The 72089-nt window shown below is 36.6% G+C and overlaps 1 protein-coding gene across 1 annotated transcript; it reads right to left on the bottom strand.

Annotated features, from left to right (window-relative positions):
• Positions 1 to 28009: 28009 nt before the first annotated feature.
• Positions 28010 to 28322, bottom strand: LOC129518613 (small nuclear ribonucleoprotein G-like). The gene has a single exon (XM_055338799.1). It carries the CDS (start codon positions 28260 to 28262, stop codon positions 28035 to 28037), a length of 228 nt encoding a protein of 75 aa, XP_055194774.1. The 5' UTR covers positions 28263 to 28322; the 3' UTR covers positions 28010 to 28034.
• Positions 28323 to 72089: the final 43767 nt, after the last annotated feature.

The raw sequence follows: 72089 nt of genomic DNA on the forward strand, positions 1-72089 counted from the left end.
TAAACGGGGTGAGCATGGCTGCTTAAAGTACCAGTATTAATGAGTTGGACAAGTATAAATGCTGTCCATAACATAGCTTTGACAGCAAGGTCAACAGTGCACAAGAAACACATGTTGCAGAAGATCCAACAATCAATTCAGGCATTAAAAAGCTCTGATTGAGATGCAAAAGGTTGTACTAATTGTACTACATCAATAAATCGAGTGGAGCATCATCGCTTAAAGCTTGATGGATGCAAAGTGTCTAATTGTCTACAGATCAATAAAATGCAGAGTGGAAGGCCATTTTAAGGGAAATGTTTTTTGAAATTCATTTGAATGAAATCAGGAACTTTTAGAGCACTTCAGATTACCTGTTATCTAGATTATTCTTTACACAATAAGGTAGAAGAGATCTGTCCTAAGAGTACCAGGCAAGGTATTCTCAGATATTGATGTAATAGCCAACAGGGGCAGCCCCAGTGGCTCAGCAGTTTAGCGCCTTCAGCCCTGGGTGTGGTCCTGGAGACCCAGGATCAAGTCCCACATCAGGCTTCCTGCATGGAGCCTGCTTCTCCCTCTGCCTGAGTCTGTCTCTCTCTCTCTCTCTCTCTCTCTCTCTCTGTCTCTCATGAATAAATAAATAAAATCTTAATAAATAAACAGCCAACAGTATAATATGAAATTTGACTCTTTTCAGCGTATCAAAGTTTGATAAAGGCACATTCCATAAAATCATTTAAAAATACCTTTTGCTAAAGACACAAAAATTTATGTTTTTCAAAATCACAATGTCAAATAAAAAGTTTATGTAACAAGTGCCTTTGATGCTAAATTACAAGATCATTCTCTCAGAAAGATATATCATTCCTTTCTGCAAAGGCAAGGCTCAAAAGCATTTTTGAATGAAAAAATTCAAACAAATCAGGAATTTGAATGTAAGTTATGTATAATTTTAGGAAAGATTGTTTAAAGAAAGAGTTACCGGGCAGCCCCGGTGGCGCAGCGGTTTGGCGCCGCCTGCAGCCTGGGGTGTGATCCTGGAGTCCCACATCGGGCTCCCTTGCACGAAGCCAGCTTCTCCCTCTCCCTCTGCCTGTGTCTCTGCCTCTCTCTGTGTGTCTTTCATGAATAAATAAATAAAATCTTAAAAAAAATAAATAAAAGAGTTATCAGCAGATTCCCCAGGGTATGTTCTAGGAAAATAAGAGCACATAAAAGGAAGCTGAAGTAATTTTGTCTTAACATTTAGGTGTATATTTTTTATCATTTTGGAGGGATGGGGTAAGGGTAGAAGGAGAACTTGAACATTGATAAATTGAGGGGACTTTAATCTTCCATATATTTACTGAGCTACTAGAGTGAGCTAAGTCCTATCAGGAACTAAAAGATCAAAGTGAAGGGGCACCTGGGTGACCCAGTTGGTTGAGCTGCTGACTCTTGGTTGCAACTGGGGTCATGGTCTCTGGGTCATGGGGTCGAGCCCTGTGTCCGTTTCCATGCTCAGTGCAGAGTCTGCTTTGGATTCTCTCTCTCTTTCCTTCTTACCCTCCCTAACTCATTCTAAATAAATAAATAAATAAATAAATAAATAAATAAATAAAATCTTGAAAAAAATAAAAGATGAAAGTGAAGTCTGGAAAAAAAAAGAAAGTGAAGTCTGATACTGGAAATCATAAGTGCATTGTGAATAATCCAATTACAAAAGATGCTTTTGCTGGTAAGGAATTCTTTCCTCACATTTGAAAATGTGGTTGCAGATGTTCAAGTGATGATCATTACTTATTAAAGGTATTTCAAGTAAGTGTCTTCAGTTTGGAATTTTTGTTACCTCCAAGAGAAGCTTTTTTTTTTTTTTTTTTTTGCCTTGATGACATATTATACTATCCTCATCATGGACATAGCAGAGAATGTATATGCCAGAAGATTTCAAGATTTCATTATTTCAATGTATTAGGTAGCAGAAAGAATAAATAGAAACGAAACAGCAGAACTTAATAATCCTTCTTTTTTTACATAAAGATTTTTTATTGGTTTTTATTTATTCATGAGAGAGAGAGAGAGGCAGAGATGCAGGCAGAGGGAGAAGCAGGCTCCATGCAGGGATCCTGACGTGGGACTCGATCCCAGGTCTCCAAGATCAGGCCCTGGGTTGAAGGCAGTGCTAAACCGCTGAGCCACCCGGGCTGCCCCTAATCCTTCCTTCTTATATAATTGTTCAGTTATCGTAGGAATTAACCCAACCTTATATAAGACACTGAAGCCCAATACTCTTACTATCCATTCAAACAAAACCAACTCTCCTTACTATCCACCCAAACAAAGCCACCTCTCTTTGCCCTTCTCTACCAAGTTGTCTCTCAGAATGTCTAGGCCTATTGCTTTCCTATAATTTGCTATTCTTTTCACAGAGGTGAATTTGGACCACTGTATCTTACAACTAATACTTCTTCAGTTACTGATTCATCAGGTGGGCAATGCTCAATTCCATTTGCTCAGTTTTATTCTAAGCCAATCAATAGTAAATATGGAACAGCTGTTGCCAATGTAGGCCTCCTGCTTTATCTAATACTGCAATTTTTAGATTATGTTGAGTCATCAGCCTTAAGGAACAGCAAATGGACAAGGATATACCCTGGGAAAACCACATGTAAGGAGTAAATTGAGCAAGGAAGAGAAACTGAGAGGTAGTAGTCAAATATAAGAGGAGGACCAGGAAAGTACAGCAAAAATAGAAGTCAACATCAGAGTATTAATGAGTGTGATCAAGTGCAGCCGTCGACAATTATGATAGTTCTTTGACATCTCCTGTACTTTGTATTTTCATGCAAATTTTGTATTCCACCTCACAATTATTTTTTCTCATAATTATTTTTGATATAAAATATGTTTCTTGAATCTTTATGCAAACTTAATGGATCTGTAAGATGTACATTTATTCAGTTTTTTATATATCCTCTGACATACTAACAAGATGAAAATAAAGAAAGGGCCATGATCTGACAGTTGGGATGATTTTTAAGAGAATGGTATTAGCATGGAGGGAACAACCTAGAGCCTAGGGACAAAGGGGAATAAAAGGAAAGAATCCAGGACAGGGTAGTTATTTAAAGAAGATTGTTAGTAAAATAAAGAAGGACACAATCACAGTATTTTGAGTAAGGATCAAAGAAAGATATTCCTATGAAAGAGAAGACTTAATTATGGAGGCCCAATTAAGAATCTATAGTTGTTACAAAGGATGCTTTCAGGAATTGAATTTCTTGTTTATAAAACATTTAGAATGGTTCAAATAATTTCTTAACGCCATCTCAAAACTTGTAGCAATAATTGTAACATCTGATTAGATATTTGTACTACAGAGAATGCTAAACACAACCGTTTTTAATAATGTTGTCTTCAATGAGTTTAAAATTTTTGAAAAGAACCTTATCTGAATTCATGGATTCATGAACCTTGAAAAGGGGATGAGAAAGGTTTTTATTTTGGGGTACCTACTATATGATAGGACCTATGGTAGATATTTTATACACATTATTAGATTAAATATTAAAATTTAACCTATAACATAATATTTTATACACATTTTATACATGAAAGGGTGGATGCTTGGAGTAGTGAGGCAGTAATGCCTGCAAATCATTACACTAGTTAAACAGAAAACCTGACATTTGATTCTAGAACTATCTGACCCTGACACCATCCAACTCCAAAACTTAAAATTTCCCATAAAACCAAGAAAGGGTAGTGGAGATTCTTCAAGATTCTCTGGAGCCTATTTTGGGAAGTGGTTGATTATTTCTTAGGATTTCTCTCTGCTGTACGTATTAGTCTTGTTGAGAAAAAAAACTATAATGAGTACTGATTATTGTAGTATTACACTTAAGTCCATATACATGTTCAAAGGTTATAAAGCATCTCTCAAAATGTTTAATATACCCTGAGGGAGTAACACCCTCAGATTACTCAGGTCATAGAAGGACCAACTCCATCAAAATGCATTTATATTATTCGTCCCTAATTTACTTTTTTAAACTTTTTTTTTCCCTGAATTTGTTTGGTCAATGGCACCACCATCCTCAATGGTCTTCTTAAGCTCAATATTTTATTTTTTTTAAGATTTTATTTATTCATGAGAGACACAGAGAGAGAGGCAGAGACATAGACAGAGGGAGAAGCAGGCTCCCCAATGTGAGCCTGATGTGGGACTTGATCCCAGGACCCAGGGATCACTCCCTGAGCCAAAGGCAGACACTCAACTGCTGAGCTACCCAGGCATCCTAAGCTCAGTATTTTAGAATAGCTATGATTCTCTTCCATTCTTTTTTCCTGGATACAATCAGTTAAGAACTATTGCTTCTGGGCATTACTGTCAGTGGTTTTCCTTAGTGTCCATTCCCACTATTAATACCCTTGTATGGGCCAAAAATAATACCTAAATTATTTCCATAGCTTCCTAATTATTCTTTTAGAATATTGTAAAGGATTCTGTTGTAGTTCTTTTTACTAGTCTGTGGAATAATGAAGGATAATAAGCACATTACTTTTTGTCTCCTACCTTAATTGAGATGTAGTTGACATATAACATTGTATAAGTTTAAGGTGTACAGTCATGATTTTATATATATATATATATTTCAGTGATGACTACTATAAGGTTCATTAATACCTTTATCACCTCACATTAATAAGATAGATAAACCCCTAGCCAGGCTTATTAAAAGCAAAAGAGAAAAGACTAAAATTAATAAAATCATGAATGAAAGAGGAGAGATCACCACCAATTCCAAGGAAATACAAATGATTTAAAAAACTTATTATGAGGGGATCCCTGGGTGGCTCAGCGGTTTGGTGCCTGCCTTTGGCCCAGGGCGTGGTTCTTGAGTCCCAGGGTCGAGTCCCACGTCGGGCTCCCTGCATGGAACCTGCTTCTCTCTCTGCCTCTCTCTCTCTCTGTGTGTGTGTGTGTGTGTGTGTGTGTCTCATGAATAAATAAATAAAATCTTAAAAAATATTTATTATGAGCAGTTATATGCCAATAAATTAGGCAATCTAGAAGAAATGGACGCATTTCTGGAAAACCACAAACTACCAAAACTGGAACAGGAAGAAATAGAAAACCTGAACAGGCCCGAAAACCAGGGAGGAAATTGAAGCAGTCATCAAAAAACTCCCAAGACACAGAAGTCCAGGGCCAGATGGCTTCCCAGGGGAATTCTATCAAATGTTTAAAGAAGAAACAATACCTATTCTACTAAAGTTGTTCCAAAAGATAGAAAGAGATGGAATACTTCCAAACTCGTTCTATGAGGTCAGCAGCACCTTAATTCCAAAACCAGACAGAATGAGCACTGGTGTTATGCTATATGTTGGCAAATTGAACAATAAATAAATAAATAAATAAATAAATAAATAAATAAATAAATAATGAATAAATAAATAATAAATAAATAAATAAATAAATTTTGTCCTTAGAGAAGCAACCTTTGAATTTTCTTTTTTATAGCCAAACCAGATATTATCATTGAGAGATTTCTTTTTAGCTATTAGGAAATAATCTGTAAATATTACTGTACTGTAAATATTACTTTAATATTACTTTAATCGGTACTGTGATGGCTAGTTTTCTATGTCAACTTGGCTAAGCTATAGTACCTTGTTATTCAATCAAATGCTAACCTAGGCATTGGTGGGTAGTTATTTTGTAGAGCAGTTAACCTCTATCATCAGTTTACTTAACTAAGGGATATTATCCTCAGTAATACGGGTGGGCCTCATTCCATCAATTAAAGGCCTCCTCTTCCAGGGCACATTACTGGACTACATTTCCCAGCCCCCTTTGCAGTTAGGTCATATGGATGATTTACAGCCAAAAGTATGTGGAGAGAAATAATACATGCTCTTTCAAGTTTGACTCATTAAAATATTTTATTTGTCATCCTTTATGCTCTTTCTTAATGTTCTAGCTGTGTTTTCTCTCCGAGGGTGACCTTGGAAATCATCCACTGAAAATTGCAGAGCTGCAAGCAGCCTGGACTCCTGAATAACTATGCTTCAAAAGTTACTCTACCCTCATTGCCACCATCACAACATACTGAGTAAAGAAATACACTTACTTTCTCACATGGTGAGGCTTATACTTGTCTTCTTATAGACATTCATCTACCTCAACTAAAAATCATTGTATTTATTGCTCTCTTTTTCTGTCATCTTATTAGATTGCTAAATGGAAAATAAACCACAGAAACAGAAAACAAACAAACAAAAAAACAGTGATCAGGCCTCCTGTCCCTTCCCATTAGAAATTTGATCCAAGTTACCCAATGTCATTTAAAATGGAGTAAGAAGCTTTAGATGGGGTTTTTCAATCTATGTATCTTTACTTCCATCTTCCAAGAAAGACAGAAAAAAAAAGTTAGAATAATAGATACCAAATTGACTTCAAAAGCAGTTCATCTACTGAGTAGTTTCTGGTCAGAGAATAACTTTAAATTAGCATATACCCTGGGCACTTGGGTGGCTCAGTTGGTTAAGTGTCTGACTCTTAATTTTTGCTTAGGTCAGGATCTCAGGGTCATGGAATCAAGCCCAGTATCTGCTCCAGGTTCAGTGGGGAGTCTTCTTCTCTCCTCCTCCTCCCCCTACTTGCACACTCTTGGGCATGCTCTTTCTCTCTCTTTCAAATAAACCTTTAAAAAATAAAAATAATATAAACCTCATCGTTCAGAAAGTACCCTCTTTATTGAAAATATAGCAATAAGACCAATTATAATCATGTGGCTGTATAAAAGATGGATTTTTCAATCAATTAAGAAGAACTTATTTGGGACTTTTGACACATGGAACTGGTTGTGTCAATCAGGAATACCGAGAAAGCAGGAGCTTCTGCCCTCGCCACTGAGCTGCCCCCCAGCTCATCAGCATGCTCGGGGTCCCTCTTGGTCCCAGAGGCTCTCTGTGACAAGAACAGCATGAGCTAGGTGCCCTACTTCTAAGTGCAGGGCACCGCCCCCAGAAGTAGCCTGTGAGCCGCACTAAGCTCTATTCCTGTCCAAATCTGTTCCCACACTTGGGTCAGTGGGGAAAGCTCCTCAGAAGGGTCTTCAGTGCCCCCACCCCCGTTATGGTCCACCTTATTTTCAGGATCACGCATGTGGGAAATGACCGCGACTTCTCCGGCTCTGCCTCGGAGTCTGGCCAGCCCATGTCTCTGCTAATCTGGACTTCCTCCATATCTTGGAGATCAAGGGCATACAGTGGTGGCTGAGAGAACACCTCCGGGTTGCAGTCAGTGGAGCCCTGTTGATAAGTATGGACATGAAGCAGGGCTCGTGGTGGTGGGCCCCAGGTGTCCCTGGTGATGCAAGATTGACAGAGGAGGAGACAGGAGGAGGCCCCAGGGTCACCGTCTTCCCCACGGCCCGCTAAAGTTATGCACACCTGGGACCTGAAATTAGGCATCATGCCCCCGGGGTTCTGCTCACGAGAAGAGACACTGTGCAAACGGATTACCTGTGACCGCCTGAAACCAGTACACTCATTGTGGCTCGCCGCGCTGTGGAGCCTTCTTCTCCACTCTAGGCAGCTGGGTACCTGCTCATGCCCCCAGGCTGGCCTGGGCCAGAGTTAGAGCGGAGTGGGGACAGAGGCGGCCAGGATGGGATTTTCGCAGATGATTTGTGACAGGAAGGTGAGCGGGCATCCCTGCAGCTGCCACTGCGGCCGCTCTACACACCAGCTCTACACACACTAAGGACTAATTGATTTTTAAATTTAAAATATTCGAAGTTTGGAATCCTAGGACCCTTCATTCAAAATGCCTTTAGATATTTGGAGAATCTCTTGGCACAACAGCACTTTGGAAGTAGGATCCCAAGGATATTTCACTTGCTCAATTCTGTCCTTTAACTTAGAGAAACTGAGGCCGAGAGAGCTGAAGTACTGATTAGTTAAGCACCAGGCTTGGAGTCAGAGGTTGACTTCTGGAGACTCTGTGTGTGTGTGTTTAGATTTTAAAGAAATCAGAAAAAGAAAACCAGTTTGTCTCTTCAGGAAGCAACAAATGTTGGAGAGGATGTGGAGAAAGGGGAACCCACTTGCAGTATTGGTGGGAATGTGAACTGGTGCAGCCACTCTGGAAAACTGTGGAGGTTCCTCAAAGAGTTAAAAATAGACCTGCCCTACGACCCAGCAATTGCACTGCTGGGGATTTACCGCAAAGATACAGATGCAATGAAACGCCGGGACACCTGCACCCCGATGTTTCTAGCAGCAATGTCCACAATAGCCAAACTGTGGAAGGAGCCTCGGTGCCCATCGAAAGATGAATGGATAAAGAAGATGTGGTCTATGTATACAATGGAATATTACTCAGCCATTAGAAACAACAAATACCCACCATTTGCTTCAACGTGGATGGAACTGGAGGGTATTATGCTGAGTGAGGTAAGTCAATCGGAGAAGGACAAACAGTGTATGGTCTCATTCATTTGGGAATATAAAAAATAATGAAAGGGATTAAAGGGGAAAGGAGAGACAATGAGTGGGAAATATCAGTGAGGGTGACAGAAAATGAGAGACTCCTAACTCTGGGAAAGGAACAAGGGGTAGTGGAAGAGGAGGTGGGTGGGGGGATGGGGTGACTGGGTGATGGGCACTGAGGGGGGCACTTGATGGGATGAGTAGTGGGTGTTATACTATATGTTGGCAAATTGAACTCCAATAAAAAAATATACAAAAAAAGAGCAAAGTTTGTCTCTTCATAGGATTTATACAGTAAGAGAGACAGACCAGATAAAACTCCTTAAAATATGTTAACAAACAGGTGGGATGGCTTTCATTTCGTCCTGGCTGATCTCAGATAATTTTCCTCTTTGTTTTTAAAGATTTATTCATTTATTTGAGAGAGATAGAGAGAACGGGATGAGGAGAGGCAGAGGGAGAATCTCAAGCAGATTCCTTGCTGAGCACAGAGCCCAAGTCTGGCTGAGCCAAAATAAAGAATCAGATGCTTAACCAACTGAGCCACCCAGGTGTCCCTACATAATTTTTCTAATCAATATTTTGTCATGCTGGAAATTATATCTTAGTATAAGGATATGGAGTTTCCTTTACCTATTAACTTTAAGCAACTAAATTTGTAAACTTTTGACTGAAAAATGGCAGATTTCTTCCCTGAGAAAAACATATTAGTTGGAAACTCTTGGCCCTGAGGAGTTTTTAAATAAAACCTTCTAATTTTTTTCCATTTTTAGCAATCTTACTTAGTTTCAAGATATATATTTCCTTCCCAGTATAGTCATGGTGACTTACTGGTTCTTTGTCAATTAACCCAGGAAGAAAATAACTGACAGGGTAGCAAAGTTTAGTGAAAAAGAGCTATGCACTAGGTTAGACGAGGCCTCAATTTTAACAGACCTCTAACCATTTATTAGCTATTTGGTCTTGGGTAGGTTACCATAGTAGGCCAACACCACTCCTCTCCCAAAGATATCCATGTCCTAATTCCAGATTTTGTGATTACCTTCTGTGGCAAAAGTGAATTTTCTTATGTAATTAAGGGTACAAGCCTTAACATAAGGAGGTTATTTTGGATTATCTGGGTGGACTCCATCTAATCCTATGAGCCCTTAAAAGGAGAGAAATTTCTCAAAGTGAAAATAGGAAAGATGAAGCAGAAGGAGCAGAGGGATTTGAGATTTAAGGATTCAAGCCATCTCTGCTGACTCTGAAGATTAAAGGAATAACACGTCAGGGAATGCAGGTGGTCTCCTAAAGATAAAAGCAACCCCTGACGTAGAGCCAGCAAGGAAACAGTGACCTCAATCGTACAGCTGCATTGAACTGAATCCCGCCAAGAATGGAAGTAAGCAGAGGATTTGCCCCTAAAGCCTTCAATTAAGAGCCCTGACCATTCAGTACCTTGATTCCAGCATGTGAAACCTGGAAGAGAGAAATCAGCCACACCTACCCAGATTCTGACCTACAGAACTGTGAGGTAATAAATTTTTGTTGTTCTAAGCTACTGCATTTTCATTAAAAAAAAGGATTTTATTTATTCATGAGAGACACAGAGAAAGAGGCAGAGGGAGAAGCAGGCTCCTTGTGGGGACCCCAATGCGGGACTCGATCCCAGGATCCCAGGATCATGACCCGAGCCCAAGGCATTCGCTCAGCCACTGAGCCACCCAGGTGCCTGCTACTGCATTTTCAATAATGTGTTACACAGCAATAGAAAACTAAGACAGTTATTTCACTTTTCCTGCTTTGGTTATCCCTTTGATAAAATGCCTTATCTTCCACATTTATGTAAAAGTAATGACATAGGTAGAATTTTCCTTAAAACATAGTCCTGTGATATAATAGGAATATTATAGGAAGAAATATGAAATATAATCACATAGTCCATTTAATAAGAAAGATCTCAAATGTCTCTTTAGTCCATCCATTCCTCCCCTAAGCCTCAATTTGATGTTTCTCTTATCTAGGCATAGGGAAAAAATGACAAGGGCTCGTTTGTGAGAAAGATACTATGTTACTGATATCCTAGAATTTGGATAAATAAATAATGTCATCTGGACTATTTCCCAACTATATCTAAGTGGATACTTATTAAATTTAGGGAAATTACACTTTCAGTTCTGTCAGTAAGATATAGCCCTTGTATATTTTGAACTTAACTATATTATTTTTTTTCATTTGTGGTAAAAATTAATTGGCTGGTCATTGGGCCGGTGAAAGAAAGTCCCCAAAGTCAATATGTAGTTGAAGGAAATTGGGAAGTGAAAAGAAAAATGATTGTACTTTTCACTTCCTGGGAATTGGAATAGCAAAGGAAACTTTATAGAACAATAACAATGAGAAAACATGAAGGCTGCTTTCAGCCAGTTTAGGTAAATCAGAAAATACAGATACTGTCTTATCTCAGGGCCACCCATATCTCCTGTTAAGTACTTCCCCTAATTCTTAAATATCTGTAAAATGAAAACTATCTCTGCTAGCCATAAGTTCAAATTCTAATGAATCTTGATTATATCTATTGCTTCTTATAACATTATTATGCAGCCTCTTTATTGGATCTTCTCTTTTATTACCTGTCATGGTTGTCACACAGACCACATAGCCTAATTCCCAACTCAAAGTAATCAGGAGCTTCATTTTAGAGTTGTGATTATCTGGATCACCTTTGGTGACCATTATAGGTGTTTGGATTTACATATACAATCTGTCTATTTGGTTTTTACCCAATTACATTTGCTCACTTTTTTTGTATAGTTATGATTCTGTCTGTTGCATCGAATACTCTTCTGTGCGGTGGTTGATATTATAAAAGAAAAAGCATTGCTTTTCTGGTATGCGAATGAATTTCATGACAAATGTGATTTTGTTATCTTTGTAATTACCCTGGTTGCTTTCAGCAACATCTGCCTTCAAAATTGCAATCCACAGAAGAGCATCGTTCCATGAGGAAAATTTGGCTGGGGTATTCTGCATCAGGCAGTTTGATTATTTTCTAGTGTTTTCCTAAAATGCATTTGTGTTATCTGGGCTGTTGGCAAACTTCATAGTTTTTATAAAGTACTGCTTTAAGAGATCTGGACTAGTCTTGGAACCACTCTCAATTGGCTCTGTGATTTTAAAGTGTACACATAGCCTCCCTCTGTCTGTTTTCTCATGTAGCATATAAAGGTGAAAACATCTCACACATTTGTTCACCTTAAAACTATAGTTATTTCATGCAATCTATTTCCCTGAAAGAGATGAGGAAAAAATCTTGACTGACTTGCACAGTGTTCAGCAAACTCTTCCCTCATCTCTCAAGAATGTAGTGATAATGAACTGGTGAGCAGCAAACATTAGGGATTGGAAGAGGAACGAGAATAAAGCTCATAACCCAATTTCATGACTTAATATTTTGTGCAAAGTGTAATACTTATACTGATACTTAGGGAAAGAAATACAGTTATGTATCTAGTGAACTTCTTGGAAATGCAAATACCAGGATAAGAGTGTTCTCAAAAAACAAGAAATTTATTTTCCATTATGAGAATGTCTGGCATAAATAAATAAAGACACCTGAAGCAAAAATTTTCAGGAACTGCTACTAAATGGACCCAGTACTCTGCTATGTAACATTGAGATCTAGAATGGAAGACTTGGCTGGCAATTCAGCTAGAAAAGCAGGATTTGTTAAAGAATATTTCATACAAATATAACTACAGAACAGTGTGAGATGACATATAACGCTGTGCTTGATGTCTAATTAGACATAACAGAGAGGTTACTTATAGCTTCAATAAAGAGGATAGGGGGATCCCTGGGTGGCGCAGCAGTTTGGCGCCTGCCTTTGGCCCAGGGCGCGATCCTGGGGACCCGGGATCGAGTCCCATGTCGGGCTCCCAGTGCATGGAGCCTGCTTCTCCCTCTGCCTATGTCTCTGCCTCTCTCTCTCACTGTGTGCCTATCAAAAATTTAAAAAAAAAATAAAGAAGATAGAGTTTCTTAACTAAGAATCTAAGACTTCATAGATTGACTCTAGTTTACTCTCCTGTTCCTTTCTGCCTCTCTGTACCACATACCCTACACTTCCTAGGCATTATTCCCTATTCAAGTATGTTATCGCTTTCTGAATTTGTCACTGTTTCTCTTTGTATTAAATATATGTTTCTGCTTGGTAAACTTCTACTTCCTTCCCTGTGAATTACTTATCCATGTAGTGTTATTTCCTACACTACTATTCTCCATTCTACTTTGGCACTTGTAATATTTAGAATTATTTATGTTTCTGTTTACAAGTCCACTATAGCACCAAGTACCCAACAGAATGTTTGACTCATAGTTGATGCTTAATAAAGATTTGTTGTTCCATTCCAATAAAGATTTGTTTAACCGTTCAATTTGTACATATGTAAGTTTGGAAAAATAAGGTAAGAATCAACTGATGAAGGAAACTTGCTTATCTACCTGAAGAGTTTGGGATTTTTTTCTGCAGACATGGGAAGCTACAATAGGTTTTGAGCAGAGAATGGAAGCACTTTTGTAAGGAAATGATTCTGGATATGGTGCAAATGGACAGAGGATGGAGATGATTTTTTCTAAAGATTTTATTTATTTATTCATGAGAGACAAAGAGAGACAGAGAGACAGAGAGGCAGAGACACAGGCAGAGGGAGAAGCAGGCTCCTTGCAGGGAACCTGACGTGCGACTCAATCCCTGGTCTCCAGGATCAAACCCTGGGCCAAAGGCAGTGCTAAACCACAGAGCCACCCAGTCTGCCCCAGATTTTTAAGAAGCTGAAGACACAGCAGTAAGATAGATCTTAGCAAGACCCACAAACAATTTAATAGATAATTTAAATGGATGTATATATGTGTGTCTATACACACACACACACACACACACACACACACACTCACTCCATTAAGATCCTCTTTCTATTCCAGGATTCAATCCAGGGTATCGCCTTACATTTACTTCCCATTTCCTTTAGTCCATGATATTTTCTTAGTCTTTCTATATTTTTCATAATCTTGAACTACTATTGGGACATGACCAGGTATCTTGTAGAATGTCCCCTGATCTGAATTTATCTGGTGTTTTCTGGAGTTATAGATTTCTGGGAAGAATACTACAAAGATCAAGTGCCCTTCTCATCAAAGCTATCAGAGTTTACATGATATCTTTATGGCACTACTGATGATGTTAACCTGCATTATTTGGTTAATGTAGTGTTTGCCAGGTGTATTGATAAAGTTATATTTTTTCCCTTTCCCTACTTTATTCTGTGGAAATCAATCACTAAGTCCAGCCTATCCTATGGAAGGATTGGGTTGGGGAGGATTAAGTTCTACCTCCTTGGGGGCAGGGATATATTTGGATTTTTTTTGTAAGATTTTTCTCCACATCCACATTTAGTTATTCCACAATTTATAAATATCACTATGGACTCATGTATGTGTATTTATTTTATACCTTGAGTTATAATCCAATCCTGTTTTACTGATTTTGTTGTTCACATTGTTCCACATTTGGCCGTTTGGAGCTGCAGTTGTTTCCAGTGTTCCTCTGACATATCCCCATCGTTGTGAATTTTTCTTGGGGAGGGGAATCACTTCTGTAATTCCTGGCAATCTAAAGGGCTCCAGGCTCATTTTGTATATTCCTCACTTCAGCCCTAGTATCAGTTTTTTTCTCCCAGGAGCGCTGGTGCCCTTTATTGGAGAATGGCATTGACAGACCAAGATGTAGATACTGACTATGCTTATTGCTACTGGAACATCATTGTTTCTAGGCCTCTTTAGTGGACAGGGCAAGAAAATACATACATGTTTGCTAAACTATACATATAAACATATTAAATATTTCTGTATGTCCACAGTTTTATCTCTATTAGGCAAATTATGAGTTCATTCATATGTCTGCTACTCTAATCCAGTATTATGGTTCATTCTAGTCTGCCTCTTGTGCTTATTTGTAATTGCACACTTCAACTCTAAGAAACCTAGATGTTACGATTCACCATACATTTATTTACTTATCCCCTCAACAGCAATATCTATGGACAACAGTTGCAGAATGATTAACTTGTATCCCCATGAGAAACAGATTTATCAACTAAAGTACGGTATTTATATACAATTCCTTTTATCTTTCATTTACAGTGTTCAGTCAGAAATTTTTTCGTACATTACTTAGGACAGCCCACTTTCCCTGCCCCTGTCAGGGTGGTCATATCATACAGTTGTAATCGAGATAGATTCATTTATCACAGACTTCATTCCATCCCGAAATACTTTCACATCACAATTGATTTTAATTTTTAGTTTGCATACACTAAATAAAATTCACTCTGTATAATTTATAGTTCCATAGGTTTTGACTAATAAATGTTTACATGTATTTATTATGACCCAAATACAGTAAAGGTTCTTTTTTCTTTAACTTTTTTCATTTTCTTTCTTTTTTTTAAGATTTTATTTATTTATCCATGAGAAACAAAGAGAGAGAGAGGCACAGACATAGGCAGAGGGAGGATAAGCAGGATCCATGCAGGGAGCCCGATGAGGCACTTGATCCCAGAACTCTGGAATCACGACCTGAGCCAAAAGCAGACGCTCAACCACTGAGCCACCCAGGCATCCCTACAGTAAAGGTTCTTTATCCTAAATTTGAAGAATAGTTATTTTACCCTAACAGTTCCCCTGTGCATCTTTATAATCAGTCGATTCTCTAGCCCATAGCAACCACTCATCTGTTTTCCTTTTACTTATTACATTTGGGTGAAATAATTTGCTAGCTAATTAATAGCTACTTTTGTCTCTATCACATGAATATAAGCTCTGTGAGGGTAAGTACTCTGTGTCTGGTTAATCATTGTATGCCTTCTGACTAGGAGAGTGCCTTGTACATCATGAGTGCTTAATAAATATTTGTTGAACAAACAAATCAATGGGAAATTAAGGAATAAGAGTGGAATTATTTATTTTAGACCTGATAATGCTTTTTAATGCACAGAGGACTCTTTTACGCATTAGAGATTTAAAGATATAGTATCTTCCTTCAAAAAACAAATACTTTAGTCAAAGAACAAAACATGTACACCAGCTGCTGTGATACATATTAAACTGTGATTCAGATGCCAAAAGAGTGGTAGGAATAGAGTTCAGGAAAGGAAGAAGTCACTTCTAGTTGGGATGTGTTATGGTCTGAATGTTTGTGTTTCCTCCCAAATTCTTATGTTGAAACTCTAACCCCCAAGGGCATGGGGCCCTTCAAAAGTGATTAGGTCATGGCGTATAGCTCTCATGTATGAAATTAGTGTGTTTATAAAAGAGGCTCCAGGAAGATCCTTCGCCCCTTCTTCCATGTGAGTGTATAGCTAGACCGTGTTGTGAATCAGAAAATGAGTTCTCACGCGATATCAAATTTACAAGTGCCTTGATATTGTACTTGCCAGCCTCCAGAACTATGAGAAATAAGTTTCTGTTGTTTACAAAGCCACCTAGTCTATGGTTTTGTGATAGCAGCCCAGATAGACTAAGACAAGCTGTCTGGTAAAGGCTTCATAGTGAATGTAATAATGAGTTCATTTTAAAGGATTCTATTATAATTTACTTGGATTTCATGTGAGTTTGTTACTAGGGTGTATTTGCTGCCAATAGAACCTGGTTCTATCATCTTCCTGGGGAGTGTTGAGAGGGGTTGTATTCTGACATGGGTAGAGGACATAGTGTTTTCATATATTTTTAAGATGCTAAAGTTATTAATGGTTCAAAGATATTTTTGTTTTAATTTTCAGGGCTGCACTGTAGTCTACATTAGCCTTAATGAAGACTCATTTTTTTCATTATCTATAATCAGGTCTTCAATCTTCTTTATCTTTTTGGTTAATTTTATATTGCATTGATTTCCTTTCAAAATATGAACAGTTTTTATCTTCAGGGAATAGACTCCATTGAAATATGATAATAGCATTTGAGAAATATCATAATTGAACTATACAGAGAAAATAGTATCCAAAATACTTTCAATATCGAGCACATTTTTAGGTAAAGAGTAAATGTGTGCTGGAGTGTTTAACTGTGTATAAATACACATTCTTAGGAGGTAATTCTTCAGAAACCAAGTAGAAATTTGATGGCTGCAATATTGACAGCATGATATGTTTTGAAGGGTGTTTCAAAGATAATCCCAACTCACAATATAGCCCCCTTACCAGTCAAACTTATTTGGGTGAAAAAATGAAAAACCAAGGAAAAATTAAATTATATTTATTAGTAGGAATTGTATCTTAACTCATAATCAGTCATTAATACCAAACAAGATTTTATTTATTGGATTAACCTTACTAGAGATCTAGGTTCTGAAATAATGGATCAGGGGATAGGTAAGTTTTGATGGAAGCAGATAGCAGGGATTGTCTGCAGAAGATGACACTACATAAAATGATGAACTTGAATAGAGGATGCTGGGAGTTTGTAAAGCAGACAAGGCAAGTTAAACACTATGTAAGGAATGCTAAGAATTGTGAAAATGTCATGCAAAGGTACCTGTGGACATCTAACAACAAAGTTCAGAGGAAACACTGGGCTAGGAGTTAAGTGGCAGGGAAAAAAAGAAAAGTCTAGGATACGGTGAATAAAACTGACTTTGAAAGAAGAGGGATGCCAAAGTAGAAATCAGGAAAAGAGATGAGATGACAAGTCCAGGTAAGTGAATGAAGGCAGGGAGGAGTAGATGAGCACTTTATGATTCAAATTTCTGGTACTCATAATGGCATATAAATGGAATATAGGCAGTTGATTTCACTGCAAATGCCCTGAAATTCAGGTACCACTGAGGCACAATAGCAACAAGGATTCTGTTATTAGCTTGCATTTTACCCAGTACCAGCACTAATGCCGGATTTGAGAGGGATAAGCATTCCCAAATAGGTAGGGAAAATCACACCTGGCTAAAGGGAAGAATGGACATGGGAAGCAGAGACAGCTTCTGATAATAAGTTTTAGTTTTTTTAAGTTGGCCTAGCTCTGGAGGGCCTGGGTGGCTCATTTGATTAAGCATCTGCCTTCCATTCAGGTCATGATCCCAGGGTCCTGGGATGGAGCCCCACATGGGGCTCCCTGCTCAGTAGGGAATCTGCTTCTCCCTCTCTTCCCTGCTCACATTCTCTCTCAATATCTCTCTCTCTCAAATAAATAAACAAAATCTTTAAAAAAAGTTGACCTAGCTTTATCTTTGTATATGCTAGAATTCATATTCAGAAAACAAAGTATTTTTTAAGAATTATAAAAGTTCAAATATAAAATACAACCTAGCATTGTGTTAGCCTCCAGTACCACCACAATTTGCTAGTTTGTGTAGCCTCTTGCAGATTCACATTCCAGAACTATCAATTTATAAAGCAGTTTTGGAATTATATCCAACATATGATGGATTTATACTTGTTCAATACTTGGGAAGAGACATGGACTTGTAGTCCTTAGAAGAGAAACTGAAAGAATAATGTTGACTTTGTCAAATGATGAACACTTGTGTGTTAGAGCAAGAAAATAGAAATGGCAAAATTTTTCCAAGGACAGTTATTAAGTATATATGTATTTACACACACACACATATATATATGTAGTCATTTTAATGATGACTTGAAAAGAGAATAGCAGTTGATGTTGCAAATGACAAGTGCATTAAAACATATATTTACTCATATGACAGTGTGTCCTTGGAGAGAAACTTTTTCAGTAGGATGTGCTCTCAAAATTAAATGAAAACTTTAATGAGAAAGAAGTAAATGAAGAAAGGAAGAAACTAGTGTGTAATTAAGAATATGTCCAACAGAGGACTAGATGTTTGTATTTATTGTCTAATTATGTTTATATGTGAGGAAACTGGGATTTAAGGAGGTTATTGCCCAGTAAGGTTATAATCTGGTAAATGATAGAGACAGGCTTCAAATCCAGTTTGTCTGAGTAGTTGATTTTTTATTTCAATACCCTCTAAGGACCATAGCATGTAAGCAAGGATATTTTGATAGTAAAAAATTTGTTCAATTTGTAAACTTTTTAATGTTTTAGTGAATTCAGGCCCAATGATCATAGAGTCAGTTAGATCTGGATTGGTTTTCTGGGTCCATTGACTTTATGTCATAAATAAATTTCATAAATCACTTATCTCTGAAACTTGTCTTCTTCACATATACAAATAGGATTATTAAAATCTATTTGAAGATCATTAGAATAATTATATGAGACAATATGAGTAAAATGCCTAACAGAATATCTGACAAGTAACAGATGATCAAGGAAAGTAGATTGACTTTGAATAGAGTCCCTTATTGTGGCATATTTCCTAGCTTATAAAAAATTGACAATTGTTAGAAAAAGGTTTTCAATTGTCCAGGAACAAAAAATCTCTCACCTTTGTATTTAATTTTTGGTCACTTTATCTGATATCAAGGCTTCATTCAACTCATGTTGCCAGGGTAGACTCTCAGTCTGATTCAGCAATTCTGACCACAAGCAAGAATCTTGTACTCGAATAGGATGATATATCAAAAACTGAATTCATTTTTATTCCTCAAAGTACCCCTTCCCCTGATCTCTTCTTATTTTTTTTATTTGGGCTGCTATTATAATAACAAGTATAGTACATTTCCCAGTAAATGTTTGTACACAGGAAGTTTTCAAATCAAGCTTTGATGCCTACCTTTAATTTTAGATCATTTGTCTAAATATCAAGTAAAGAAAACAGAAAAGAAGGAATTATCCTTTGAGCACATATGTGTCAGGCACTTTGCTGTGCACTTTGTGTAATTTGTCTCATACATTCCTCTCTATAATAACACAGTACATTGCCATCTCATGAGTAAATTGATGCTCAAAAGTGTTATGTAACTTTCCCAAGTCCTATAGGATTTTCATAGCAGAATTTTCTCATTCCCACTGTCATATGGCTAACTCAGAAGCCTATCTCAGTTGGCTAACTGACTTGGTGGAACATGTTACTCTTGATCTCAGGATTGTGAAGTAAAGCCTTACGTTGGGTATACAGATTACTTAAAAATAAAATCTTAAAAAAATAAAAGTCTCTCATTTGTAGTCCAGGCATTTATTAGGTATTTTGTTCTTTCCTTCCTTTATCCTTTTCTCTTTTTCTCCCTCCCTGCCCCCATCTCTCTTCCTCTCTTCCTTTCTTCCACGTATTTATTTATTTAACTTTGGACCAGGTAAATATACCACAGGAATTTTGTGGTAATTCCTTACTTGGCCTCTCTGCTTCCAGACTCTCCTCATCACTCCTGCTCGCCATTGCCAGATTAATATTCCTAAACCACCAAATTCTTTAATTTCTAGCTGAAAAAGATTGATAGTTTCCCATTTCCCAGAGGATAAAATTAAAACTACCCATTGACATGTGCAAAGACTTTCACAATTTGGTACCAATCTGACTTATCAGCATTAACTTCCACTCTGCCCTTAAAAAAAGCTGTTAAGTTGTTCTATTTGCTACCCCCCTAAACAGTTTTAAAATGGTCTTCCATGCATTTGATCGTTCTTCTCCCCTGTCTGCTTCCTCCTTTCTATCCATCAAAGGCTATTCCATTTTAGGACCTAGAGAAAATACTTCATGTGAATTAATGTATGACTGCTCCATCTATAATGGCATACATTTAATGCATTTGTTGCTTGGGACATCAAATGTGAATCTTTTTCAATTAATCATTAGAATAAATTTTTACTTACATACATAATAACCACTATCTTCCACTGCTACAGTAGTATCCAAATCACCATCACTTCCTACCTAAATTACTATAATACCATCCTAAAAGGTAGGTATTGTTTCCAGTCTCCCCCCTCCTATGCACAATGTACACAGTGGTCTTTAAACACACACACACACACATACACACACACACACACCACAGACCAAATTGGATCATGCAGCAGCTCTGTTTTAAAACACTTGAGTATTATTACTAGTCATGTGACCAACACAGTAGTGCCCAAGCTTTTCTATGACCACATAGTTTCTGCAAGTCAAGGTGACATAGCTGTAATAGTGGCTAGATCAACATCCTGAGATTGGTAGCTGAGTGTAGCCACTCCAGAGCCCAGATGAGTTTTAGCTGCCACCCTAGCCCTGGGGACATTTTTCTTCATTATACTGAGCTTATAGGCAATCATGGATGGTATCTTAGCAGAGCAGCTGAACACACTGGGTTGCATCATTTGCTTAGACCATACCATCTGGTCTTGAGAGTAGACCCAGAGCTGATTCAGAAAACCAGAAGTCTCAATGGCTTCATGAATTAGACCCACAATCTGCTGAGAGAGATTTGTAGTTTTTAGCAACTGTGTTGGGATCAGGGCCCTCTTGTGTTCAGAGAAGTCAATGGAAATTCATAATGGACTGAGCTAATCTATCTTGATCTGTCTGAATGACTTGGTCAGCAGCATGCTGTTGGGACTTTGCATTTTAGAAAGCCACGTACAGATAGAACCACTGGCTAACTGGTATAATGTAGCCATCTGTCAACCAGACAAAGATAATCTCTATGCTATTATCTAGGATGGAATACACAGATTCCTCTAGACTACTTTTCTGGAGGGGTTGTCCAAGAAAGATGTGTCAGTCTTCATCATAGGAGGCCTGAGCAGAAGCAAGGTCAGGGACTGCTTTTAGAAAATGATGGCAGCAAGCATATTCAAGCTGTCCAAGGTCAACCCTTGATACCTCACTGGTGTAGATACATATCTTCTCCCAAAAGGGCCATGTATTTTGGCTTGTCCTTGGTTCTCACAAGTAATCTCTAGGTGAAGAAAAAGTAATATCAGAAGAATTTTGGCTTCATCAACCTAGAGTGTATCTGACCCATCTGCAGTGTCACTGGCAGCCCTTTACTATATGTCACTTTGTGCAGTGACACCGTGGCAGTCTTGCACCATGTTTTCATTTGTATTGCTATCAGCTGATGAGTACCATGTGGGTAAGGATCACAACAAAACATTTTTTTTCTGACTTGGTGCCAGGCACACTATACAGAAGCACTGCATTCTTTCTTGTCTGGATCAAACACCTTGGCATCTGTGCATCACCCTGGACTGTAGCCTGACTGACATTACAGTGGTTATGGCTTCATCATCAGGAGCTTTGGCCAGGGAAGTTAGAAGATACTGAAATTTTAAAAAATATATTTGTTGTATCTCTGTACTTTCTTGAGGAAATAATTGGTAACTTACCAATACCTTATCTGAAATTTATTGCTGCTTATATTGCTCTCTTCCTCCTCAAATATTCATCAATAATAACAATTGTAATAATAATATCAACTGGTATCTATAAGCACTCAATATAACTTGGCAGATAGGAAGTGCCCACCAAGTTGGGGCTGTTATGATTGTGGCACAGGTCTCACAACCACCCTGGCTGTAAGCTCTCTAATTGTCCATATTTACAGTAAGAAGCTTAGAGAAGGTATATGACCTGATACAAGTCACACAATGAATATTTTGCAGAAAGAGATTTGAACTCCATTCTGACTACACAGCTCAAGTTCTTAACTGTTGTGCTCTCCTGACCTGTGTGGTTTAGCTTTCAATAAAGGTAAAACTAAAGGAAATAGGTAAGGTATAGTGAATGCTTCTCATGTGTCAGACTCTATCTTAAGCACTTCTCATCAATTTAATCCTGATGACCCTTGGCATGAATATGTTTATTCCCCTTATTTAGATGGGAAGAAACTGAGGTTCAGAGAGGTGAAGTCACTTGTCCAGTGTCACACAGTGAGTAAGCAGATCAATATTCTAACCTATCTATGTCTGATCACAGTATCATGGTCATTAAATTTTTTTGTTTATTTGAAAAAGAAATCATGTACTTGGACAAAAACACAAATAATGTAAAAGGGTATAAACTACCACCCCAGACCATAAATCCTCCATTGCCAGAGGCAATAAACACTGTCAGTTTATTTTGTAATTTTCAGAAGTTTTCTATTTTAAAAACACGTATATCTTAATTTTTAGTAAACCTTAGCCTCTGTACACTGTGTTCTGCACTTCGCTTTTTACTTAATATATCTTAAATATTTTCTCATGATTAAAAAATTCCTTCAGCAACATCTCATCGCATTAAGAATAAAGATAAAACTTCTTAAAAAGCCAATAAAACTCTACATGATCTTGGACTGTCTAGCTCTCCAGCCTCATGTTGCAATTTCCTCCTTTTTTCTCCTTGTGATCCATCCATACTTTTCTTCCAGTCATCTCTATTGTTCACTTAAAATTACTGCATATACACAAACCTGAGACTCTAAGTCTTTCTCTATGTTCTCACAAGTAGGTTTATGCATCCCAGTCATCCTACAACCATCACACTGCCAATGGGACAATAAGGACAAAGGACTTTTAGAATCGATCCTCTAACATGTTACTGTAATATAGTGCCATGATGCAACCAAGTTGGCAGTACTAGAGTTACACTGAAGAGGACAGCTAATCTGTCTTTGAATAATTAAGGAATACTTTATGGAGAAAGTAACATCTAACCTGGAAAAATGATCTGATGATTAGGTGGGAAGACTGAGAGAATTAAAAAACTCTAGAAAGAAAAAAAAACTCTAGAAAGCACAAATCACAAGTGCAAAAGTCTGGAGGAAATTGGTGACAAAGGGAGGCTTCATAAACCCCTCATAAACTCTATTAGTACTGCCTTCCCGCTACAAAACACATGCACAAAAAGGTTTGTTTGTTATGGAAATACAACTTCAAATCAACACTTTTAGCATCATCTTCCAACAATACTGTTTTCCCTAAACACTTCTAATAGCATTGTTGCCCCTAAAGCCTTTCAGACCTTTTGGAGTCTTGACCCGTCTGGAGGTGTATTTTAGTAGTTGCAAATTATTTAGTGTAGATGGAACACATTTTGCAAGCATTTGATAGAAAGAGGAGATAAATGGTGAAGGCAAGAGATAAGACTGGGGAAATAAGCAGGAGCCTGATCATTAAGCATTTGATGAGTTAAATCATAGTCAACAGACTTTATCTAAAAATAGGAAGAAATGAAGGTTTTTTTAACAAAGGAATTATATGACTAGTTTTGTGATTTGTGTTTTAGGAAATCAATTTGGACTATACCCTAGAGAAAGGGTTTGGAAAGGGCAGAAAATGAAGGCAAAGGGATGAGTTGAGAGAAAGTCATTTCAGTAATCCAGATGAGAGTAATGATGGTTTAAGATAAAGTAATGGCAGTTCTTCGATGGGTTTTAGAGATAGGTAGTTTGTAGAAAAAACAAAGTGGCTGATTGGGGAGATTGAACAATCAAGAATGGCTGCTTACCTTGAGTTGCCAGGCATTGCAGGAGAAGCAAGTTTAAGGTAATCTCAGCTTTGATAAATTTGATTTTTTAAATGTCTGAACATAATAGAAAAGATCACCTTAGAGTGAGGTGAATCATCACAACATACATAACAATACAGTAAATACATAACAATCACCTATAACTGAGAAATAGAGCATTGCCGGTGCTCTCAAGGCCATCTCATGTTTTCTGATCAGTCATTACTCTGACTCACTGACCCACAGTTGAATGATAATACCTGACCGATAATGTCATAGCTTAGTTTTACCCTATAATTGTTCTAGGTATTTTTTTAAAATAATAAATTTATTTTTTATTGGTGTTCAATTTGCCAACATACAAAATAACACCCAGTGCTCATCCTGTCAAGTGCCCCCCTCAGTGCCTGTCACCCATTCACCCCCACACCCCGCCCTCCTCCCCCTCCACCACCCCTAGTTCATTTCCCAGAGTTAGAAGTCTTTATGTTCTGTCTCCCTTTCTGATATTTCCTACGCATTTCTTCTCCCTTCCCTTATATTCCCTTTCACTATTATTTATATTCCCCAAATGAATGAGACCATATAATGTTTGTCCTTCTCTGATTGACTTACTTCACTCAGCATAATACCCTCCAGTTCCATCCACATTGAAGCAAATGGTGGGTATTTGTCGTTTCTAATGGCTGAGTAATATTCCATTGTATACATAAACCACATCTTCTTTATTCATTCATCTCTATATGGACGCCGAGGCTCCTTCCACAGTTTGGCTATTGTGGACATTGTTCTTGTTCTAGGTATTTTATGGAAACTGTCTCTGAAATTAAGGAAGTTTCATTCCATTCCTAATTTTATTTTATATATTTATTTTCAATTTTTTATTTAAATTCTAGTTAGTTAACATGCAGTGTAACATTTGTTTCAGGAGTAGAATTTAGTGATTCATCATTTAAATATAACACCCAATGGTCATTACAAATGCCCTCCTTAGTACCCGTCACCCATTTAGCACATCCCCCTGCCCACTTCCTTTCCAGCAACCCTCAGTTTGTTCTCTATAGTTAAAAGTCTCTATGGTTTGCTTCCCTCTCTCTTTTTTCCCCTTCTCCTATGTTCATCTGTTTTGTTTCTTAAATTCCACATATGAGTGAACTCATGTGGTATTTGTCTTTCTTTGGCTTGTTTCACTTAGCATAATATATTCTAGCTCTATCCATATCATTGTGAATGGCAAGATTTCATTCTTTTTGATGGCTGAGCAACATTCCATTGTAAATATTTACTTCTTTATCCATTCATTAGTCGATAAACATTTGGGGTCTTTCCATAATTTACTACTGTTTTTTTTTTTAAGATTTTATTTATTTATTCATGAGAGACACACACAGAAAGAGGCAGAGACACAGGCAGAGGTAGAAGCAGGCTCCATGCAAGAAGCCCGATGTCGGACTCCATCCCAATACTCCAGGATCATGCCCTGAGCCAAATGCAGATGCTCAACCGCTGAGCACCCAGGCATCCCTTAGCTATTGTTGATAATGCTGCTATAAACATAGGGGAGCATGTTTCCCTTTGAATCAGTATTTTTATATCCTTTGGATAAATACCTAGTAGTGCAACTGCGGGCTTGTAAGGTAGTTATATTTTTAACTGTTTGAGGAAACTCCATACTGTTTTCCCATTAATAAAAGAAAGCATAAGAACCATATGAGCCTCTCAATAGATGCAGAAAAAGCATTTGATAAAATATGACATCCATTCTTGACAAAAACTCTTGACCAAGTAAGGACAGAGGAAACATACCTCAACATCATAAAGGCATATACAAAAGACTCAGAGCTAATATTCCTAATTTTCTAAGAATTTTTTCCCTCTCTTATCATTAAGGAATCTTGAATTTTATCAAATACTTTTATTATATCTATTGAGATCATCATATGATTTTTCTCCTTTGTAGTGAATTTTAATGATTGCTTTATAAATGTTAAACCAATCTTGCATCCCCTCAAAAAATCCAATTTCATTATGTATTATATTTATTATATATTGCTGGTTTCAGTTTATGCTTTTTGCATGTACATTTATGGTAGGAATAGACTTGTAATATACCATCCATACATTGACCTTGTCAGGTTTTAGTGTTAAAGTTTTGTTGGCCTTATAAAATGAATTGGGAAGTAGTGAATATTTCTCTATATACTGGAAGAGTTTGAGTAAGGTTGGGGACATTTATAAATGTGTGGGGAAGTTTACTGGTAAAGCTATCCTTTTTAAGTATAAATTTAATATTCTTTATTAGTTGAATTATTCAGATCTATATTTTGTGTACATTGTATAGGCTGTACTTTTCCAGGAAATTATCAATTTTATTTAAATTGTCAAATTTGTTGGCATAAAGCTGTTCATAATATCTTATTTGTTTGATGTTTGTAGGTTCAATAAAATTTTTACTCTTAATATTCACAACGTGTACTTTTCTATTTGGCTTTTCTCTTTCTTTCTCAATCTTGCCAGAGGTTTATCGATTTTATTTGTCTTTTTCAAAGAAACAAACTGTGCTTATTGATATTTTCTCTAGTATAGTTCTTCTATATTAACTTCTGCTTTTGCTATTTCATTATGGTTGCTTTCTTTAACTTGCTTCTTTTTTTTTTTTACTTGAAATGAATATTGTATTGGGCACATATTGGGCTTCAGTTTGCAAGTGCAAAGCCTGCCATTTTTGCCAGACATTGTGGCTACTAACTTCACACAGGTGTAACTTGACAGCACTTTACCTCATTTCACCAGGGTTTATCATACTCAGCAATGGTGGGTATCAGTGAAAATCTGCTCTGCACCTGTGAGCATATAGCCTAGACATGTGGGAGCCCATGGAAAAATTCTTCATTAATTGAAGATAGAAGCAAGAGGGTAAGCTCCCTTCTCTTTCCATGAGCTGATAATTCTCAGGCACATTCTTTTTGCTCCCTCAGAATATTCCTCTTTATTCTTTTTCTAATATATGTATTTCAGGCTATACATTACACTATAAGAGTCTTTTATCTACCTTTAACGAGTTTTAATATTATAATTTATAATGCAATTTACATTTAATATTACCATTTTCATTCATTATATATCCTAGTTAACGTTTTTGTCAGTGTTTTCAAGATTATGCCCATTCTGGTCAGATTATATAATTTGTGTGATTTTGGTTCTTAAAATTAGCTGAGGCTTATATTATTGATCAGCATATGGTCAATTTTGGTAGGTGTTCCAAGAATTTGCATTGTGTAGTTGACATGCATTTCTATAAATGTGAGTTGGATTAATGTATTACTCAGAATGATGTGCTGAAATCTACTATAAGTGTAATTTTAAAATAATATTTTTCCCCTTTTACTCTGTCAATTTTTACTCTATTTTTAAGCTATGATGTTAGGGGAATATAAATTATTATATTATTGTACTTTATTGACCTTTATTATAAAATATCCCCTTTATTTCTTGTAAGCTTTATTACCTTAAAATATGCTTTATCCAATATTAGTATTACTTCACTAGATATCTTTAATTAATATTTGCATGATATATATATTTATCATACTGCTTTCAAGCTCTCTGAATTTTTGTTTAAATTGTGTCTTATGAAAAGTAGCTTTAAAAATTAATTATAGGGGAGCTCAGGTGGTACAGTCAGTTAAGTGTCCAACTCCTGGTTTCAGCTCAGGTTGTGATCTCAGAGTTGTGAGATCAAGCCCAGCATCAGGCACTATACTCAGTATGGAGTCTATTTGAGATTCTCACTCTCCCTCTCTCTCTCTGCCCCTCCCAGTTGTGCACTCTTTCTCTCTTTCTCTTTAAAATAAATAAATAAATCTTCTAAAATTTCATTTTAAATGTTTATTTTCATTTGGAGGTTGTTCTTTAATGAAGTTTTGGTTTAAATTTACCAATTTAACTTTTTATTATTTATATGTGGATCTGTTCTATCATTTATTTTTTTATTCCCTACTTTTATTCTGTTTCCCCTCTAGTAGTTAATCAGTTATACTTTCTTTTGTTCTTTCTTTTTTTGACTATTATAAAAGTTTACTTAACAAAAAAGTTCAATATGAAAATGCGGGTGACCTGATTTTTTTTTTATTTTTATATTGCAGTAAAACAGGTACTATGGAGAGGGGACATGTGGAAGCAGTTTTCTTCTTCTGATGAACATGTCCATTGTTCATACTCGTTCCAAGGCTTCTAACATGATGCTATTTCCTCGTATTACCACCATTCCAATATTGTTCTGTTGCCCGCTAGTTGCCATCTCCACACATTCTTCTATCACAAGATTCATGAACGGATCGAACCCTCGCAATATTCCTTGGACATGTCTGCCACCATTTAATTTCAATGATAATTTCTTGTCCATAAAGTTTTTCAGCTCGGAAGGGTGAGCCTTGCTCATGGCGCCGACTCGGCAAGCTCGCAGAGGCCTCCACACGCCTCCCTCACGCTCCCACCGCTTGGCGCCTGACGTCACCGGCCCCAGCCGCCAATCAAACGCCTCTTTTGTTCTTTCTTTAGTATTGTTTTGTGTAGTGAATATTCATTTATATTTACCTATATATATATTCTCTACATTGTTCCTTTTTCTTTCTTACATTTCTAGGCTTCTATTTGCATTAATATTTGGGTTTTCACTTGAATAACTCTCTTTTGGTATTTCTTTTAATTCAGGGCTACTGATGATAAAGTTTCCTAGTTTCTTGTTTTTCTGAAAATGCCTTGATTACAGTTTATTTTTAAAGAGTTTGGCTCTTGGCCAAAAATGAACTAGGTGAGTTTTTTAAGGCCTTATGTGTGATTGTTGCATCACCAATTACCAAGGATTTACCTAGCAGTTCTTAGAAAAGCTGCCCTTTCCATACTAGGTTGTGTACACAGCCAGTCTCTGAAGAGAGTTGCAGTCAAGGACTCAAACTCCACTGGCTGGCCATGTTCTTATATGTATTTTGTATTCCTTTTTTTTTTTTTTTTTGTATTTTGCATTCCTACCTCAGGTACCTTTAGAAGTCTTTATCTGGAGCCTTCCTCAGGCACATCTGTGTAGGCCTTCTATTGGCAGAGGGGGAAATCTTAAAGATACTTTTCTCCATTCTGACTCAGTACTTGGTACTTACTAGACATTCTCCTACTTTCCCCTCCGCAGCTCCTTGTTCAGAGTCTACAAAACATCAGGAGCCTTTTTTTTTTGAGGCTCCTTTAGCAGTAAAAAAAAACAAAAAAACACCACATCTATTGATCCATTTGATCCTCAATGAGCAAGGCATTTCATGAAGGAAAATGGAACAGGGGAGAGTCAGAGTTTTCTCTAGTTTAGCCCCTTGCTATGATTAAGGGTTGAATGTTACTTTCATTTTTGGCTTGTTGCTTTAATCAATAACTCCCATATCTGACAATTTGCTCTGTCTAATTCATCTGGGCTTGTGACACTTTTTTGAGGTATTTTTTCCTTGGTGCAAGATTCTAAATCCAAGATTATTATATATAATCAGCATTTTGAAATGTAATTACATGGTTTTGAGGCTTCCACTATTTCTGTTGGAGAATTAGCTATCTGTTAGTGTTGCTCCTTTTATAATAATATGGTTATTTTTATATGGTTGTATTACAATTTTTATTTTTATCTTTACGTATTATTACTGTGATATACTTAGATGTGACTTGCATTGAATTTATCCTAATTAGAGGATATAGAGTTTCTTGAAATCATGGCTTTTGAGGACTTTGGACACTTGTTGATCATTATGGTTCAATTATTTCATATATGCCACTTTTTCTCTCCTTGGCTTCTGGTCTACCAAATTAAACATATATTAGACCTACCATATGACTTTCATTCTCTTTTGTAGTATCTAAACTTTTTTTTTTCTTCTATCATTCGGTTTGGCTATGTTATTTGGATCTACCTTCTAGATCACATATTCCCTCTTCTACTGTATCTATTATGCCCTTAAGTACATTTCTTGCTCTTTTGAACAGCTGCAATAAGATATGATTGATACAAAGCATACTGTGTGTATTTCAAATACATAATTTATAATTTCTGATGTAAGCATATACCCAAGAAACTATCACAACATAATGTACACGTCTTCATTCTTCCAAAAGTTTTCTTGTGCTTCTTTATAATTCCCCCTTCAAACCCTATCTCCACTGATTTCTAGATAATCACTGATATAATTTGCATCATTCTTGCATTTTATAGAATTAATAATTGGAATAATCAATTATATACTTTCTGTTTTTTATTGTCTTTAAGCATAGTTATTTTGAGGACATTGGTGTGGGTATCAATCATGCTTCTTTTTATTGCTGAGTAGTTTTCTACTGATTGCATATACTATAATTTGTTTATTTACATGTATTTACACATTTGTATTTTCTCTAGTTTGGGGATATTATGAGTAATGCTTTTTTGGACATTTGTGTACAAGTCTTTCAGTGGATTTATGCTTTTATTTCTCTTAGGTAACTACCTAGAAGTAGGATGGTTGTGTTATATGGTAGATGTATGTTTAAGTTTTTATGATGATTCCAAACAAATTTCCAAAGTGTTTGTAACATTTTACAGCTCCATCAGCAATTTATGAGTGGTCCAGTTACTATACATCTTTGGTGAATGTTGGTATAGTCAGGATTTTTTAAATCTATTTTTGTATATGTTGTGAGATGTGAGTCCAACTTTATTCTTCTGAATATGGTTATCCAGTTGTTCCAGTACCATTTGTTGAAAAGCCTGTTCTTTCCCCATGGGATAGTTTTGGCACCCTTGTCAAAAATCATTGGCCATTGATACAGTGTTATGTGAGGACTTTCAATTCTGTTCTATTAATCTATATGTCTATGCTTATGCCATTACTACAGTCTCTTGACCACTGTTGCTTTGTAGTAAGTTTTGAATTTGGGAAGTGTGAGTCTTCCAACTTTGTTTTCAATTTGCCTTGACTATTTTAGCTCCACTGAGTTTTCATGAAAACTTTAGGAAGTAATTTGTGTTTTTCGGGTCTCTTCATTGTAAAGTTGCTCTTTTCTCCCTTTATATACTGTACTATTTGAAAAGAAGTCACTATGTGTTGCCCACACTTAAGGAATGGAAACATATGTTCCCCCTCCTTTAGAGTGGAATATTTACAAAGTTCATTTGTAATTCTTCAGCATAAGAGATTTGTCTCTTCTTCATTTTTAAAGATTTTTTATTTATTCACTTGACAGAGAGAGAGAACACAAGCAGGGGGAGCAGGCAGAGGGAGAAGGAGAAGTAGACTCCCCACTGAGCAGAGAGCCTGATGGGGGCTAATCCAAGGGTCCTGGGATCATGACCTAAGCCAAAGGCAGATGCTCAAATGATTGAGCCACCCAGGTGCCCCTCTTCTCCATTTTAAAAACATTTATTGATTCACTTATTTGTATCAGTATGTACTGATGTATATTTATTTTATACTTCGTGTTTGTTATGAACCAAATTGTGTCTCACTAAAATTTATATGTTGAAATCCTTTTTTAAAATTTTTATTCTTTATTGGAGTTCAATTTGCCAACATATAGCATAACACCCAGTGCTCATCCCATCAAGTGCCCCCCTCAGTGCCCGTCACCCAGTCACCCCCACCTCCCGCCCACCTCCCTTTCCACCACCCATTGTTCATTTCCTAGAGTTAGGAGTCTCTCATGTTCTGTCTCCCTCTCTGATATTTCCCACTCATTTTTTCTCCTTTCCCCTTTATTCCCTTTCACTATTTTATATATTCCCCAAATGAATGAGACCATATAATGTTTGTCCACTACAAAGCTGTGGTCATCAAGACAGTGCGGTACTGGCACAAAAACAGACACATAGATCAATGGAACAGAATAGAGAATCCAGAAGTGGACCCTCAACTTTATGGTCAATTAATATTCGACAAAGGAGGAAAGACGATCCACTGGAAGAAAGACAGTCTCTTCAATAAATGGTGCTGGGAAAATTGGACATCCACATGCAGAAGAATGAAACTCGACCATTCTCTTATACCATGCACAAAGATAAACTCAAAATGGATGAAAGATTTAACTGTGAAACAAGATTCCATATGTTGAAATCCTAACCCTAGTACCTGCATTTGAAGGTAGGGCCTTTTAAAAGCTAATTAAATTAAAATGAATGGATTAGGGTGGGCTATAAACCAATCTGTCTGATGTACTTATGAAAAGAAATTAGTACATACAGAGAGATAACAGAGTATATACATGCACAAAGCAAAGGAATTCTGTGTGGGCACACAGCAAGAAGGCAGCCATCTATATAGGTCAAAGAGGCCTCAGAAGAAACTGAACCTTCAATGTATAATTTTCAGAGCCATAAGAAAATATATTTCTGTTGTTTAAGTGACCTAGTCTGTGGTTTTGTTATGACAGCCCTAGTAAAGTAATACAGCATTAGAATCTAATGCTGCTTCATTTATTTTGTTATTCAAATAATTCCAGCTTTGATCTTTGGTATTTCTTTCAGATTGTTTCTGTTTCATTTTGACACGCTTCCTCTTCCTTTTTTCCCCCCAGTAGTTCCCTATGTTCTGGCAGTATAAAGAGCTCTAAGCTCAAATTGGATATATCTTGCCCCAATCCTAAAATCAGCCATTTCTCCAAGGAGTCTCTTTATTGGAAAATGGTATTAGAAACCATGATCTGAGTGCTAGTATATATTTCCTCTCTCCTATGTTCTTTATTTTCCTATTCCTTTTTTTTTTTACTGCATTTTCTCACATTAGGTTAATGTTTTTCTCATGTAGCATTTTAAATTCCTTAATGAGTTTTCACTATATATTTTTAAGTTATACATCTTAACCTACCAGAATATACTTCATATTTGTATTAACTTAATTCCAGTGTGATGCAAAAATGCTATTCCTATATATCCCTACTCCTCTTCCCCTCTTTCTGTGATATTATTATGCATATTACATAATGTATGATACAAATACAATAATGCATTGTTAAATTATTTGTATAAATATTTATATGTTTTTAAAATATGAGAGGAGAAAGGAGGGACAAATTATATTTATAGAATTTGTTTTATTAGCTTCACTCCCCCCCTCACAGTGCAAAACTCATGGTGTTGTTACTAAGAGGATTCAGCCATAGGAATGCCTATTGTCACCCTCCCTGTGATGACACTGGCTTCATTAGGTTTCTCTTTTATTGTTCCTTTGACCACTCCCAGTTGTCAAGCTCCACTAATTGCTGGAGGACTGCTCCAGCAGATTACAAACAATGACCTGGACATAAATTGCTTCACCAACTGATCAAATTAAATTTAGACACCTTTGTAGGGTGAGTTGGTGCGGTCAGACTCCAAGAGGGCTCTCTTTCCCTGGATCTTTCTGGTAAATTAGATGGCCTACAGTTTAGCTTGTATGTTTAATAAATCTACCAGTCTCCTCTTAATTGCTTTATTCCATAACCTCCATTGTTTTTGAGGGTCTTCAGGCTTGAACTTCCTGATAATCTAGTGCAAATGAACTCAGTTACTTTGGAGCTCTTTGTTTTAAGGCCTGCTTTTTCCCCAGAGCAAAGTCTCAGCTATGGCTGAAATCTGGCATTGTAATGCCCCAGCTATGCTTTTCTTCTTTAAAATTCCCCTGGCTATTCAGGGTCTTGTCTGATTCCACAAATCTTAAAATAATTTGTTCTAACTCTCTGAAGGAAGCCTATGGTATTTTGATAGGGATTGCATTAAACGTGTAAATTGCCCTGGATAACATTGACATTTTCACAATATTAATTCTGCCAATCCACGAGCATGGAATATTTTTCCATCTCTTTGTGTCTTCCTCAATTTCTTTCAGAAGTGTTCTACAGTTTTTAGGGTATAGATCCTTTACCTCTTTGGTTAGGTTTATTCCTAGGTATCTTATGCTTTTGGGTGCAATTGTAAAAGGGATTGACCCCTTAATTTCTCTTTTTTCAGTCTCATTGTTAGTGTATAGAAATGCCACGGACTTCTGGGCATTGATTTTGTATCCTGCCACACTGCCAAATTGCTGTATGAGTTCTAGCAATCTTGGGGTGGAGGCTTTTGGGTTTTCTATGTAGAGTATCATGTCATCGGTGAAGAGGAAGAGTTTGACTTCTTCTTTGCCAATTTGAATGCCTTTAATGTCCTTTTGTTGTCTGATTGCTGAGGCTAGGACTTCCAATACTATGTTGAATAGCAGTGGTGAGAGTGGACATCCCTGTCTTGTTCCTGATCTTAGGGGAAAGGCTCCCAGTGCTTCTCCATTGAGAATTATATTTGCTGTGGGCTTTTTGTAGATGGCTTTTAAGATGTTGAGGAATGTTCCCTCTGTCCCTACACTCTGAAGAGTTTTGATCAGCAATGGATGCTGTATTTTGTCAAATGCTTTCTCTGCATCTAATGAGAGGATCATATGGTTCTTGGTTTTTCTCTTGCTGATATGATGAATCACATTGATTGTTTTACGAGTGTTGAACCAGCCTTGTGTCCCGGGGATAAATCCTACTTGGTCATGGTGAATAATTTTCTTAATGTGTTGTTGGATCCTATTGGCTAGTATCTTGTTGAGAATTTTTGCATCCATGTTCATCAGGGATATTGGTCTGTAATTCTCCTTTTTGGTGGGGTCTTTGTCTGGTTTTGGAATTAAGGTGATTCTGGCCTCATAGAATGAATTTGGAAGTACTCCATCTCTTTCTATCTTTCCAAACAGCTTTAGTAGAATAGGTATCGTTTCTTTCTTTCTCCCCCTCGGAGGGCTTTTGTTTCTTTATTTCTTCCCCCCCCCCCCCCCCCCGTCTTCCTACCTTGATAGAGGCGTGAACTCTTCTCACTGTAGCATTCCAGCTGGTTTCTAAATCTCAGGCCGAATTCGTAGATTTTCAGGATGATTTGAAGGTTATCTAGGTAATTTGGTGGGGACAGGTGACTTGGGGACCCTACTCTTCACCATCTTGCCCCTCCCCTAATTTCCTTTTTGATTCCTCTTTTTTGTCTCATGTATTATTTAGAAATGAGTTTTTTAGTTGTGAAATATTTAGGGATTATATAGATATCTTTTAGTTATTGATATTTAATTCATTTACATTATGATCAAATAAGATATTTTGTATAATTTTGAACCTTTTAAAATATATTGATAATTGTTTTAGACTCAGAATATGGTATCTCAATAAATTTCTATGTGTACTTGTAAAGAATGTTTATTTTGATGTTATCACATGGAGTGTTTATAAATGCAAATTAGGTCAATTTAGTCAGTAAATACTGTTGTACAATTTTTCAGTGTCCTACTGATTTTAATTGTCCCTATCAATTATTAAGAAAGAGTTGTTGGAATATCCTATTTTATTTATGAATGCCCATTTATTGCTATTCTACATATTTTCATTTCATGTATTTGAAGCTTCTTTGTTAGTTGCATAAATGCTTAGCATTGTTATGTTATAAATTGATTGTGTGATTACGAAATGACCCTCTTTATTCCAGATAACATGTTTGTATTGCTATATATTTAGACTAATATTAATCTAGCCACCCAGCTTTTTCTTCATTAGTTTTACCATGGTATACAGTTCTCCATCCTTTTGACTTATAACATTATATTTATTCTGAGTTCCTTGTATGCAGCACGTTGCTGAGTCTTGCCTTTCTATACAAAATGACAATCTGTGCTTTTAATTGGAGTGTTTAGACAATTTATATTACCTATGTATGAAGAAGTTGGCTTTAAATCTTGCTTTTTGTGTTTTTTAAATTTGATTCATCTACTCGTTTTCCTGTTACCCCTTTTCTTCCTTCTTTTTGACAAATTAAGTATTTTTATAGTTCCATTTTATAACCTTTGTTGTCTTATTAGCTATAACCCTTTTCAAAAATTTAGTGGTTGCTTTATGATTTATAGTATATATCTTTATAATTTCCCAGCCTACTGAAAGTAATAATATATTTTACTTATTTTATAAGATTATTACAATAATTTACTTCTCTTTCACACCTTCTTGGCCTTTGGGTTATTGTCATAAATTTTATTGCTAATTATCTTAAACCCTTTTCAATATTTTCAAATGTTAAATTTGCTTCGACATGGATGGAACTGGAGAGTATCATGCTGAGTGAAGTAAGTCAATTGGAGAAGGACAATCATATGGTTTCACTCATATGGGACATATAAAAAATAGTGAAAGGGATTAAAAGGGAAAGGACAGAAAATGAGTGGGACATATCAGAAAGGGAGACAGAACATGAGAGACTCCTAACTCTGGGAAATGAACAAGGGATAGTGGAAGGGGAGGTTGTGGGGAGCGGGGGAAATGGGGTGATTGGGGATGGGCACTGAAGGGGGCACTTGACAGAATGAGCACTGGGCAATATGTTGGCAAATCAAACATATACTATACTACAGTATATGTTGGCAAATCAAACTCCAAAAAATACAAATTTTTAAAAATATATAGTTTATAATTATACATATTTACCACTTCTGGTCCTCCTTATCCCTTTGTGTAAAACCAGATTTTTGGGGATGCCTGAGTGGCTCAGCGGTTGAGCATCTGACTTTGGCTGAGGGCGTGATCCTCAAGACCCAGGATCAAGTCCCACATCTGGCTCCCTGCATGGAGCCTGCTTCTCCCTCTGCCTCTGTCTCTGCCTCGCTCTGTGTGTCTCTCATGAATAAATAAAGATTTTTTGAATTGAAGTATAATTAACATGCAGTGCTATATTAGTTTCAGGTGTATAACATAGTGATTCAACAATTCTATACATTACTCAGTGCTTACTATGATAAGTATAGTCACCATCTACCACCAAACAATAGTAATATGGTATTACTATTAATATTCCCATATTCCCATGTTAACTACATTCCCTATGCTATACTTTTCATCCTTGTGACTTATTTCATAACTAGAAGTTTGTACCTTTTTTAAATTCTTTTTTTAAGATTTTATTTATTTATTCACGAGAGACACACACAGAGAGAGAGGCAGAGACAGGCAGAGGGAGAAGCAGGCTCTATGCAGGGAGCCCAACGTGGGACTCGATCCCGGGTCTCCAGGATCAGGCCCTGGGCTGAAGGCGGCGCTAAACCGCTGAGCCACCCAGGATGCCCATGTTTGTACCTTTTAATTCCTTTTACCTGTTTTGCTCATCCCCCATACTGACCTCCCCTCTAGTAACCACCAGTTTATTCTCTGGATTTATGAGTCTAAAACAAGATCTTCATCTCTATGGTTTTTTTTCTGTCTAAGAATATCCCTTTAATATTTTTAGCAGTGAAGTTCTGCTGGTAATGAATTCTTTCAATTTTTCTATGTTTAAGAAAGTCTTTATTTCATCTTTATTTTTAGAATTTTTTTTCTGGCATAGTATTTTAAGATAATAGCAATTTCTTTCTTTCTGTTTTTTAAAGATGTACTGTCTTCTCTTTTGCATTGTTCTAGGCATGGAATTGGCTGTTATTATGTTTTTTCCTCTGAACATAATGTGACTTTTCTTTCTGGCTACTTTTTAGATTTTCTCTTCATCACTAGTTTAAGTAGTTTGAATATCATGTTTCTTGCTGTAATTTTCTTCATGTATTTTTCTTTTTTTTTTTTAGTTTTTTTTTTTATTTATTTATGATAGTCACAGAGAGAGAGAGAGAGGCAGAGACACAGGCAGAGGGAGAAGCAGGCTCCATGCACCGGAAGCCCGACGTGGGATTCGATCCCGATCCCGGGTCTCCAGGATCGCGCCCTGGGCCAAAGGCAGGCGCCAAACCGCTGCGCCACCCAGGGATCCCTTCATGTATTTTTCTGCTTGAGTTTTTGTTCAACATCTTGGATTTATGGATTTATAATTTTAATCAATATCGGGACATTTTTGCCCTTCATTTCTTTAAATATTTTTCTTTCTCAGTCTCTTCTTTGGTGAATATCATTACACATATATTGTCCCAGTGTTTACTGATGCTCTGTCCATTTTTACGACTTTCTTCTTCTCTACATGTTTTATTTTGGGTAGTTTTCTACTGCTATCTTCAAGTTTGCTATAATTTTTTTTCTAGTTTTGAATCTGCTGTTGATATTATCCAGTATATTTTTTATCTCAATATTGTATTTTTATTCTCTAGGAGTTTTATTTTGGTGTTTTCTATATCTACCACAACTCTACTTAATATCTCTCTTTGAGTATATGGAAGATCATTATAACTGTTTTAATGTCATTGCTTACTAATTTTATCATCTGTTTTGTTTCTGGGTCTATTGATTAGTTTTTCTCCTCATTCTGGGTTCCATTTTCCTGCTTCTTTACATGCTTGGTAATTTTTAACTGAATGCTACACATTGTGAATTTTATCTTGCTGATTATATTTATATTGCTGTGAATATTCTTGATTTTTTAATAATTTTTAAAAATATTTTATTTATTCATTCATGAGAGACACAATGAAAGGCAGAGAGAGAGGCAGAGACATAGGCAGAGGGAGGAGAAGCAGGCTCCATGCAAGGAGCCCAACATGAGACTCAATCCCAGGACTCCAGGATCACACCCTGAGCTGAAGGCAGACACTCAGCCACTGAGCCATGCAAGCATGCCTCTTGAGTTTTTTTTCCCTACAATGCAGTTATTCAGGAGTAATTTGGTCTTTTTGAAGTTTACTTTTTGGTTTTGTTAGGTTGTATCAGTGCAACCTTTATTCTAGGTCTAACTTTGTCCTTATTGAGGCAATAGCCTTCTAAATATCCTATCCAAATAGCTGTGAAGTATGAGGCTTTTTTTCCCCTCATTGTGGCTGGTGGAAACACAAACTATTTCCAGCTCCAGGTATTGCTGCCTGTAATTAATTCAGGTGTGTGTGTGTGTGTTGTTTGTTTATTTGTTTCTGGTTTGGGTATTTTTTTTCCCCACACGTGTTCTGATTTATACATGTCTAAAGAATTGAAAGGACTCCTTTGGAGTCCTTGAGCACTTTTTTCATCTGAATTTCTCCTCCATATACTTTAGCTTCAAATCTCTCCCCATCAAGTAAACCAGAACAGTCTTAGGACTCTCTTATTTCCCATTTCTCTGGAAACACTGTCCTGTGTGCTACCAGATACCTAATGTCTAAAACCTATTATTTTGTATATTTTTCCTGATTTTTTTAATTCTTTCAGGCAGGGAGATAAATCTTATTTGTGAAATTCAGTCTTGAACAGACAGAAATCTACTCTTCCGAATTCTAAATTCAGTTATTATATTTCTTAAGTATAGAATTATTATTTTTGACTATCAGTCCTCTGATATTTTACACTTTTAACTTATTTTTTGAACATTTCATGAGAGTCATTCTAAAGCCTCTATTGCCTTTTTAACAACTTTTATAATTTTTATATTATGAAGAATTTTAAACATATGTAAAGCAGATAGGATAATATGATGAATTCTAATATACTATTCAACAATTCCCAGCAATCATAATGTAGTCCATCTGGCTCATCCCCTTCCTTCATACTGTTCTGAAGCAAATCTCAGATGTTACCTCATTTTTTAATAAATGCTTCAAAATGTATCTCTTAAATACAATGATATTTTAAAAAAACAGTAATCACACTATGATTAATACCTAAATATTAATTAAAATTACTATACATCATAGAATATCCAGTCAGCATTTAATTTTCTATTTGTCATAAATATCGTATTTTTTACTATTTATTTATTTATTTATTTATTTATTTATTCATTTATTTATTTGCAGGGGGAGGGGCAGAGAGAGACTCTTATGCAGACTCCACGCCCATTGCAGGGCCCAATAGGGGTCTCAGTCTCACAACCCTGAGATCATGACTTGAGCTGAAATCCAGTTGGTCACTTAACCAACTGAGCTACCTAGGAGCTCTTATTTTTTTTTTTTTTACCATTTAAAAATTAAAGTTAATATAATATCCACACATTGCCGCTGACAGATATGTATTTTAAATTATTTTTATCTGTAGGTTCACTCTCCAATTTTTAATGCAACTTATTTATAGCAAGGAAAAAAAACCTTGTCATTTTTTTCTGGATAGTTTACAAATGGCTTCTGTATAGTATAGATCAATATGTTTCCCTGCCTTTTATATTTTATGTGAATCAGAGCTGGTCAACTATAGTCCTTGGACCAAATTTGATCAACCATGTACTTTTATATGGTGTGCATGCTAAGAATGCTCTTTTCATTTTTAATGGTTAAAAATTTTTAAAAAGAAGAACATGCAGGAGAGACCACCTCTAGTCCACAAATCTTACAATATTTACTTTCTGACCCCTTATAAAAATTTTTCACAGATCCCTGATCTTAAGTAAAAGCTGGATCCAGAGATTCAGGACTGATCTATGTTTAACCTTTTTTCTTCTTTTTGTAAGAATATTGCATAAGGTGTCTTGATTTCTTCTCTGTATGACATAAAATATCTGGTTGACATTTAACGGACTAGATTTGATTGAATGTCAGACATTCTAAATAAAAAGAAATTTAGAATCTGAACATTATTATTCTCTAGGAAAGCTTTAGTGCTCATTTTACAAATTATTCAGATTAGGGGTAGATCACCTTAATCTAATCAAGGAATATACTGATACAAAGCTGTGTTTTAGTCTGTATAAGGGCTAATCTATTTTATTTCACCAGTACTTCCAAAGTATATTCTTTTCAGGTTGGAAATAAAAGCTTGAAGTGTTTATCAGATCTCATCCTCCTTTTGGGACCTTGAACTTCAATAAATTTCCTCAGCCATGTGAGATTGCTCAAATTTCTGCACATAGCTCTCCTGGGGAAAGTTATACCAAATGTCAAGCCTTCCCTTGATACCTTTTCTCTGGGATATTGGTCCCACATGTGCTTTCTACATCTAAAGCTTTCCAATACCTTCAAGTAGATTTTTCTAGCTTTTCCTCATGTCCTTATCAGTAGGGTTGTCACACAACAGACTGTTGTACCATTGCTATCAATGGTAACTATATATTTTATGTGAAATGCTTATACAATATCTAAAAAGGAAATGTCTGGAGGGCAATTAGATATAAGGATCTGAAACAATTCTTCTCCCTGTCTCCTAAATATTGGTGTCTTCCTAAATTTCTTCTCATCTCCTTGTCCTTGAGTGGCCTATAAACCCCTATGACTTCATTTACCATTTATATGCTTATGCCTCTTCTTCCTAATATATTCCATCCAGGGTTTTCTTCTAAGATCTACCTTTAATTTATAACTCCCTATGAGTTATCTACGTTGATATTCTGCACACACTTCAAATTCAGATCTCTTGGGCAGCCCGGGTGGCTCAGTGGTTTAGCCCAGGGCATCATCCTGGAGACCTGGGATCAAGTCCCACGTCAGGCTCCCTGCCTGGAGCCTGCTTCTACCTCTGCTTGTGTCTCTGCCTCTATCTCTCTCTCCTCTCTGTGTTTCTCATGAATAAATAAATAAAATCTTTTAAAAAAAAATCAGATCTCTCGATTGCTTCCCAACCCACCAACTAACTTATTCTTTGTTCTGAGTTCAACTTCTTCTAAAAACTGTCATCTAATTCTTCACCAAGTTCTGACTGATTGTTTCCTAAATATCTCTCAATTCAACTCATTTCCCTCCATCTTCATTGTTACCATATTGATCTTTTTAAAGTCAGGAGCATAAATTATTACTCACTATTTTATCTCTAAGGGTCTAGTAGAATACCAAATACTCAAAAACATTTAAGGACTCAGTGTGCTTTTTATTGAAATTTGAGGACAAATTATATACAACTATGTGAATTCAATTTAGCATCTTAAAATTGGAAAACATGAGCCTTTGGAATCTGAGTTCTATTTTCTCACACATGGTTAGGAAAATAGGTTCAAGGGTCAGACTATGTGGATTCAAATACTGTATTTCTGATTTACTATATGAAGTTGAGTAAGGTTTTTAATTGCTTGGTGTCTCAGTTTCTTTACCTGAAAAATGACCTAATCCTGATACACTCTAAGATTGTAAAGATGAAATTAAATAAGGAATGTAGAGAACTTAAAGCATTATCTGGGACATAGGGAGTATTTATTAAAGGTTAGATATTAGTAGTATGAGTAATACAATTATATATCTTATGTCATTTTATATAGTGTAAAAATCTGATGAGTACATCTGTGCATCCATCCATGTACTGATCACGGTCTTTTAAACTGTCAAGATTTTATAAGTGCTACCAAGAATGAGAAAACATATTCATACATTTCAGTGTTTACAGATGATATTTACTTATTTTTGTTTGTTGTTACAGATGATATTTAAAACTAATAGTATTTTGATATAATTTATTTAGAAACTTTAAGAAATCAAATTCATAGAACAAAAAAATCAAATTCATAGAACAGTTTTTTAATCATTAAAAATATAGCACTACCTAAACTAATACATTATTACACATTCATGTATTTGGGGAAACACAAATTTACTTATGGTATTCTAAAGTTCTTCATTCTGGATACCTTTGTACCTGACACATACTTTTTTAAAAACTATATTTTTCTTTTTATTATTCCATCAATATCTATGCCTCTTCTATGTGCTTGATTTTCTGACACTTTGGAAAAATGTTCTATTCTTTACATGAGCATCATATGTAACCAGAAATGTATATGATCCTAAGAGGAAACTAGAAAATTAGTGCTTTGAGCTCGGGTTTTTAAAACTTCATTTTAGTTTTTACTAGTGATTATAATAAAAAGCTTCAAAAATTATAATAAAATTATAGTCTTAGGATTTACACAGTCACCCAACTATTGCCCTAAGCTTTGCCATTTGAACAGTACAGCTGTCTGCCTGCTTAAAAATGACCAGGTCTTCATCAAAGGGTTCTTAGTTATTCCTATATTTGCACTTACCTTGTCATGAAGTATTCAAATGAACACCATATATCTTGTATGAAGCACTTTTCTAAGGTAAAATTATACATGACCAATATATTTATTGCTTGTGGGGACTAATTTTTTTTGAGAAATAAAATGGCAAATATGAAACACTGCAAACTAAGCTTTTAAAAACTGTGCATATCAGTCAACAGTTGGGGAAAAAACAATCTGGACATTCATTGAAGCCTGACCTAGAAATAAATGAGAGAGTTACACTGGAATATCAATGTCTAGTGTAACATTGTAACATTGCAACTCTTCAATACATGGGAGGCCTGTAAAAGCTAAGATGTCAGCATGGCAACCCACTATTCTGATGGTTAGATGGTTTATTAATATTGTTTAAATTATTTCTTCTGTTGCTAATCCCTCTCCTTGGTTTGGTGTGAGTGTGGTGGTGATGGAAGTATACATAAGGTAGAAACCAGTGAATGAGGGTATCTGGGACCTAAGTGAAGGTGGTAACCTGAGGTGGGAGAGGCTTGAACATTAATTTGCTCTGGGTATATTGATCACATGAAAAATAGTTACATTCTTTACATAAGATATAGGCTAGGAAGTAGTTTGACTATGGGTAGGCTTTATAAAAAAGGAAACCGAACTTGTCTGCTTGATTGTGTTGGGGAATGACTATAATGGGGAGATTCTTGAAGATATAGATCTTGTCTATCTTGTTTAAATTGGGTATCCTTAAGTACTTAGCACACAGCAGTGCTAAAACCTAGTTGCTATATAAGACATAAGAGCATCCCACATGTAGAGAAGTTTTATATTAAAATGACTGCCTAAATGCTGAGAATCCCAGGAATTAGAGATTTCAAACAGGGTGAGGAGTTGGAAATTTGGAATATTAGAAGCATAGGAAATTAGATCTGGATGCACTAGGGAGAATACTTGGTCAGCTAAACAGAAGAAAGACAATAGTGAGTACTTGGAAAAAAGACATAGAGTTCAGGAAATAAGATATTCTTATCAAAAAGCATTTGTTGAGTACCTACCATGTGCCAGGCTCTGAGGTAAAGTTATAGAGGAACAGTGAGAACGAGTTAGGCAGTATCCATGCCTACATGAAACTTACATTTTGGCAGGGTTATAGATAGTAATCAACATTACCGTGTAGCATATTTTCAAGTAGCAGGTAAGTTCTATGAAAAAAAGGAGAGCAGAGTATGAAGGCACAATGTTATAGGGGTTGAAGATAACATTAGGGTTTTCTGAGGCCACTCTGGGGAGATAATCTCCTCAGAGACCTGAGCAAAATAAGAAAAGCACGTGAAGATCTGGAGAAAGATCAGTTCAGGGAAAGGAAATAGCTAGTGTAAATGCCTTGGAGTGGAAACAAACTTGATGTGTCTAGAGCAGAGTGAAAAAGGCAGTGTTAATGTGGTTCAAAGTAGCTTTGTTGAATAAATGCTTGAATGGCAGGCACATCAGCAGCTTATTTAACTCAGCCCTCTCTGTCAAGGCCACAATGGCTGCCAGATGTTAACCTAAGAGAAGATGCTGGGATTCATTACAGGAAAATGTTCCCCATTAATTTAATCAGACCAAAAAAAAAAAAAAAAGGCAGCCTCTGTTCCCACTAAGCAGTGCCAGATAAATTAGTCTGTATCTCTGGACCTCTCTCTGCTGACTTCAGAAAGAAAAAAAAAAGAGTTGTCATGGACAGATTAACCAGGAAAGGTTAACCAAGGCATTGAAAGGACCTCCTAAAGAACTGTACAGTTCAGCTGAAGCACTAAAGAAGAGGCTGCAGAACTCTGAAAGAAACTAAAGCTAAAGTAAAATCTTAGGGCTAAGGAAGTCATGAACAATTGTCCTTGTTTGTCACATATCTCTCTTTGCTTAAAAACTCCAAAGAACACAGATAAGCCCTATGTGAGAAAAGGAGCAATTCGGAGAGAATTTTGCTTGTCTGATAAAGTAATATGGAGCTCCACATCAAGGTGCATGGTGGAGTTTATGAGACTCCAAGGTTAAAGTAGATATTGTAAATTAGTGAGAAGTTTAACTTATATTCTCTGTAAACCTGTAAGTTTATAGAAAGGAATACAACCCGTGATATATGATTATATTCTGAATCTTGTGAACCAAAGCAAGAACTGTATATTTAAGCAGGAAGTAATCAGTGTTCCACATTCTGTAATCATTCAAGCAAAACTTTTATTTTCAGGGGAAATTCAGCATATATATTTGATGGAAGAATGTAGCTTTGTGCTGTAGAATCTGGCTCAATACATGACAAAACAATATTACACTTAACCTCCCAGATTAGAATTTACTTATTTAAAAAAATAATAAAGTACTTACATTTTGAAAGCTTCCCACCCCCACCACTCCAACGTCCAACAGTTGAAATATTAGCAAATTCAGAAAATATATATTGAGATAAAGCTAGTCTTGCTAATTCTAAAGCCTTATCCAACTTATTAAAGTAACATTAAAAAGACCTATTTTGAAGGAAATTTTTGAGTCAGCTCTATGGTCTTAGAATCAAGAAGGGTACCTCTTCTTGAATTCATTTTGTAGAGGAGTTTAAGTAGGCATAGAGAAAAAACAGTGCCTTTTTAAAAAATCACAGACAATGAAATGTACCATTACCAACATCACTGTCATCAATATTAACCAATTATTTAGTACAAGGAACAGCATGGCTATGATGAGTTATCCATAGATTAAATTGGGAAGTGAGGTTTGATAATCCAGATTCTTTTACTGCCCTTTTTGAGATCACACCTATTGTATCATTCACTCATTTATCAAATATGTAAGCCTTTGCTATATGCTAAACATACTATTTATATAGTTTTTGTTTCAGGTAACTCACCTTGACCTGGCTCTAGATATTCAAGATGTACACAATAGTTTCTAAGTAAGCATTTATCGAGTGAGTGAAGGAAAGATTCTTTTCATATAGAGGTTTATAGTCCAAGATATCTCTTATCATTTAATATGAAGACAAAAGTATGGAATAAGACATAGAATAATAGTATCTACACTTCTATTTCTAAAATTCTGTCATTTTATGTCAAAATGTTGGTAACTAAGCATACATTTTATCTGCTGGTCGGGGGTAAACAGATTCTAAGAATGGAGCAAGAATAAGTTCGTACTAGGGACAAATTTGAAAAGTAAAGCAGTGGGCCCAAAGCTCTTTTCTGACAATTTGATTAACATAAGAGTTTATCCTGATGAAAGTAGAATCCTTAGAACTATGAAAAGATAAGAGTATGACATTGATTGTTGATATTTTCTGCTGCCATCTCCTTCTAGAGTGGTAGTGTTAGGGCAATGGAATTATCCATAATTTTAGGGGTATGAGTCTAGCATTCAAGAAATATGTTATTTCTTGGTACTGTGCCTCAGATGATATACTCTGATAACAGATGGCAGATAGGCAGTAATCCTTCCTATATTCATGGGTAACTGAGAAAATATAGTCAACTTAGTTTTACTTCATCATTACTATTTAAAACAAAAAGATGATGCTGCTAACTATGTATGACTGTGATTGTTTAACTTCGGGTGCTTTAGTTTCCTCATTGTTAAAGTGAGGCTTTTTTAAAGCTGATGCCTGGTGTTTTTCCTTGATCTCTAATTTTGTGATTCTAATATTCACCAAGTTCAACCCTTTTACCTTTGTACTTTAAAAGTAGACACTGTATGGTTTCCCATTTATTTTGAGTTACCTCCCTATAAACAACACCCCCACCCTAAAACTCCTTTTGTTGTTGAGATAATAAACTACTTTTAATACAGAAATAAGATTTCTAAAATCAAGCTTACTGGGACCTTACTTAGCCACTTTTAATCTTTTCTGGAAGAGAGGGAGATATAAATAATAAATAAATGACATGAAAATAAAACAGCATATTTAAAAGCCCATTTAAACAAAACTTTAACGGGGTTTTTAAGCACGGGAAGCAGAGACATCAAGATCTCTCACCCCAGGGAATCCACTTAGTGGGCTAGGGCAAAGAGTATTACAGGAATAAAACACTGCAGAAAAGATATCAAAGGTGAGAAGAACACTTATACCCAGACATATCTTCAGCTTGACCAAAATGATAGGGATGTTTAGGGTCACAGAAGCTAATCAAGAAATAATGCAACCCTTATTTTATAAACTGAAGAAACTGAGACTTAGAAAGTTAATTAAGTGTTCCAACATCCCACAGCCTGTATGTATCAGAGCCTGTCTAAAAGATCTGCCTTACTCCAGGGTTTTCTTTTTCTTTTCTCTTTTCTTTTTCTTCTTTCTTTCTTTCTTTCTTTCTTTCTTTCTTTCTTCTTTCTTTTTTTTTTTTTTTTGGAGAGAGAGAGAGAATCTCATGCAGGCTCCATGCTCAACATGGAGCCTGATGCAGGGCTCAATCCCATGACCCTGACTGAGAGACTATGACCTGAACCAAAATCAAGAGTTGGCTGCCCAACTGACTAAGTCATCCAGGCACCCCTACATTCCAAAATACAACATACAGTCTGTACTTCAATATAGCCCTGATGATTCCAGGAATTAGCTTTCTAGCTTTGCATGCTTAAGAATTCTGTTGCTGACATATGAATGCAAGCTGTCCTTTGACACCATTTTACTTGAACTCCATGTTCATACTTCCTCCTATTTTGCCAACGTGACTTGTGACATATTGTAATTAATTAACTAAAGCTCATCTTAACAATTGCTCCATTTTTATTTCTTTAATGGAGGGATCCCTGGGTGGCGCAGCGGTTTGGCGCCTGCCTTTGGCCCAGGGCGCAATCCTGGGGACCCAGGATCGAATCCCACGTCGGGCTCCCGGTGCATGGAGCCTGCTTCTCCCTCTGCCTGTGTCTCTGCCTCTCTCTCTCTCTCTGTGACTATCATAAAAAAAAAAAAAAAAACTTTATTTCCTTAATGGAGTCTTCAGTGACATTCTGCTTCCCAGATGAGATTCAGCTCAAAAAGCTGCCTAGGTTGTCAGAAACATGTTTCTTAGTTGGCACCCATTTTCTAATCTGATCAGTGTCCATTTCAAACACTACAGGGTTCCCATTTTTACAGTAAATAACAGCACTCATGATATCAGAATCAATTGTAGCCATTTAGCTACAAGATCAAGCTTGGTTACAAAATATTAGCAATGCAAATAGGTGTTTAGAAGAAAAAACATCCAGGGGCACCTGAGTGGCTCAGTTGGTTAAGAATCCAGCTCTTGGTTTTGGCTGGGGTCCTGATTTCAGGGTTGTGGGATCAAGCCCCAAGTCAGGCTTTGTGCTAGGCATGGAGTCTGCTTGGGATTCTTCCCCTCTGCCCCCACCCTGCTCATGTGTGCTCTCTCTCTCTCTCTCCTCTCTCTCCTAACAAATAAATAAATCTTTTTAAAAGAAAGAAAAAAATCCAAATTTCTTATGATTATATTTGAATATCCCTGTGTTCTTTTATGCTTAAAATCTTCTTGTTGGGATAACTTTGTAAGAGTGGCTGTTTTTTTTCTATGTTTAATTTGGCTTATAACTACTGGCTACACAAAGAGATATAGATCTATCCCTCTATACTTATAACTGATGCTTGGTACTTATGATTACACAGAATGAACTGAGGCACTGTGCTAGGTAATAGAGATGGAGATATAAATTAGAAATTTTTCCTACCTTCAAAGGAGCTTAGTGTCTACTCTAGCATTACCTAAAATGTGTTTCTTAAATTTTAATATCCCTTGAGACATTAGATCTTCAAAATCATTAATTTCTTCAGTACAAGCAATATCTTTTAAATTATAGGGGGTGAGTGGGTGACGGGCACTGAGGGGGGCACTTGACGGGATGAGCACTGGGTGTTGTTCTGTATGTTGGCAAATTGAACACCAATAAAAAGTAAATTTAATATTAAAAAAATAAAAATAAAAAAATAAATTATTGGATTTATTGGATGGAAAGAACCTTTTAAAGCATTTTTGAATCCAGGGAAATCCAAATTTACTTGACCTCAGATCTTTTCTTTCCATTACTTCTCTTTCTTTCATACACAAACATATAAATATTAATGTTTAGTGGGATGTGTATTCCCACAAAACAAAGGTTAGAAATGCTCATCTAGTCCAAAGCAAAAAAACAAAAAACAAAAACAATAAAATGAAGTGATTTCTTCTTTGCCTGGCATCATACCTAGGGAAATGCTTACCTTACACATAGTCTTCTTACAGGACTACTAGGAAAATGCAGAGAGTTTTCTGTTGTTTATAAGACAATATTGTTGTAAATTAATTCTGTTTTTCAGGGTACCTGAGTGGCTCAGTTGGTTAAGTATCTGCCTACAGCTCAGGTCATGATCTCAGGGTCCTGGGATGAGCTCCACATTGGACTCTGCTCAGTGGCGAGTCTGCTTCTTCCACTCCCTCTCCCTAAGTTCTCCCTCTCTCAAATAAATAAAATCTTTTTAAAAATCTGGTTTTCAACCTTTTGAAGGAATATTTGCAGTTTAAATTAAACTTAGCATATAACTCATTCTATTATCAAAATCATAATAGCATCTAGAACTCTCACTTTCATCTATAGTATATAATAAAGCAAGAAGTAGTTCTAGTTCAAAAATCATGACTCATATTTGTGTTAATCTAGAATTCCTAAATTAAATTACTGATCAATTTTACCTGTTATTTTACTCAAACATGAGTAATTTGATTTACAAATTAATTGAGTCATTACAATGTATTCACAATATTTAAATAATACTTGAGCACTGCATAGTGTGAATAATAGAAATGACATTAAAGCAACAGACTGGCACAGCAACCTACAGATGCATTTTTTAAGATTGTATTTATTTATTTTGGAGAAAGAGAGAGAGAGTGGGGGGGGGAGCAGAGGGAAAGGGACAAACAGACTCCATGCTGAGTACAGAGCCTGATGTTGGGCTTGATCCCAGGCCCCTGAGATCATGACCTGAGCCAAAACCAAGAGTCAGACATTCAAATGACTGAGTCATCCAGGCACCCCTAATTTAATTTTTATATTTTAATTTCATTATAATTAGCATACAGAGTTATATTAGTTTCAAGTGTACAATATAGTGATTCAACAATTCTGTACATTAATCAGTGCCCATTGTGAAAAGTGTTCTCTTTAGTCCATATCACCTATTTCATCCATACCCCCCAACTATCCTCTGGTAACCACCAATTTGTTCTCTATAGTTAAGAATCTGTTTCTTGGTTTGACTCTCCTTTTATTTGTTTTGTTTCTTAAATTCCACATATGAATGAAATCATGTGGTATTTCTCTTTCTCTGACTGACTTATTTTGCTTAGCATAATACTCTCTAGATCCATGTTGCTGCAAATGGCAAAAGAGTTCATTCTTTTTGTGGCTGAATAATATTCCATTGTATATATAAACCATTTCATCTTTATCCATTCATCAGTCAGTGGACACTTGGGCTGCTTCCATAGTTTGGCTATTATAAATAATGCTGTTGGGGATCCCTGGGTGGCTCAGTGGTTTGGCACCTGCCTTTGGCCCAGGGCGCAATCCTGGAGTCCTGGGATCAAGTCCCACGTCGGGCTCCCGGCATGGAGCCTGCTTCTCCCTCCTCCTGTGTCTCTGCCTCTCTCTCGATGTCTATCATAAATGAATAAATAAATCTTTAAAAAAATAATAATGCTGTTTTAAACATAGGGGTGCATGTATTCCCTTGAATTAATGTTTTTGTAGTTTTGAGGTAAATGCCCAGTAATGCAATTACTGGATGATAGTATAGTTCAATTTCTAACTTTTTGAGGAACCTCCATACTGTTTTCCACAGTGGTTGCACGAATTTGCATTCCCACCAACAGTATGAGAGGGTTCCTTTTTCTTCACATCCTCATCAACAGTTATTGTTTCTTGTGTTGTTGATTGTGGCCATTGTGACAGATATGAGGTAATGTGTCATTGCAGTTTTGATTTACATTTCCCTGATGATAAGTGATGTTGAGCATCTTTTCATGTTTCTGTTGGCTATCTGCATATCTTCTTTGGAGAAATGTCTGTTCAAATCTTCCTCCCATTTTTAATTGGATCATTTATTTATGGGTGTTGAGTTGTATTAGTTGTTTATATATTTTAGATACTAACCTTTTATTGAATATGTTAATTGCAAATATCTTCTATTCAGTAGGTTGCCTTTTAGTTGTGTTGATTATTTCCTTCATTGTACAGAAGCTTTGTATTTTAATGTAGTCCCAATAGTTTATCTTTGCTTTTATTTCCCTTGCCTCAGGAGACATAACTAGAAAAATGTTACTATGGCCAATGTCAAAGAGATTACTACCTATGCTCTCTTTTAGGATTTGTATGGTTTCAACTCTCATATTTAGGTCTTTAATCTATTTTATTTTTCTCTGTAGTGTAAGAAAGTCATCTAGGTTCATTCTTTTGCATGTAGCTCTCCAGTTTTCCCAATACCACTTGTTGAAGAGACTGGCTGTTTCCCATTGCATATTCTTGCCTCTTTTGTCCAGGATTAATTACCATATAATTGTGCTTTGTTTCTGGGTTTTCTAACCTATTTCATTAATCTATGTATCCATTTCTGTGCTAGTACCATACTGTTTTGATTACTACAGCTCTGTAATATAACTTGAAATCTGGAATTGGGATACCTTCAGAGTGAGGGGGACAAGCAGATACAGGACTGGATCCCACAACCTTGGGATCACAACCTGAGCCAAAACCGAGAGTCATATGCTTAACTGACTTAGCCACCCAGGTGCCCCTTCAGCATTTTTAAAAAAGATTTTATTTATTTATTCATGAGAGGCAAAGAGAGAGAGAGAGAGAGAGAGAGAGAGAGAGAGGCAGAGACACAGGCAGAGGGAGAAATAGGCTCCATGCAGGGAGCCTGACGTGGGACTCGATCCCGGGTCTCCAGGATCACCCCTGGGCCAAAGGTGGGCACTAAACCACTGGGCCACTGGAGCTGCCCAGCATTTTTAATATAGCATTCCACTCTCTTCTGGATTGCAAAGTTCCTACCGATAAATCTACTGATAGCCTTATCAGGTTTCCCTTGTATGTCACTTCTTTCTTTTCTCTTGCTGCTTTTAAAATTCTCTATAAGTACTTTTTGCCATCCTAATTACTATGTGTCTTGGTATGGACCTCCTTAGGTTGATTTTGTTGGGGGATCTCTGTTTTTCCTGGATCTGGATTTCTCTTTCCTTGTCCAGATTTGCTAAATTTTCAGCTATCATTTCTTCAAATAAATTTTCTGTCCCCTTTTCTTTCTCTTCTTCTGGGATCCCTGTAATGTGAACGTTATTACACTTGATGGTGTTGCTGAGTTCCCTAAGTCTACTCTCATTTTGTATACATTTTTTTTTTTTTAACCTTCCCAGCTTGATTACTTTCCATTATTCTGTCCTCCATCCCACTGCTAAGGCCTCTAACTGGTGGGTGTGGTTATCTTTTCCTCTCTCCATGGCAGGAGTTACTTTGGAATGGTGCTGGCAACTGTAGGGGATGATTTTTTGTACACTGCCAGGCCTGCAGCACCACCCTGTATGGTCTCTGGCCAAGAGCATATTTGAGAAGGCAGATCTGCAGAAGAGCATGGTGGAAGGTGGTAAGGCAGGTAGGTATTGCTCACAAGATTTTTGTGCCCTGTCCTCTGCAGAAGGGGCCGTGAAGTGCTGGGCCTGAGGTAGGATGTTCAGAGGGCTGAATTAGCTGAGGCACTGTGCCAGAGGGTGGGCTGGCAGTGCTAGCACATTAGGTAGTGAGTCCCACAGGTGGCCAGTGTTTATGCTGGGGAGTAAGGGAGGAAAATGGTGCCTGTCAGTTCCTTTGTTCCTAGAGGAGTTCTCTAGCAATTTCTATCCTTCCAGGATAGGCTCTGAGATTAATAAACATTCTTTCCTCCTTATGCCCCAGGTGTTTTTCAAACAACTGCTTTTATGCTGTATCTCTGTGGGCTATTTCTAGTGTTGTCTCTTTAAGGACAGGGACTCAGTTTCCTCTGGCCCTTTGCTATCCCAGAGCTGAGCCCACTGACTTGAAAATTCAAGGTTAAGTCCTGCTGGTTGTAAGAATTCATGAAATTTGATCCCTCTTGTTTTCAAAACCATATATTATGGGGATTTCTCTTCCCCATGAGGGCTCCACCAGGTGGAGGTCTGTTTTTCTCCCTTTTCTGTGCCTGATGCATCTCTCCCTCCCTTGGACAATCCGGGGCTCTTCTTTTTTTCCCCCAACTCTGTCTCTGCCCTTCCTACCTTCTTCAGTGGGGCCTCTTCTCTACATTTAGTTGTGGAGTTCATTCTTCCACTGTTCAGGTCTTTTCATGGGTTGTTTATGCTGTGTTTTCTAGTTATATCCATGGGAGGAAGTGAGCCTAGGATCCTCCTATTCCACTATCTTCCCCAAGAAAAATCACAGACACACCTTAAAGTATTTTGTCAGCCTTGTACTACCACTTAGAGGTTCTAGATTTATATTCTTTGGCAAGAAGCAGAGTATTTGCAGTATTATGGACAGTTAACAGTGAGGACTTCTCCCATAGGTAGTTTAAATATAATTTCAATTTCAGGTGATATTCTCTACACAGAAAGTTCCATACCATTTTTTTAATTATGATTTTTTTCAGTCCCAGTTACCAAAATGAGTTAACTATTTTGTATAAATCAACAGTCCCTCAGAGGAATGTAATTTCTTGTTTTAAAACCTCAGAAGAAAGAAAGTACCACAATTTATTACATTTTCAGAGGTATCACATTACAACTTGATATTACATTCTGCTTTTTCTGTCAATGTTGTTCATAATTGTGTGGATCAATAATAAATTAGCATGAAATAGCAATTCTAATCATATCAGTAGGCATGTCCTCAAGGTCAGTTTAAATGATTTATGACTGAGAAAATTAGTATAGATTTTGATTTGTTTATCTAGATGTCTTTCATGCACAGGGATGAAGAATTCCTCAGGTTTTTCAGGGTACTCAGTATTCTAAAATATCATCCCTTGAAGGTGATTTACAATGAAAGGAAAAGTTGTGGTCACATACTCTGTTCTCATGTATCCATTTGTTCATTTATTTATTCCTTCAACATGTCCTGAGTTCCTACTGGTACCAAGCCCTGAAGTAGAGAAGGGTATATAAAGTTAAATAAAAAGGGATGCCTGGGTGGCTCAGCAGTTGAGTATCTGCTTTCAGCTCAGGGCACGATCCTGGAATCCCGGGATGGAGTTCCACATTGGGCTCCAATGCATGCAGCCTGCTTCTCCCTCTGCCTATGTCTCTGCCTCTCTGTGTGTGTGTCTCTTATGAATAAATAAATAAAATCTTTAAACAAATAAGTTAAATAGATCACAGAACCTGATCCAACATTTAGTGGATAAGAAGAACTTATAATAGATAAAAACAGTGAAATATCTTAGGCACTTTACTAGAGTTAATAAAGTGCTGTAGAAACACTGAGGCAGGAGCAAAAAGAGAACTTGTATCGAAGTAGAAATAATTCTTGAAACCAAGCATCAACAAAGTTAAAGAAAAAGAAAGAAGTAAAAAAATTAAAACAAAAAAGAAGTAAAAGTAAGTAGAGTTAGAGCATACTTTGGGAGCTGTATGGAGCAGAGAAATAATTTATCTTTATTATCTCCTTTACATGGAAGTCATTTCATCAATCTTATTAAGACTGTGTTCAAAAAATGGAATGCCTAGGTGTCTCAGTTGGCTAAGCAACCAACTCCTGATTTTGGCTCAAGTCATGATCTCAGGGTTATAAGATAGAGCCCTGCCTGGATCCCTGCCTCAGATCTGCATTCAGCAGGGAGTCTGCTCCAGATTCTTTTTCTTCTTCCTCCCCCCTCCCTGCTGCATGCTCATTCTCTTTTTCTTTCTCTCTTTTTCTCTTTCTCTAAAATAAAAGACTGTGTTCAAAAAATGGAAATGGTAAGTATAACTGCATTGCTCAATATCACAAATATTTGAGGGTCTCAGTCCCTATATTCTAGCAAAGTAAAATTATGTTGAATCAGCATGGAAACTGACCCATAATAATGTTAGTTTTAACATTAGATATGTTCATATTTCAAGACTATTGGGAACTGTGGGAATTAACCTTATATACAGTAAAAGACATGAATTAATTTAAATTGAGTTCAATGAAATGCAGTTTGATTTAACTTTTAATTTCCCACATATATACTTAATTATATTCTATTAGAGAACCAGACTTCCACTGGGTCAGGAATAACACATGGAACAAATTGTGGAATGCCCATTCTCCAATTAGTGTTGAACACATTTGGGAAGAGTTTGTCTTTATAAATTATTTGACTGAATAGCAATGTATGATAAAAAGCATGATAAATTATAAATGCCTGGTTCTTCACTGCTGAAGTCAAGATAGACTTCACAATTAAAAGTCCATATGCATTTTTTAGTTGTCAGTTCTTTAAAAAATAAAATTTTATGGATGCTTAAAGAAAGAATCTGAATTAATTACTATAGCATTTCCCTCATAGAATCCTAAATCTTCTATACAAATACAAATGCTTTGGATATTACACCTTACTGAACTGAGTGTGCTATGTATGTGCATGTATATGATAATTGGGTCCAGGAGTAATTGCTCAGGATTTTGTTCAGTGGTAATTGCAAGTAACCAAGAGCAGAACCCTGGAGAATTCATAATCAGCAGGAAGTGTTTTGATGCAGAATGACCAAATGAGGTATTTTAGCAACAGGAAGAATGGTGTATTTCATGCAAAACAGAGATGGTGATCCTGGATTTAGGATCAATGGAGTGGAGAAAAAAGCAATATTGGAAAGAAGTTGGAGTAAGAGAAGTTGAAAAGAAGGGTAATATTGTATGCATAGTTTTTTTTTTACTAGGGAAAGATACACTTTTTGAGCTCACATATTAAGAGCTAAACAAATTAGTATAAAAGAAGCTCAGATGTGGCGAGATTGTCACTCTGTCACTCTTTAGAATCTTTATTGATTAAAAGTAACAGTCACTGGCAGTCAGGGCAATGTGTATTTATACAGTGGAGCACAATAAAATAGTTTTGACCAGTCAGTTTAATATCCTTCAGGCACTTTAGGTAGAACATGGTGTGTTTCACTGAAGATTCTAGTTATTGGAGAATAGTAGGGATTAGATGCACAATTCATCCACATATTGTAGGTGCAGGGACAAATAAGCTTTCAAAAAAATTAAATGTTGGGGAATATAAAAAATAGTGAAAGGGAATAAAGGGGAAAGGAGAAAAAATGAGTGGGAAATATCAGAAAGAGAGACAGAACATGAGAGACTCCTAACTCTGGGAAACGAACAGGGGGTGGTAGAAAGGGAGTTGGGCAGGGGGAGGGAGTGACTGGGTGACAGGCACTGAGGGGGGCACTTGATGGGATGAGCACTGGGTGTTATTCTATATGTTGGCAAATTGAACACCAATAAAAATAAATTTAAAATAAATAAATTAATTAAATGTTGTACTTACTATGACCTTTTTACAACCCACCATCTTTTGTTTTTTTCTAAAGATTTTATTTATTTGTTTATTCATGAGAGACACAGGGAGAGAGAGAGGCAGAGATACAGGCAGAGGGAGAAGCAGACTCCATGCAGGGAGCCGGATGTGGGACTCGATCCCAGGTCTCCAGGATCACGCCCTGGGCTGAAGGCAGCACTAAACTGCTGAGCCACCTGGGCTGCCCTACAACCCACCATCTTGTGGGACCTCCAGGACATTAGTATTATATAGGACATTCACAAAAAACCTCTAACATTCACAAAACTCTTGTTATGGTCTTTGAGAATGCCAAATATCTAATGTAATAATTTACTAATATTTACTCAATCTTTATACTTGCTATTCCTTCTGCCTGGAACTTCCTTCCCTCCCATGACACCCCCTCCTATTATTTAGGTTTCTACTCAAATACTATTAATTAGGGAGAGGTCTCTGGATCCCTGAGATCCTCCTCTAAATAGCAATTATTCTCTATTCCTTTATCCTGTTTTATTTTCTTCATAGTGATTTTACTACTATTGACACTATATTGCATGTTTATTTATTTCCTGTCTCCCCACTAATATGTAAGCTCCTTTAAGACATAGAATTTATTTGTTTTGTTCATTGCTATAACCTCACTTCCTAGAATATGCCTTGTATAAAGTAAATTCTCAATAACTTTTGGTACAAAGAATTATTATAGAATTTAGTATATTAGTTCACCAAATTCTTTCAATGTGACATGCCACATTTGGTCTTTGGATGAAACACAGAACAGTTAAAATTTGATGGATGGAGAGTGAAGAAAAAAATCCTAAGTGTAGGATTAATGTTCAGATCAGGTTAATCAAGGTAGAAAACCACAGTATGGGGACGCCTGGGTGGCTCAGTGATTGAGTGTCTGCCTTCAGCTCAGGGCATGATCCTGGGGTCTGGGATCAGGTCCCACATCGGGCTCCTTGTGGGGAGCCTGCTTTTCCCTCTGCCTCGTGTGTGTGTGTGTGTGTGTGTGTGTGAGATGAATAAATAAATAAAATCTCTTAAAAAAAAAAGAAAAGAAAATGACAGTATGGAGCCTGGATACCTAGGGGCCTATGTGAAGACATTGGGAATATCCCTTCTAAACAGAGAACAGCAATCAGGAGATGGATTATAGAACAAATAATGACAAGGACATCTTTCAAAGGAAGCAGTTCAGAGGCATATAATCATGATGAGCACAGATTAACTAAAACAAGAAGAAAACAGCAGGGCCTACCATAGATAAACAGAACACCCCAGCTTTATATTTGGTTTCTCACAAAGGTCCAGCCTACTCAGTGCCTAGCACTGTCATAGCTTAGAAAATACTGTCCCCAATAATTCTCTATTTTGGTCATGTTGTCCAAGTCCTGGTAACATTATCTGAGCCCCGCTAAAGAGATTAAAGTTTATCATATTGGATGGAGCTCTGTCTTCAGTTACAAGGGCCTGACTCACAATAGTATTGATTGCATGAGACCAGAAAAAGGGTTTCCCAAGTCCACTGTGGCTGATAGTCACTTCCCTAAACAGTGTTTAGATCATAAATATAGCTGGTATGGAAAGAAGTTTCTTGAGGAGCTCTATCAACTCATAGTAAGAACATGCCATGCCATCTATCACTCTTTCTCTGGAGCTGTGATTTGTGCCTACAGACTTGGGTGCACACAGCCTGGTGCTCAGCTGTCCTAGTGTCCAGGAGCTTTCTTATTCTGGTGTTGTTTTTCATGATATGAGTTTCCGAGTTTATCTTTTATTTAGTGAGGTGGCTCCTTGGTTTTTTGTCGCACTCAGCTCTTTAAATATTAAATTCCAATCTCAGTTCAATAAAAGCTAATACAACTGCTTTTAAATAAAGAAAAATGAATTAGGTACCAAATAGCACAGGATTATGCTGTGCAATGCTATCTTTTTAACTTTTTATCTTGAGATAATAATGATTTACATGAAGTTACACACAAACACCCCAATGAACAGAGGAGTCCCATGCACCATTTCTTTAGCTTTTCCCAATGGTAACAATTTGAATAATTATGATACAATATCAAAACCATGAAAATGTGTTAATGCTATTTTCAGGTGATTTTGCTCCCCTATCCCTGCTGTTTTAGCATAAAAAACAAGACAAATTGGGTCTTGGATATAGAATCTCATTGTTATTTATAAGCCTTACCTCAGGGAGTCAACCATAATACCTTCATTTGTTCCTCCAGATTGCATTTTAAAATGACCCATCTTTCAAAGAATAACCTGAGACTCAGCCAGGTTATGCATGCTTGGTGGACAACTGGCAGTAGGAATTTCAAAGCTCCCAAGTACAAAATTTTGAATCAGTTTTGGAATTTTTAGAGCTCTCTCTTTGTCTGCATCAACCAAGTTTTAGCTAACTATCCTCTATGATTTGGCTGAATCGCTTGACCTGTGACTCAATTTCCTCATAATTTATCCATTTGCCTCAGAAATTTTGTAAAATACAGCTGAAGTAATCTAAGAAAGGGTATACTTTGAGAAGTATAAAAGCACCATGTTGGGACACCTGGATGGCTCAGTCGGTTAAGCATCTGCCGGGTCCTGGGATCAAGTGCACATGGGGCTGCCTGCTCAGCAGGGAGTCCGCTTCTCCCTCTCCCTCTGCCCCTCTCCCCATTCATGCTACACTGGCTGGTGCTCTCTCTCTCTCTCTCCTCTCAAATAAATAAAATTAAATGTTTAAATAAGCACTATGTCATGCAAATCCTCTTGTTACGTATATTGTTTACATATTATTTTGGGTACTGAATCAGCCACTTTCTAGAGTTCCCTCTATGTGTTTTGTAAAACTAGCCTATCATCATTGTTGTCCCACGTATTGAAAATACCAAATAGGAAGGCTACTGAGGAAGTAACATTGAGTGCTTAGCATATACCATGGACTTTCTTGGATATTTTAGCGTGCACTGTTTCACTTAATCTGCATAACCACATCATGAGTAAAATCCCCCAGTTTTGCTTGAAAACTTTAAAGATTTCAGTCTTTTGCCCAAAGTTGCATTGGTGTTAAGAATAAGTGTCAAGATTCAAACTAAGTCTGTCTTCTTTCAGAGCCTATTTTATCTTCTTCCATAACCATCGTACTTTATGAAGAATAACTAAGCTCTTTTTAGGTCATACCCTCAGGAACAAATCACCTTCCAAAAGTCCCACCTCCTAATACCATCACCTTAGACATTTTAGGGTTTCAACATAGGAATTGGGGGGCAACACAAACACTCATTTACAAAATAGGAAATATCAAATACAGGTTTAAAGCCTAAATCTAAGGTCATTTTGGACATAGGGTGTGGTATATAGAAGAATATGTTTTTGCCTGTAGTAGGCAGTTAGTAAATTTTGTAGAAATGAATTTGAAGCCCTTGTTTTATAATTTTATAAATTGGAATGTATGCAAATATAGATAGCATGTGTGTGTGTGTGTATATATATATATATATATATATATATATACACATCATTTCTGTTCACAGCTGTATTTTGTTTACAAGTCCACTCTGTTTCCTGAGAGTTGGAGGAACAACGTGTTAGAAGAACGTACAGTTCTATTCTCAAAGTTCTGGTTCTTTGATATTGTTTTTATGTCAAAAAGAGAGTCTTTTCATACAATTTAAATATATGAAAAAAATACTTATTCAATAAAGCAATACACAGAGCAAAATTTCAGCTAAATTTAATATTCAGACATTCTTTGCTCACCAGATCTACCTGGCCATAAGCAGGATGTTACAGAGAGCCCTTGAGCTAGAACCTGATGAGCCATGAGGTGAGGCACAGGGTGGAGGAAATAAAGGTAGATGGGAGAAAAACAGAAGACATAAGTGAGCTACAATAAATTATGACTTTCAAGTCACTGTTAGGATCAGATCTCAGAAACCCTGTCTTATTGTCTTGATCTATTCAGGCTGCTATAACAAAATACCACAGACTGGGTACCTTATAAACAACATAAATTTATTTCTCACCATTCTAGATGGTGGGAAGTTCAAGATCATGACAATAGTGGGGTTGTGTCCTGATGAAGATCCTCCCCCAGGTTGCAGACTGATCTCTCTGGGGTCTCTTTTATAAGGGAATGAATTCCATTCATAAGGGCTCTACTGCCATGACCTAAAAACCTCCCAAAGGCCCCACCTCCTGATACCATCACCTTAGTTTTCAATATATGAGTTTTGGGGCAGACACAAGCATTCAGACCATACCACTTATGAAATAGGAAACATCAAGTATAGGTTTAAAGTCTAAATCTAAGGTCATTTCAATCATGGGGAGTGGGAGGTGGTAGAAGACTATGTGTTAATGCAAGCATGCAAATTTTGAAATGTGTTGGGTTAAACCAAGCAAGAACAAGCAGGAGACAGAAGTTTAAGTGCTTGAGCACAGAGATGGAAAAGCAGGTTAGGTAGAACATTGAAATGGTAAGATGAATATGCAGTTGACCCTTGAATCTTGAACAACACAGGTTTGAACTGTGTGTGGGTCCACTTATGTGTAGATTTTTTTCTATAAATATATTGGAAAAATATTTGGAGATGTGTGGCCATTTGAAAAAAATGTGCAGATGAACTGCATAGCCTGAAAATATTGAAAAAATCAAGAAAAATTTAGGTATGTCATGAATGCATAAAATATATGTAGACACTAGCCTATTTTATCATTTACTACCATAAACTGTACACAAATCTATTATAAAAAGTTAAAGTACATCAAAAATTTGCACACACACACACTATACATGGCACCATTCAGTTAAGAGAAATGTAAACAAATGTAAAGATGCAGTATTAAATCATAACTGTGTAAAATTAACTGTAGTACATGCTCTACTACTATAAATAGTTTCATAGCTGCCTCTTCTTTCACATTCTTTTCATTCTGATGTTTAGTGTTAGTAATGCATGTAACATCTCATGTTCTGTATCATATCAGATAATACTGATGTACTAACAGATGATTCATCTTATAAACCGATAATGTAAACTTACAGTATCAACATAGTCCTGTAAATGTGTTTTTTCTTCCTTATTATTTTCTTAATATTTTCTTTTCTCTAGCTTACTTTATTGTAAGAATACAGTATACATTATAATACATATAATATAATTATATTATGTATATAATACATAATATAATTATATAATTATATATGTATATAATACATATAATACAAAATTGACTATGTTATTGGTAAGCTTTTCAGTCAACAGTAGGCTATTAGTAGTCAAGTATTTGGGGAGTCAAAACTTATATGCAGATTTTCTTTTTTTTTTAGAGGGCAAGGGGCAGAGGGAGAGGGAAAGAGAGAATCACAAACAGACTCCATGCTGGGCAGGTGCAGGGCTCAATCTCAGAACCCTGAGATCATGACCTTGGCTGAAATCAAGAGTTGGATGCTTAACCACCTGGACACCTCAAAAGTTATATGCATATTTTTGACCACATAGGAGGTCAGTACTGCTAGCCCACACATTGTTCAAAGGTTATCTATATTGGTAATACTAATTTCATGTGGTTATTGTGAGAGGTCGGTGGAAATATGTGTGTAAAGCATTTGTAACAATGTCTGGTATAAATACTGCTGTTTATATTGTTATTGGCATAATAATAGCTTCCTTATATGTGCTGTGAAGATTTATGATATATAAAATTCCCAAAAATAACTTGGCATTCAAAAAGCAGGACACAAAGGGCTACGAAAGATTTAGTAATTACAATGATTAACCACGATCATAATAAAACAAATGAAATAACCACACAGTAAACCGCAAATTTCCTCCACTCTGACCAATAAAGAGCTTAGCCTCTTTTGCTGAACCATACCACCTAAACAAACATGGGATAGAGTAAGTTCTGGCATTGACCAAATATATTAGCAGAAAGCAATGGAGAGGGAGACAGAAATAAACACTATTTCAAGTAATAGCTATTGCTAGGTACTCAGCCATGACATGTCACTCAACAAAAATTACCTATCACTTTATGAAATATTTTCTGTATTCACAACATTGTGCTATATACTGAGAAAAGACTAGGATGTGGTCCTAGCAAATCACAAAGATATGGAACAGTCACTTAGCTAGACACTTACATATGAAAATAATGAAAAACAGAGTCTGGTTAGTGCTAAAATAAAGGAGCAGACAAAGTTGTCTGGGAGCATAAAAGAATGAGAGAAAAAAACAATTTGTTTATTTCCACAACAGTGCTGGGAAAAACACAAATGCACATCTAGTTCCAAGGAATTGGTATCAACAAACAAGTAATTTTAAGGATGATAATTTCACACAGGGTAAGTCAAAACAGAAGGTATATAAAAATAGAAAAGCATCTACATGTTTCAATCAACTTTGCAGAAAAAATGATAAAGATCAGGAAGGTGTTATGTATGCAGGTCAGATTTGGAAAGGGGGCATAATTTGTCAAATACCACACAGATGTTGCCTGAATTGATTTTGGATCCAAGTCAGGGGGATGTCCAATTGAGTAAACTTTATTGGTTTTCTGAAAATCAGGACAAAGAATGGAGAACCCAATTATAGCACTGAAATTGAGAAATATGAGTAACATCCTTGTAATACACAATCTGTGAAGGAAAGAATGTGTAAGAGTGCACCACCAAAGAGTAATTATCCAGAGCCTTCTGGGGGTGGGAAAGCAGAGTTCTCTTTAACAGAGGGACAGATTTTGTACTTTATGATTTCAGTCTTTGAGAGTGAACATGAAGAAGAGGAATAGCTCTGATAGGTCTCCAAATATCATTCAGGTAATTGACATTAAGTAAAATCTATTATGAGTAATATTATTTAGAGAATATCTATAATAACCTAACTATCAAAGAAGAGAGTCTGTGCTACTAAAAACCTTTTTTGGTTTACATTAAGAAGTAAGGCCCTCTCACAACTGTACTCTCTACCAAAGATAGGCACAATTACAACATTACAGAAGATTGAGTGCATTGGTACCTGACAATACGTAGATGAGTGTGCAAAGGGAATGGACATTCCCTCAGCAGGAAATTAATCTGAAAGAGGATAACAACAGTCAGTTAACTGAAGGATTGATGTCTACTTGGAGGATATGATTACCACTTGAAACTGGGATAGTAGAGCCAAGGTTCCTGTGACGTGGGAAATGAAATCAAAGTTACTGAACTATATTAGTGACCTGAAGTATAAGATGAATGCAGTAAAGCTTGATATATATGACCTTTGCAATGTGCCAACATCATGCTTTTTAAAATAAATTATACGTGTTCTGCTGATGATGTATTTTGAATCTATTGTGTAGGCATGATGTTTAAGACTGAGTTATATAATATTGGGCTTTGATATAATAACAATAGTATGAATTCAGAAGGATGTTGTCGTGCCTGAATGGTTACGAATGTGTAAGTGCTTAAAATAATGCCTGACACAATAAGGGATCAAGAAAGTATCATGTGGTCGTAGGATCCAGAGCTACTTTATCCCTACCACATCCCTCATGGATAAGCTCACCACAGAAAACCCGCAGGTATATACTACAAGTCTTCACAGGAAACAACAGCTTTTGTATCTCTTTCAAAACACAGGGAAGCTCTCAAGGAAACTCTGGTATAGGGGCAAACTCTGAGGCCTTCTCCTTTCAGAAATTTCCAGAATTGCAAACAGGTGAGCCAGATAGGGAAAGACAGGCAGACATGTACCTATCTCTCCTCTGTAATCCCCGTATTCCACTGGGGCTGGTAGGATCAGACCTTTCCTTCCTTTTTTTATCAGACCATGACTACTTTTATATAAAACCCTAGATCAAGTGCCTTTGTTTCTTGCTGTGTTAGTTGTGAATAACAAGAATTTAAGAAATTATTTTCTCTCTCTCTCACTTTCACCCTGTTCAGATTTCCTAAGTGTTGTTTCGCAATAGGAAACAAAGGCTTTGTCAGAAAAAGAAGAGAAATTGCTTCTACTATGTGGAATATAATGACAGATGCACATTTAGGGATAAGGTAGAAGTGAGGCAAATGTGGCAATAGGTGTTCCCTTATGAATACAGCTAACAAGGCAGGGTCTGAGGTGGTAAAGGGAGAGGCAGGAGGGTAGCAGGCTTGAGGATAATGTAAGAATAACTAACATTGGGTGTGAGAATGCAGCTGACAAGAAACAGGTAACAAGGATGATATTTTCAAAATATGTAACTGATCCATTTTTAAAATTTATTTATCTTATTTATTTTCTATGTTCAGGCTTTATTTCAATTCCAGTTAGTTACCATACAGTGTAACATCACCTTCAGGAGTAGAATTTAGTGATTCATCACTTACATACAACAACCAGTGCTCATCACATGTGCCCTCCCTTAATCCCCATCACCTATTTACCCATCCTCCTGCCCACTCTCCCTCCAGCAGCCCTCAGTTTGTACTTTATAGTTAAGAATCTCTTACATTTTGCCTTTCTTTTTTCCCTTTATGTTCATCTGATTTGTTTCTTAAATTCCACATGTAAGTGGAATCATAGAATTTGTATTTCTCTGACCTATTTCACTTAGCATAATTCTTTCTAGCTTCAACCACATTGTTGCAAATGACAAAATTTCATTCTTTTGCTCATTAAGTAATATTTCATTGTATATATACCATATCTTTTTTTATCCATTCATCAGTGGATGGACATTTGGGCTCTTTCCATAATTTGGATACTGTTGATAATGCTGCCATAAACATTGGGGTGCATGTATCCCTTTGAATCACTATGTCATATCCTTTAGGGAAATACCTAGCAGTGCATTTGCTGGATCATAGAGTAGTTTTACTTTTTACTTTTTGAAGAACCTTCATACTCTTTTTCAGAGTGGCTGCACCAGTTTGTATTCCCACCAACAGTGTAAGAGGGCTCCCCTTTCTCCATATCCTTGCCAACACTTGCTGTTTCCTATTATTAATTTTAGCCATTCTGACAGGTGTGAGGTGCTATCTCATCATGGTTTTGATTTGTATTTCCCAGATGATAAGCAATGTTGAGTATCTTTTCATGTGTCTGTTAGCCATCTGGATGTCTTTGGAAAAATATCTATTCATGTCTTCTGTCCATTTTTTAACTGGGTGATTTGGTTTTTTTGGATGTGGAGTTTAAGTCTTTATACATTTTGGATAGCAATCCTCCCTGCCTTCCCTTTCCTCTCCCCATAATCCACCAAGAATAAATTCAATGTTTTCTTTCTATCTAACCTGGACCTCCTTAATATAAAACATCATCATTAAGTCTACTAGCTCTATTTTTGACAATGTCAATAACACTGAAAAGTTTGCTTCTTCATCTTAGCTTATAAATTTGGACACGGTTCTATACTTTTTTTGTATACATTTTTTAATTGGAGTTCTATTTGCCAACATATAGCATAACACCCAGTGCTCATCCCGTCAGGTGCCCCCCTCAGTGCCCATCACCCAGTCACCCCAAGCCCCGCCCACCTCCCTTTCCACCACCCCTTGTTCATTTCCCAGAGTTAGGTGTCTCTCATGTTCTGTCACCCTCTCTGATATTTCCCACTCATTTTCTCTCCTTTCCCCTTTATTCCCTTTCACTATTTTTTTTATATTCCTCAGATGAATGAGACCATCTAATGTTTGTCCTTCAGCATAATACCCTCCAGTTCTAACCATATTGAAGCAAAAGGTGGGTATTTGTTGTTTCTAATGGCTGAGTAATATTCCATTGTATACATATGCATGGTTTTATACTTACTGAAATTGAGTATAATTCACTCAGCATAATACCCTCCAGTTCTAACCATATTGAAGCAAAAGGTGGGTATTTGTTGTTTCTAATGGCTGAGTAATATTCCATTGTATACATATGCATGGTTTTATACTTACTGAAATTGTCTGTTTGGGAGTTTACTTGGCTCAACTATCATGCAAAAAATAGCTTTCCTTCTCCCTTTCATTTCTATCCCAAGAAAATAATGTTCAAGCTAAAAGCCATCAGAGAAAGCATTCCTAAGGGAGACAGAGAAGTGACTGGGGCTATACTTTGTATGTTTATTTGAAAGGCATGTGAAGAGGAAAGCATTAATCATAGGCAAGGTAGGAACACTGAATTGCCTACTGAATATAAAATATCAGCTTAGGAGATATACAGAGTTCTAATGTTCCATTAAAGTTGCCCAAAACTCAAACTAAGTGTATATTTATGTTTTGTGGTCAGTAGAGACTCTCAAGGCATTAGCCTGTGAAAAACAAAATGCCCTTTGGAAAATGACATGTTGCTTTTGTGTGAGATATTCTCAACTGAAAAGATCTGAGGACAGTGGCATAGCCAGTCCTGCTGACTGTCATTGGAGAGACAGCTGAAAGTCTGAAAAAGGGTACAAAACCAGGAATAGTAGACAACAAAGAAAGAATTTGCCAACTGGATCGCACTGCCAAGCACTGGCCTTCCATGTAGATGATAAAAGAAACTATTGCTGAATGTTGAAAAGCTTGGAAAATCCACACAGGGGTCATTGCCATCTGTTTTACTGGCATTTGCATTCTGCAGAGTTTAGCCAAGAGTTTGCATAGAATGTATAAGTTTAGTCTTTACAAAATTTTACTTACTTAGTTTTGAAAATCTAAGCCGAAAAAAAAAAAAGAAAAAATATCCAAGGCAAAGGTTTTATTTTTTTTTTACTTCTTTAACTTAAAACTTTATTAGGATATATGTTTCACCCCAAATTTGCTCTCTCTTATTTTGTAACCACAAAGAATATTTTATATGCATATTATTTTCCAATGTTTTCTTCATTTATTATAAAGAATATTGAGATGAGGAAGAATATAGGTTATTAAGCACTGAAAAACATCTTAAGCAAATTATATGATGATGGGAGTAAAGTAAAGCAGTTAGATTTTCTTTTTTATAATATTTGGCACATTTCTGGGTTCATAGAAGCTCTTAACAAGGCTACAAGAAAATGGCCTGCAGTGGATACTAGTGAAATTTAATAAGATACTCAGTTACTGGTTTCATTAAAACTAGTTCATTATAACCCAGTCTGGCAAAAATCTTTCATATTATTTCATGTGCTTCTGCTTTTTTCTCCCTCTTCCAAACCCCATCACTCCCTTGGTGCTACATTACATCCAATTAACACATTTTAACTGCTTGTTTGCAATACATCATTTTTTCATTACTCTTCTAAAGGAGTTTGCTTTTTCTTCATTTTATTCATTGGATCATTGAAGTAAATTTCCAAAGGCTTTAAATGTTATACTTGATTATACTCAGAGTTTTGAAGGAATGCCATTTGAGGACTGTGAAATGCTGACATTTTGAATCATTATTCATTCCTTTGTGATAGGAATATGATACAATGCTGCTCTTTTTTCCAAACTGATAATAAAAAAGATATGGGAGGCTCATATAGAAAATATATTTTTAATAGACTATAAGCTTCCTGACAGGATAATTTTGATATTATTTCATAGCAGCCACTATTTTTCAAGTGTTTATATTGTATCAGCTACTGTGTTAAGTTAAATTTGTTGTTTCACTTAACATGACAGCTGAATGATACATGTATTATGCAATTATCCAATTATCCCAATTTTACACATGGAAAATAATGAGGCTCTCAGGAGGTAACCACTAACCCAAGGTCACAAACCTACTGGTGGGACAAGAGATACATCCTGGTACTAGTTCTAAAATCAGCATATTCTCCATTCTAGCAGGCTGCCTCTCTGAGTCTTTGAATCCTTAAGGGCCAGGAAAGCACTTAGCACTGAGTTGGCACTGAAATATTTGTTGACTACAATGTTGATGATGCTAACAAATCATCAACAAGTAGTTGCGATTCAATGCTGTTTTATTTCAATGTTGTTCTTGTTAACAGCCATTTTTGGCTGAATTCAACTAATGTTTTATTTTGTTTATTGTTAAAATGATTTATGAGCATACATAGCTCAAAGAGGGCTGAAAAGTAAATGTTTACCATAGCTACAGGGAAGGCAGTCATAGGGTCAAGGTGTTAAGATGGAATGTGGCAGTCAAAGGAAGATGAAAGACTAGAAAGTAAGGAAGAGAAAACAAAAATCAAGAAACAAAAAACAAGTGCTTGCACTTCCTCTTGTAATCTTGATTTCATTTGGTGCCACCATTCTTCCTCCAGTTATGTAAGCTAGAAACCTAGGATGCATCTATAATTATCCCTTCTTTGCTCCCTTCATCCTACTCAACAACGTACTTACTATATTTTTTATATTTTTTATTGGAGTTCGATTTGCCAACATATATATATAACATCCGGTGCTCATCCTGTCAAGTGCCCTCCTCAGTGCCCATCACCCAGGCACCTCATCACCCCGCCCACTTCCCCTTCTACTACCCCTTGTTTGTTTCCCAGAGTTAGGGGTCTCTCATGTTCTGTCACCCTCTCTGATATTTCTCACTCACTTCTCTCCTTTCCCCTTTATTCCCTTTCACTATTTTTATATTCCCCAAATGAATGAGACCATATAATGTTTGTCCTTCTCCAATTGACTTACTTCACTCAGCATAATACCCTCCAGTTCCATCCATGTCGAAGCAAATGGTGGGTATTTGTCGTTTCTAATGGCTGAGTAATATTCCATTGTATACATAAACCACATCTTCTTTATCCATTCATCATTCAATGGACACTGAGGCTCCCTCCACAGTTTGGCTATTGTGGACATTGCTGCTATAAACATCGGGGTGCAGGTGTCCCAGCGTTTCACTGCATCTGTATCTTTGGGGTAAATCCTTAACAGTGCAATTGCTGGGTCATAGGGCAGATCTATTTTTAACTCTTTGAGGAACCTCCACAGTTTTCCAGAGTGGCAGGACCAGTTCACATTCCCACCAAGAGTGCCAGTGGGTTCCCCTTTCTCCATATCCTCTCCAACATTGGTTGTTTCCTGTCTTGTTAATTTCCCCCATTCTCACTGGTGTGAGGTGGTATCTCATTGTGGTTTGGATGTGTATTTCCCTGATGGCCAGTGATGGGGAGCATTTTCTCATGTGCTTGTTGGCCATGTCTATGTCTTCCCCTGTGAAATGTCTGTTCATGTCTAAGGCCTATTTCATGATTGGATTGTTTGTTTTTTGCTGTTGAGTTTAATAAGTTCTTTATAGATCTTGGATACCAGCCCTTTGTCTGATAGGTCATTTGAAAATATCTTCTCCCATTCTGTAGGTTGTCTTTTAGTTTTGTTGACTGTTTCTTTTGCTGGGCAGAAGCTTTTGATCTTGATGAAGTCCCAATAATTCACTTTTGCTTTTGTTTCTTTTGCCTTCATGGATGTATCTTGCAAGAAGTTGCTGTGGCCAAGTTCAAAAAGGGTGTTGCCTGTGTTCTCCTCTAGGATTTTGATGGATTCTTGTCTCCCATTTAGATCTTTCATCCATTTTGAGTTTATCTGTGTGTATGGTGTAAGAGAATGGTCTAGTTTCATTCTTCTGCACGTGGCTGTCCAATTTTCCCAGCACCATTTATTGAAGAGACTGTCCTTTTTCCAGTGGATAGCCTTCCCTGCTTTGTCAAATATTAGTTTGCCACAGAGTTGAGGGGCCATTTCTGGATTCTCTATTCTGTTCCATTGATCTATGTGTCTGTTTTTGTGTCAGTACCACACTGTCTTGATGATAACAGCTTTGTAGTACAACCTGAAATCCGACATTGTGATGCCCCCGGCTCTGGTTTTCTTTTTCAATATTCCCCTGGCTATTCGGGGTCTTTTCTGATTCCACAAATCTTAAGACAATTTGTTCCAATTCTCTGAAGAAACTCCACGGTATTTTGATAGGGATTGTACATTGCCCTCGGTAGCATTGACATTTTCACAATATTAATTCTGCCAATCGATGAGCATGGAATATTTTTCCATCTCTTTGTGTCTTCCTCAATTTCTTTCAGAAGTGTTCTGTAGTTTTTAGGGTAGAGATCCTTTACCTCTTTGGTTAGGTTTATTCCTAGGTATCTTATGCTTTTGGATGCAATTGTAAATGGGATTGACTCCTTCATTTCACTTTCTTCAGTCTCATTGTTAGTGTATAGAAATGCCACTGATTTCTGGGCATTGATTTTATATCCTGCCATACTGCCGAATTGCTGTATGAGTTCTAGCAATCTTGGGGTGGAGTCTTTTGGGTTTTCTAGGTACAGTATCATGTCATCTGCAGGAGGGAGAGTTTGACTTCTTTGCCAATTTGAATGCCTTTTATTTCTTTTTGTTGCCTGATTCCTGAGGCTAGGACTTCTAGTACTATGTTGAATAGCAGTGGTGAGAGTGGACATCCATGTTGTGTTCCTGATCTTAGGGGCAAAGCTCCCAGTGTTTCCCCATTGAGAATGATATTTGCTGTGGGCTTTTCGTAGATGGCTTTTAAGATGCTGAAGAATGTTCCCTCTATCCCTACACTCTGAAGAGTTTTGATCAGGAATGGATGCTGTACTTTGTCAAATGCTTTCTCTGCATCTATTGAGAGGATCACATGGTTCTTGTATTTTCTCTTGTTGATATGATCTATCACATTGATTGCTTTATTAGTGTTGAACCAGCCTTGCATCCAGAGATAAATCCCACTTGGTCATGGTGAATAATCTTCTTAATGTACTATTGGACCCTATTGGCTATATCTTGTTGAGAATTTTTGCATCTGTGTTCATCAGGGATATTGGTCTATAATTTTTCTTTTTTGTGGGGTCTTTGTCTGGTTTTGGAACTAAGGTGACGCTGGCCTCATAGAACTAGTTTGGAAGTATTCCATCCCTTTCTATCCTTCAAAACAGCTTTAGTAGACTAGGTATTGTTTCTTCTTTAAACATTTGATAGAATTCCCCTGGGAAGCCATTCTCTGGAATTTTGTGTCTTGGGAGGTTTTTGATGACTGCTTCAATTTCCTCCCTGGTTATGGGCCTGCTCAGGTTTTCTATTTCTTCTTGTTCCAGTTTGGTAGTTTGTGGTTTTCCAGAAATGCGTCCATTTCTTCTAAATTGCCTAATTTATTTGCATGTAGCTGCTCATAATATGTTTTTAAAATTGTATTTCCTTGGTATTGGTTGTGATTTCTCCTTTTTCATTCATGATTTTATTAATTTGCCTCTTTTTTCTTTTTAATAAGGTTGGCTAATGGTTTATCTATCTTATTAATTCTTTCAAAGAACCAACTCTTGGTTTTGTTGATCTGTTCCACAGTTATTCTGGTCTCTATTTCACTGAGTCCTTCTCCAATCTTTATTATCTCTCTTCTTCTGCCGGGTGTAGGTGTTATTTGCTGTTCTTTCTCCAGTTCCTTTAGGTGCGAGGTTAGCTTGTGTCTTTGAGTTTTTTTCCAATTTTTTGAGGGATGCTTGTATTTCGATGTATTTCCCTCTTGGGACTGCTTTTGCTGTTTCCCAAAGATTTTGAATGGTTTTATCTTCATTCTCATTAGTTTCCATGAATCTTTTTAATTCTTCTCTAATTTCCTGGTTGACCCATTCATCTTTTAGCAGAATGCTCTTGAAACTCCACGTGTTTGAGTTTCTTCCAAATTTTTTCTTGTGATTAAGTTCAAGTTTCAAAGCATTATGGTCTGAAAATGTGCAGGAGACAATCCCAATCTTTTGGTATCAGTTGAGACCGATTTGTGACCCCGTAAGTGGTCTATTCTGGAGAAAGTTCCATGTGCAGTTGAGAAGAATGTGTCTTCAATTGCATTCAGATGCAAAGTTCTGCATGGATCTGTGAAATCCATCTGGTCCAGTGTATAATTTACAGCTCTTGTTTCTTTGGAGATGTTGTGCTTAGAAGATCTGTCGTTTGCAGAAAATGCCATGTTTAAATC

The sequence above is a fragment of the Nyctereutes procyonoides genome, unplaced genomic scaffold (assembly GCF_905146905.1).
Source record: "Nyctereutes procyonoides isolate TBG_1078 unplaced genomic scaffold, NYPRO_anot_genome, whole genome shotgun sequence".
Taxonomy (NCBI): domain Eukaryota; kingdom Metazoa; phylum Chordata; class Mammalia; order Carnivora; family Canidae; genus Nyctereutes; species Nyctereutes procyonoides.

Bases quoted from the DNA above. Each gene is read 5' to 3' on its own strand.
- LOC129518613 (XM_055338799.1), bottom strand. From the start codon at position 28,262: ATGAGCAAGGCTCACCCTTCCGAGCTGAAAAACTTTATGGACAAGAAA.